The sequence below is a fragment of the Equus przewalskii genome, chromosome 28 (assembly GCF_037783145.1).
Source record: "Equus przewalskii isolate Varuska chromosome 28, EquPr2, whole genome shotgun sequence".
In the NCBI taxonomy this organism is placed as follows: Eukaryota; Metazoa; Chordata; class Mammalia; order Perissodactyla; family Equidae; genus Equus; species Equus przewalskii.
In genome coordinates, this window is record NC_091858.1 from 32,175,926 (window position 1) to 32,248,014 (window position 72,089).

At 41.6% G+C, this 72,089-nt stretch overlaps 2 protein-coding genes and 1 long non-coding RNA gene across 3 annotated transcripts; all 3 read left to right on the forward strand.

The window, feature by feature from the left end:
* The first annotated feature begins 21,811 nt into the window (after positions 1 to 21,811).
* On the forward strand, positions 21,812 to 56,378 carry LOC139080010 (uncharacterized). The gene is made up of 2 exons (XR_011534110.1): positions 21,812 to 22,185; positions 53,139 to 56,378. It is a non-coding gene; the product is annotated as an uncharacterized lncRNA (long non-coding RNA).
* On the forward strand, positions 42,560 to 49,917 carry LOC103557234 (beta-defensin 15-like). Its single transcript, XM_008529646.2, has 2 exons — positions 42,560 to 42,715; positions 45,211 to 49,917. Exons 1-2 carry the CDS (start codon positions 42,667 to 42,669, stop codon positions 45,354 to 45,356), a joined length of 195 nt encoding a protein of 64 aa, XP_008527868.1. The 5' UTR covers positions 42,560 to 42,666; the 3' UTR covers positions 45,357 to 49,917.
* A 4,800-nt stretch (positions 56,379 to 61,178) lies between the features above and the next one.
* On the forward strand, positions 61,179 to 66,390 carry LOC103557233 (sperm-associated antigen 11B-like). Its single transcript, XM_008529645.2, has 3 exons — positions 61,179 to 61,244; positions 62,186 to 62,335; positions 65,733 to 66,390. Exons 1-3 carry the CDS (start codon positions 61,190 to 61,192, stop codon positions 65,864 to 65,866), a joined length of 339 nt encoding a protein of 112 aa, XP_008527867.1. The 5' UTR covers positions 61,179 to 61,189; the 3' UTR covers positions 65,867 to 66,390.
* Positions 66,391 to 72,089: the final 5,699 nt, after the last annotated feature.

Consider the following 72,089-nt stretch of genomic DNA (forward strand, 5'->3'; position numbering starts at 1 on the left):
GGGTCTGCGGAGGGCTCTGTGCGAGTTCGGCTCCCCCCACAGGGAGAATCCCTCCACGGTGTGCGAAGTGGTTCTCACACTGGCCGGAGGTTTCGCAACCGGGAACGACCAGCCGGTGTCTATTTTTATTGTTTCGTTCTTCAAGTCATTTTGTCTATTAAGCATCTCAGCTGCATGGGAGAATAAAATGCAGCTTAAAGGGTTGGACTTTAATGAGAACTTAACATCTAAGTAACTTACAATGGAAAATAATGGTTAAAACAACCTTTTGTAACAGTGCTTCTAATACCTGAGAATTATCGCCGATGTGGCCTGGGTCTCACACGTCCTTCACCCGCTCTTGCTGGCTTCCTTCCATCATTTCTGCCTTTTCATCTTCCTTGTATTCCTGTCTTCCTAACTTGTTTCCCCCCCTCCTTCCCTCCCACCCTGCTGCTGGTCTAAGTCTTAAAATATAGCTATAAACATAATTTGTAAAAAAAAAACAGAAGGGGGGGTTTCAATATAATTTCTAATTAAGTCATCTCAGGTCCCAGACACACATTTTCTGCCTCCTTCCACGTCTCCATCCTTCTGTCCGTCTCTCCCTTTTACTCTCCTTCCTTCCTTCCCTTTGTTCTATTTCTGTAAAGTCAGGCATAAAATAAAATTTAGCCATCTAACTTTAAAAACTGTTTGAATGTACAGTCTCCCAGCTGTGAACTGAGAATGACACTGAGGGGTGTGTCATTTAGGACCTTGGAGCTAAAGACAGGCACAGAGGGCTCCCCAAGAGCAGACCCCAAGGAGAGGCTGCGCTTCGTTATCCCCTGGGATTCTCCGTTACCCAGAGACTCCACCCTTTGACTAGAAAGATTTATATTGTGACATGCTGCACTTCTGTCCTTGGATACAATTTAATTTCTTATTTTTATGAAAAAAGAAAAGTCACCTAACGGAGGTTTCCTCTGTTAGGCAGCAGTTTTAGCCAGAAGAGTAAAGAGGAGACGAGGTTCCCAAGCTGTCTGGTCCTTCAGATTGGCTAAGGAAAGGTTGTGAACTGTTCAGTAAGGTTCCTAAAGTCCTTCCACACTGAAGAACAAGGTGCCTGGTTCTCATAAGCAATCCGTGCCATCTCTTTGGTCTAAGAATGTGTGTAAAAGAGAGGAGAGGATAAAGGACAAGAGAGAGAGAAAAGATGAGAGAGAGGGAGAGAGAGTGATGGAGAGGGAGAAAGAAGGAAAGAAAGAGGGAGAAAGAAGGAAAGAAAGAGGGAGACAGAGAAGCAGTGAGAGAAGGAGAGAGAGAGAGAGAGAAGAGAATTGGAGAGAGAGGAGAAGATAGACTCCGTCGTGTTCTCTCCATTTGTTCAGCCCTCTGTTCCCCTGGCCCAACTTACCTGGAATAGGCAACAGGAAGACAAAGAGGAGCACAAGGAGGAGATGAAGAATCGTCATGTTGATGGCTGGTGAGCTGAACAGCAATCTGAGGTTGGAGAGCAGGCTGAGCTTTGCGCCTTATAAAGGTTCCAGGACATTGGCTGAATTTCGTATTGATTGCAAGTTTGGTAGTTACAGAGATTAAACTGAACATCCTATCTGCTGTGTCATGAGAATGACCTTTAGAGCACAAAACACACCCAGTCACTCTTATGCGAATTAGGATGGGAAAAATCCCAGGAAGACTTCTTCTGCCTTTGGGACCAGTAACTTCTTCCTGTCTTGCTCAGTTCTGGTTGGGCATTGATGGGGTGAGCGGTCAGGTCTGGCTCCATGTGGGAACAGACTTTCTGGTGCTCATTTGCCTGTCCCGTGGAACTTTCAGTCTGCTAGCTTTGTTTTTCCTGAGTCTGGGGAGAGTGTCAGGCCAAAGTAGGATCCAGTTCATCTAGTTCCATCACTCCTGAACATATTCAGTTCCCAGGGATGAGGCAGGCCTTGCTCACACCCAGCGTGCCTAGAGGCAGTCATGGTTTCTCACAGCACAAGGACGGCTTTGGGCACTAAGGGAAGATGGGCATGGTGGGCCTGACCCTCCCTAGGTTATCACGAGATGGTAACTTTCATGTGAAAAGTCCCCTAAAATTTACTGTCATCCCATGTGGCAGATGATGAGGCAGATAGGTGCCCTGTTTCTCTTCATCAGAGAAAGAATGGGAGGGTGGACTTGTGACTAGACACATGTCCTCAGAATCTACGAATCACAAAGCAAAGGACAACGCTTGTACCCTGAGTTGCCTCAGTAGCTCAGGCAACACTCAGCTACAGAACGTCCATGCTTTGAGAGCCGGGGGTTATTTACTTTTCAGAGCTGTCAAAGCCAATGATCTACGTTCCATTTGGATCTTGTGGTGAAGCACTGAGTGGACTCCAAGTCCCCCACACTCTTTCCCTGTTTTCGGTGGGTCCCAGTTCTAAAGGAGCCCACAGAGCTGCAGGCATGTGCGAAGTCCTCCGGTGTCGCTCAGACCCTCACCATTCCTCTGAGACCCAGCAACACAGACAATGGTCACCAGGAACAGACAGAGCCCTGTAACCAGTGCTCAGGGTAGAGGGTTTTTCTCATGGAAAATAAATTTGATTAATCTTACTTCCTTCCTCTATAGTTCCAAGTGCCATTCATTAGAGACAAACATCTATTTCTATCCATATATATTATAAGTATCTATAGATAATATATTTATTTATGGGCTTTGTATGAAAAATTCTATAATCCAGGGTCAGGTTGATGAGTGCTATAAAATGACACTGGAGAAAGAGGTAGAAATAGTCATGATCCTCTTTATCTCTTCACTTAAAATGTCGTGTTTTCAGGATCCATGATTTGCAGTGGGGCAGAGATGTTCTTGAAAGGCAGCTGTGGATGCTTTTGTGTAGCAAAACCAGCGATGACTTTCCACAGGAGGAAGTTTTTGATCCAGTGCCCAGACGAGGGCTGAGCCAGGGGGCTGCGGGAGTTCTTGGCGTTCCCATCCAAGGTTCCCGGTGCCGTCACCAGTGGGTGAGGTCCCTTTCTGTGACTTTGTTTCCCTGTGTGGTAAGCAGGTTGCAGTGAGGAGCATGTTCATCAATCTTGACCCTAAAACTGTTTCTTCCAGGGAAAGCAAGCATAGAGAAAAACTGAATGCGAAAGAAAACCTAAACAGTCGTCCCTCAGTATCCACGGGGATTGGTTCCCGAACCTTCTGTGCTTACCAAAATCCAAGGATGCTTGAGTCTCTTACTTGGCCCTCTGTATCCAGGGTTCCACATCACAGGATACCCAGGCCTGACTGTATACGCTTTGCCTAAATTTAACTCTTTTAAATATATATAAATATATAAATTTGATCTATTTCTTTCACGTTTTAAATGCAGAGGAAAGCATCCTGACTCTTCCCCACAATGATCTCAGCATGTTTCTCTTAAGAATAAAGAAAAATCCCCACATAAATCACAAGACCATTTACACAGATTAAAAATGAAAATTCCTGAATATCATTAGGGATCTTGTCAATATTCACATTTCCCAAATTGTTCCATGAGCGTGCTTTATAGCTGTTGATTTTATTCCTAGTTTGCTTTTGATCTAGACTCATACACTGAGTTAGGTTTTTATGTTTCTTTATTTTTTTGAGTAAGTATTCTTAAAGAAATACGACACTTTGGCCAAGCGCTTTGAAGAAGCTGAAGTAAGCTAGTGGTTTCCAGTCTTTTCTATGTTTGATATCAATCCTGACGCTTATTGGTTAAAATTATTGTTACAAAAGTAATACATTGTCATTTAAAAGTTCACCCGTAGAAGATGGAGAATTTTCCTGCAAGCGTTTTCCTACTCCAGAGAACCAAAAATAGCATTTTTTATTAATATAATTGACATATAAATTTCTATTAGTTTCTGGTGTACAGCATAGTGATCTGATATTTGTATATATTGTGAAATGATCAACACAATGTATAGTTAACATCCAATGCAACACAGTTGTAAGTTTTTTTTTCTTCTGTGAATTTTTACTTTAACGTCCATTGCCAATTTCTTCTTTTTGTATTTCACCTGCAGCCACAGCATGGCCACTGAGAGGCAAGTGGTGTAGGTTTGCACCTGAAAACAGAACCTGGACCACCAAAGTGGAGTGCACTGAAGTTGACCACTAGACCACTGGGACTGGCCCTGTGATGAGAACTTTTAAGACTTACTGTCTTAGGAACTCTCAAATATACAATTCAGGGACAGCTCCAGTGGCCTGGTCATTAAGTTCAGCATGCTCTGCTTCAGCAGCCCTGGTTCAGTTTGAGGCCGTGGACGTACACTGATCTGTTAGCTGCCATGTTGTGCTGGTGGCCCACATACTGAAAAATAGAGGAAGATTGGCATGTATGTTAATTCAGGGCAAATCTTCCTCAACAAAACAAACAAACGAAGAAACCCCAAATATACAATTCAGTATTATTAACTACAGTCACCATGCTATGCTATATGTACAATACCTACCTGTGGCTTACTTATTTTATAACTGGAAGTTTTTACCTTTTGACTCCCTTTAACCATTTCTCGAATCCCCCCTGCTCTGGCAACCATCAATCTGTTCTCTGTATCTATGAGTTCAGTTTCTGATTTTAGTTTTTCTTTCAGATTCCACATATAAATGAGATAATATGATATTTGTTGTTCTCTGTATGACTTCTTTCACTTAGAATAATGGTCTCAAGGTCCATCTATGTTGTCACAAATGTCAAGATTTCCTTCTGTTTGATGATTGAGAAGTATTCCATTGTGTAAATATCCCATGTTGTCTTTATCCATTCATCCATGGATGAACACATCAGTATTTTCCATATGTTTTTTGTCTTTAAAGATTGGCACCTGAGCTAAAAACTGTGGCCAATCTTTTTTTTTTTTCTCTTTCTGCTTTATCTCCCCAAATCCCCCCAGGTACATAGTTGCAGGTCCTTCTAGTTGTGGCATATGGGACGCTGCCTCAATGTGGCCTGACGAGCAGCGCCATGTCCGCGCCCAGGATCCGAACCCTGGGCCGCCGCAGCGGAGCATGTGAACTTAACCACTCAGCCATGGGGCGGCCCCAAGTTTCCCTATCTTGGCCACTGAGAATGATATTGCAATGAACATGGGGTGCACTATCTTTTTGAGTTAGTGTTTTCATTTCCTTTAGATCATAACAGTTTTGTCTGTATACTTTTTGCTGTGCCCAGATTCCAGTGCATTTGTGAAGGCCTTGTCAGATGAGAATGCAAAATTGGCCAGAAATATGAAAATCACTATGAAATGTTTGACCCATGGGTCACTGGGGACAACTACTGCCTGAAGGATGGGCGGCTTCAGCATGGTTGTCTAAGCACATTTGGATGAGTGCTCCCTTCAGGAACTCCTATGATTGCAGCTGCTTTTTTTCCATTGGCTTCATCTAAGGGTGACTCCTTGGTGGCTGTCTTTATCCTGGAGATTAAGCCTAGAGACACCTTTATCCATCAAAGGTCGGGTTATTGTCTTGCTTCCACAAGGAGACCACAGACAGTGAAACCATGGGGTTTCTCACTGGAAACCGGAGATGTAGGTATTATGGGTTTCAGGGAAAGGTTGATATTGTGTTAAATCTAAATGAATTAGTAGTTTTCACAGGCTCAAAGCAAAACAAGGCTGTGTATAGAATGGTTACCATCAAGCCTGGGCTGAGCAGTAGACTCAAGGTCCTGTTCTTTAAAGGACAGTAAATACTGTGTCCCCAAACCCCTTTTACCAGTAACTGAGTAGGAAATTAAGGCAAAGTCACTTTGTCAAAGTGGCTCAGTTCCACAGAAAAGAGTGGGGTGTCCCATTCCTATAAAAAGACTTTTGAACAGTGAATTTCACATGCACAACTTTACAAAACAAGGTTTCTCAGCTTGGCCTCCTCGATGGCGATGAACAAAAGCAGTTTTGACTGGCTCCCATCTCTGTGGCCAGGGCTGGCTTCACGGGTTGTGACAGTCGCACAGGGACCTGCTCCTAGAAGGGCCCTCTGCTTGGTTTAATGCTCTGCTGCCACCACTGACATTCTTAATAGTTTTTTCTTTGAACTCATGTTTTGTGAGTGAAGTCCAGTGGGACAATGGAGCCTGCACCTGGGCAGGGCAGATATGCTCAGGGTGTGTGGGCTCAGCCCACAAAATCCAAGGGCAGTATGTCTGGGGATATTCCAGCCTGCTGCCCAGAGCAGCTTGCACATCTCCAGGCTGAGGGGGTTGGATGGGATCCGGATTGACAGTGACAATGTTAGCTGCAGCAGCAGTGGCAAGATCACCAAGAGAAAGGATGGTCTCTGCCTGCAGGTAACACAGACACCTCTGTGCCCATCCATCCTCAGAGCCATTCCTGGCACATCTGCACAGACAGTAACTCCCGGTCTGGCGCACCGGGACAGGATTCGTGGGCACTCAGGTGGCCAACTGTCCTCGGTAAATTATTGCAAAATAAGAACGTGCACATGGACATTGCAAGAAAGCATACTAGGCTATATTTAGACATCTTCCAAGAGTTTAGAATTCTACAAGGAGTTATCAGGCTTAGAAATAGAAATGAAAACTATGAAGGTAGTCACATTCAACAGAGAAGATAACTATTTTCATGTGAGGCTTCAGATGAATCAATGAACTATGAGGCAGACAAGTTTTGAATTAATTCCCCCTTGTTATTGAAGACACAACAGTAGAATGCATAAACAGGAGTTCCTAATTAAATACAAATCATGAGGACATTTTCAGTTTCTTGTGGGCCTCCTCAAGTTACAGGAAATTTCAGAAGAAGCATTAAAATCCCATTGTATAAAATTACATTTAAAAGATTCAAAGTTACCTGAAATGGATTGCCGTACATAACCAAATCTTTTGATAAAAATTATCTCAAAAGAATCACCAGTTTTATAGACTTCAATAAAAAGTTTAAAAATGAAAAAGAATCATCAATTCTGGATGTAACAAAATTTATATATCAAAATAATTTATCCCAATGTTGTCATAGCTGCACAACACTCCACTCCGGTAAGAGTTGGATCAGCAGATTCTTCTGAACATACAAAAAAAAAAATGATGTTTAAAGTATAAATTGTGATGATCTAAAATGAATTTGTAGAAAATTTGGCCAGAAAAAGTTTGTGATCAATTAACAAATCCCATTTCTAAAGTATTATTATTTATTCTGTTAAAATTATGACATTGAAATATGGTTTTACAATTTGTATACAGGAATATGTTATTCCTGTGTAACTATTATTCCTATTACATTTTACATGTAATAAATTACTTTTAAAGAATAAGGGTTTATAACTCAGTGCCTTTTAACAACAGTTTCTTTTCCTGTACTTTGAACAGTGTAGTCCACGTTGTTATTTTACAGTGAGCGGTGTTCAGTAGCTGGCCCTGCTTATGGCCACTTTTGTACAAGTTATCTCACTTAATTATCATAAACAAACTGGCCAGGCAGGCGTTATCCAATTTTATGGAAGACGATCCTGGGGCCTAGACGGGTTAAAAGTCATGTCCAAAGCCACAAGCCACCGAGAGGCAGAGATGTAACTTGGAACAAAATCAGCCTCTTTTCAAACTCCAGGCTCCTAACAACCCCACACAGTCGCAGCGTATTCAGAGAACGTCGCCAGGCCTTCTCCTACAGCCCCAAAGCTAGACTACTGCTCTGTCAAGGGCAACCTCCTGTGGGGCTGCTGTCATCCTCTGAGCCTCGGGAGATAATTGTAACATTAAAGGAGCTTGACCTTTTCAGTTTGTTCAGTGTGTCCTTTGCTGTGCAGAAATGTTTCTGTTTGAGCGAGTCCCACTCGTTTATCTTTAATTTTGTTGATTGCCCTTTTGGCATCAAATCCGGAAAACATCATTGCCAAGACTAGCTTTTCTCCTGTGTTTTCTTCTATGAGTTTCTTGCTTTGGGGTCTTACGTTTAAGTCTTCAATCCTTTTGAAGTTCATTTTTGTGTATGGAGTAAGAGGCAGGTCTGATTTCATTCTTCAGCCTGTGGAAATCTGGTTTTCCCAACACTATTTGTTGAAGAGGCCATCTTTTCCCATACTGTATTCCTGGGACCCTTATCGAAGATCAGTTCACCGTATATGTGTGGGGTTTTCCCTGGGCTCTTGATCATGTTCCTTCAGTTTATCTGTCTGTTTTTATGTCAGTACCCTACTGTTTTGATTACAGCTTGATAATATAATTTGAAATCAGGAAGTATGAGGTCTCTAGTTTTCTTCTTCTTGCTCAAGAGTTCTTTAGCTATTCAGGATCTTTCAAGGGTCCATACACATTTTAGGATTGTTTTTCTATATCTGTGAAAAATGCGATTGGATTATTTTAGACTATCAATTTAAATTTAATTCATATTTTTCAGAGGAAAGGGAAAAATAACTTGGAACCAACTAGATTCCTCACTAATGTTCACTTAATAATGTTGGAAATCAAACTGAATGTAAGTTGCATCCTAAAAGCACCCCTTAATGATTCAGAATTAATTTTTCAATAACCTTGGAAATCTGCATTTATTAATGCCATTTCATAGTTCTCAAATCTATTTATTATATTCTATTTTTAATAAGTATTATATATTTAAGGCATACAAAAGTATGATTTGATATACCTATACCTAGTGAAATGATTGCTATGTCAAGCTAATTCACAGATCTTGCCCTTACAGAGGTACCATCTTTTGTCTGTATGGTGAGAACACCGGAAATCTACTCTCTTAGCAAATTTCCAGTGTTTAACACAGTATTATTGACTATACTCATCATGCCACACAGTACATCTCTAGGCTCATTCATCCTTCATAACTACAACTTTGCACCCTTTGTCTTCTGCTGTTATCGCATGAAATGTCCCATAAATTTCAATTAGGTCTTTTTGGATGATACTGTTGTTCAAATCTTCAATATCTTTACTGATATTTCATCTGCTTTTTCTTTTCATTACAGAGAAGTGTTCAAACAACCAATTGAAATTATTCATTTGTCTCTTCCTCTTCTCATTTCTATCAGTGTTTCTTTAAGAATTTTAAATGCTGTTAATAGGTGCATTCTGAGTTTGTATTAATAAGTGTTCTTCGGGAACTGACCACTTCATCATTAGGAAAATTGTCCCTCTTTATCTGTGGTAAAACTCCTTGTCTTAAAATCGACTTGATTTATAGTCGATTAGCCAACATAGCCAATTCTGTTTTCTTCAGATTTATGTGTCCATAGCATATCTGTTTATATCCTTTTACTTTTAATCTTTTTTGTTCTTTATGTTTCATATCTGAAGTAGGTTTTTTACAGACAGCATGCATTTGGGTTTTACTTTTTAATGAACTGACAATCTCTCCCTTTAAGAAAGAGTGTTCAGGGGCCGGCCCCGTGGCCGAGTGATTAAGTTTGCACACTCCGCTGTGGCGGCCCAGGGTTTTGCCAGTACAGATCCTGTGCACGGACATGGCACCGCTCCTCAGGCCACATTGAGGTGGCTTCCCACATGCCACAACTAGAAGGACCTGCAACTGGGATATACAGCTATGTGCTGGGGGGATTTGGGGAGATAAAGCAGAAAAAAATAAAAAAAGATTGGCAACAGTCGTTAGCTCAGGTGCCAATCTTTAAAAAGAAACAAAAACAAAAAAAATGGAAAGAGTGTTCAGAATCTTAGTAGCACATTCATTCCATCATGTAGAGTCAAATTTTCATTGGTATCATTTTCCTTCCACCTGAAGAAATTCCTAATTTATTTACATTTATAGTGCAGGTATTCTGGAGAGGAATTTCTTAGCTTTTTCTTGTTGTTTAAAATGTTTTTACCTTTTTTTCTTAACAAAATAAAGTATTTTTATAGCACTTTCAGGTCACAACAAAAGTGAATGAAAGATATGGAGATTTCCATAAACCCCCTGACCCCACACTTGCACAACTCCCCCATTATCAACATCTCTACCAGACAGGACATTTGTTACAATTGATGAACCTTCATTGACATGTCACTATCACCCAGGGTCCACTTTACCTTCATTATTGAAGCATAATTTTTTTGGCATGGAATTCTAGGTTAACATTTTTTCTTCTTATATTTATAGGTATTGCTCCATTTTATCCTGACTCGTATAGATTCTGGTGAAAAGTTTACTGTAATTCTTTTCATTCTTCTGTATTTAATGTGTCTTTTCTCTCAGGTTGCTTTTAAGATTTTCTCTCTATCACTGGTTAAAACAATTTGATGATGATGCGCTTAGTGTGGTTTTCTTTATGTTTATTCTGCTTAGGTTGCTTTGAGTACTAAAGCTGTGGGATTATAGTCTCACCTAATTTGGAAAATAACAGGCTGTTGTTTCCTCACCTGTACAGCAAAGGGATTATTTCAGGAAGAACAAGCAGTCCAAGTTCACTGGATGTAAAATTTATAAGAAAGAAATAAAATCTGATAACCCTTGGAAAATCAGTTTAGGTCCCTTGCGGATTCCTCTTAAGATTATACATTTTTATTTGAATTAAAGGTGAGTCTTTAAAACTTTCTAAATTGCCTATTTTGGAACAGCTGGGGGGGAAAGATATTCCTCCTTTTGGAAGCCGTCCTAGGACATGTAGCTTAGAGGTGACTTGCCCCCACTGTGGTAATTCTAAGCTTTCTGACTTCTTTCTAAAGTCCTAGGAGAGCCTGAGGCCCAGGTGAGAAGCATATTAGTGCAGCCTTGGACATATTCAGAGTCTAGGTGTCAACTCAGGCTGGGTCACACCCTGAGACGGCACACATTTCACTGAACTTGAGATAAGACAGGATTGTCTTTTAGGTGGTAAGAATAGGAAGGAAGAATGGTCTACATTGCAGGGCCTCTGCCCACATGCCCCTTGGCCATGATGGGTGCTATAACTTGGGTGAAACACAGCTTACACTCCATCATTGTCTGAAAACTGACAAATTCATGAGTTGAGAGGTTGTCTCATTTTCCTACATCAGAAAAAGAGAATGCTGAGATGATCCAGTTGATTGACAGGCATATCTTCCTTGTGGATGAAACTTCTTGTAGAAATGGGGGTCTTTAGAAGATAATCTTAAGACCTCTGCTTACTCATGGCTCATGAGCATTCAAGGAAGTCCAGGGTTCAAGTGATATCCACTGGATATAGATTTCATGTGTACAGGGCCAACTATTTGCTTTTTCTCTTTAATTATTAGACTTAATGGTTAAACAATCCAATCAGAGAATTATAGTGGTCAATAGACTGTTAAATTGTGAGCTGAAGTCACCATGTTGCCTGACTGTTGCATTGTGTGTATGCAATTATAAGGGGTCTACCGAGCTTCTGTGGTGTGTTAGATCTAGGAGCGTGTGTTCCTGATCCTGATGTACTTATTGGACTCTGTAAGCAATCACTGAATGTGTACTACAGAGAGAGACAAGTATCATGTTCTCGGCTGGAGGTAGGGGGGTGGAAGGTTTTGAGATAAAATGAGGGGCCAATGCTTGTTCTGTCTCTCAAGGAGCTCCCATGGAGGTAAGGCAAATGGACACACAAATAAACCATAGGGAGTGAATTTTGGTAAGTGTCATGATAAGGGTTCAAGCACAGGGCTGTGGAAATGCAGAAGATGGTAATTCCTGCTGAAGGCAAGTTAAGATAGCGCATTTAAAAAGAATTTATAGTCATAGACACTTTATGTTTCTAAAATCTCCCTTTCCTCTAGAGTTCAGGATTTGAGACAAAGCAGGTATTTTTAAATGGGAAAGAAGTGAGTGTGGGGTGGGATGGGTATTGACTGAGCAGAGAGTCTTACTCTGTCTTAGGATAAAAGAGAGAGGGCGGGGCGGACGTTGTAGAGAATTATAACCGGCTCTCAGCCCAGGCGCAGGGCTGGACTCCTCAGACCCTCAGGTCGCTGGGGAGGATCTGCGTCTCCACGTGGGAACAGCCCTCCACAGTTTAGACCCCCCTCCTTCAAAGACTGGGAGGCATTTGTAGGTCAATGGCACTATTTCGTAAAAGGTTCTTTGGGAATAAATGCCACCTTTTCTTATCAGCTAATTTAGAAACTGGTGATTGAAGATTAGCCTATGGCAATGGCACCCTCTGCACTCACAAAATGAGTTTTGAGGAAGATTTCTGTATTCTAAAAATTTTATAAAAGTTATGCATGTTTCTGGGAAAAATTCAAAGAATAGAGGAGTGGTACAGTGCCCTTCGCTTCTCTTCTCCTCAGGTAACCACTGGTAAATGTGGCTTTCCCTCTTTTTGGCTTATAGTACCTGTTTTTAACATCAAAAATACTTGTAGCTTCTCAAGTAATAGCAGTTACACATTTGCTGTCTAATGATAAATATGTGCCGATGGAGTGTGAGAACACTAATGAGAGCTGGTGTCACCCCCTGGCCCCAAGGCTTTGAGGCACCAGGGCTTGAGATGCAGACCCTGCAAACTATTGTACTAAACACGCTCTGTTTCATCTAAGCTGTAAGAGTGATTGTTTTTTCCAATTTTGCTTATGTCTAGAAAAGAGAGACTAAAGTCATTTAACGCTTTTGTTCATGTCAAGCGTTCCTCTATTTCTGCTATTTGTTTTTTTGGAATTCTGTTTTTAAAGTATTGAGCAGAGGGCTGATCCCATGGCCTAGTGGTTAAGTTCAGCTCATTCCAATTCCATGGCTTGGGTTCGTGGGTTTGGTTCCCAGGCTCTACACCACTGCTCAGGTATGTTGTGGTGGCAAGCCACATACAAAATAGAGGAAGATTGGCACAGATGTTAGCTCAGTCTTCCCGAGTGAAAAAAGAAAAATATGGAGCAGAGATTTGGTTCATCCCAGTTTTTGTTTGAGGGGCAGCTCTATGTGGAGGGCAGAACACTAGATTTGGAGGGAGACATGACCAGTTAAACTCTCAGTCCTAACATTTGTTGTTTGGGTTTCCTCGATAAATTCCTTAAGCTCTTTCAGGCTCTGTACCTCAGCAATAAAGCACAGAGGGTAACACATGTCCTGTTCAACCCACAGTGAACGATGAAGTGAAATTGATTCTAAATGGCAAATGAACATCTGACCGAAGTGTCACCCATGTGGCCCTCCAGAATAATTACCAGATAGGGGTAGTGAGCAATATCAAGGCAGAGGAAAGATTGTGGCGTGGGTGCCCAGCAAGGGAATCCAAGATTTCTACTCTTGTCTTTATCTTCACAAAGTCAAAGGGTGGCTCAGCCATTATCCTTTGCTGCTAATTCACTCTCATCATGACCACCATTATATAAGTTCTATAGGCAAAGATGGGCACTGTCTTGGTTTCAAAGCTGAGGAAAGTGAAGCTAAGAGAGGCTGAGTGATTTGCCCTAGGCCACCCAGCTAGTTAGTAATGGCAGTGCTCTGAACTGCGGGTGACTATCTACGTTTCCCAGGCACCCCTGCCCTCCAGGTACCATACAGATAGGCCAAAGGGAAGCATTGACTGAAGATGGGAGGGCAGGAATTGGTGAGAATACAGGATCTTTCTCTTCCTGTACTGTAGGAGGAATCTCCTCTGTGCCTCCAGTTCCTACCAGAAGACCACTTCATCCATGGTCCCAGCTTCCACAAGGCAGGTCTGCCAAGACCCCAGCTTCTGTAGGAGTCTATATCCTAGCCTTTGGGAACATTATCTCCTTCCTCCCTTTGTCTCCCTAACCTAGGGATAGTAGTGTCTTTCTCCTGTTGGAAATTCTGAGGTGACTTGCATACATTTGGGCTTGTCAGCTCTCCCATCATCTGTAGAGCCAATCGCCTATACTGAATTCCCCCATTTAAGATGTTTAAATATGTTTCAATTTCCCTTGTCTTCAAAGTCTGTGCTCTGAACCTTCATGATATTAAAGTTATTTTTAATTCTTCATCTTGTTGTGACATACCATACGGTCACTATCTAGAGTAATACTTTGCTACGCACTGCCATCCTGTGTGCTTTGCTAACTTCAGAAGATTCAGCCCAGGGAAGACTCTTTGAGATGATAATATGGGGTTGCTGTAGCTACCATCTCATTGTGGCCCCTCATTTGCACTTTCTCACAATAGTGTACGCTTCCTTTGCAGGTGTGCATGTGAGGCAGTCTCCAGCATTCCAATTTTTCACTGTTATTTTAGCTTTCTTGTTTCTCTCCAAAAGAATGTAAACAAGGAAACTGGAGCAACAATATTCCCCCAACTATAACCACAGAGGACCTTTCCTTCTGGAAGGATGGCAAACTGTAGGCCTTTAGTCTGGGACCCTCAATGGAAGTATTTTCTTTCGTCATTGAATTAGGCCTCCCTGAAGGTTTAAAAATCAGCTTAGCCCTTCGTCTCATTTGCCTGCTTTGTGCATTTATATGCTTGTGTGTCTCCTGAAGGCCTCCGAGCTTGATTCCTATTTTAGAAGACAGTGTCTTCCCTGCAAGCCCAAGTCCAAGAGGCTTCTCCACGTGGGGAAGTGGACTAGAGGAAACACTGGGTACGGGGGTTGTCTCCTCTTCCATCTAGCTGGGTGTGGACAAACACTTTATATCTTCTTCAGGCAGCAAGTTTTCTTGGAATTTTTCCATCTTCTAGGCATGAACAATGATTTTTGACCCTTTAGCTTCCTGCAAATACGCTTGACTTATAAACACTTTATTTGATATTGTGTTCAATCCATTACACAAAAACAAAATAAGAAAAGAAGAGAAGAAATATGCAAAAGGGATAAGAGTTGGGTGTGATGGACACCTGGCTCAGCGCGAGTCATAGGACTCATGAGCTGACTGATCTGGTGGAGGTGACGCAGTCAGAGACACAACATTTCTCACTGGGAGCCAAACCACAAAGGTTGGGAGCACAGAGCAAATCCAGGAACAGTGCATTGTCTCGTCTGGCCAAAGTCTACGGGAAAGGCACGGGGATGAGTTTGCATTTGATTTGGTAGACAAATGAGGCCCATGCCATGAATTCTGGAAAACTAGATGTAAATTTAAATGATCTATCATGCTGACCATACTGACAACTTCTTCAATAAAGACTGAGGAGAAGGGATGAGAAAGCTGTACCTACAATTGGGCCAATGAGCCTAGTGGTCACTCTTTCAGAAATCTTTGTGTTTCAAAGACCATTTACATAATCTACCAACTCATGATGTCAAGCGATAACTCTGGGAAGCTGACCACTGTGAGACAGGTTGTTGATGCCCAGGGACATTCACTTGGTCTCAACCACTCTGTCCTACTCATATATATCTCAGCAGCAATGTCGTTCTCAGAGCACCTAGACAGTCCAGAGGGAAGAAGCTCTCACTAGAGGCATTTTCTGTGCCCAGGGACAGGGCCAAAATTACAGTTCAAAGACTCTATTGGAGGGTGATGGGTACATCTTTCAGGGGTCTCACATTTGAGAGTCACAGAGCTCTGTATCATGCAAATATGAAAATCATCCTACATCACCATTTCTAGTCCTCATTTATTTACATGCATAATAAATTAATTTGAAGAGATGATGCTTGGGATCTTCTTTGGCTAAGTCAGTAAGGCTGCTTTTCACGGTTCTCCACACCGACCGTGTCCTAGCTTCATACACTCATTCTCCGGTCTTCTAAAAGTGGATCACATTAATCCAGCCAGACTCACTTACTCTCCACCATTGCCAGTGATGATGGACTATGCCTCAGATTTCCACGCATGAGTCTAGCAGATACAGAGATATTGCTTTGCGCCAGGAAAGGGAGAATAAATTGACAAAGTGATGTCCCTTTTTGTGACTTTGTTTCCTGTTGTGGTAAGCAGGTTGCATTAAGGAGCATGTTCATCAATCCTGACCCTTAAACTGTTTCTTCCAGGGAAAGTAAGCATAGAGAGAAACTGAATGTGAAAGAAAACCTAAGCACGTCTTTATTTATTCTCTATCCTTTATCTCAATTCTTTATTTAAAAATGACCTGTCCTTGAGGCCGGAGCAGTGGCACACTGATTAAGTTCGCACATTCCACTTTGGTGGCCTTGGGCTTACTGGTTTGGATCCCCGGTGCAGAGCTATGCATGGCTCATCAAGGCACGCTGTGACAGGCATCCCACATATAAAGTAGAGGAAGATGGGCGCAGATGTTAGCCGATGTTCCTCATCAAAAAGGGGAGGCTTGGTGGCAGATGTTAGCTCTGGTCTAATCTTCCTCAAAACAAAACAAAACAAAAAAACCTGTCCTTGACCCTTCTTTTCCCCTCAAACCATTCCTCATTCACTTCTTTCATTTGTCATCAAATTTATTCTATTCCCTCAACCCACAGCTCCTCAATATATTGCTTCCTAGTATCTGTCTCAAGAAATTCATCTCTTTCCAATTTCAGCAATGACTTTTAAATCTCCAATCCAATAGCCTCCCTGTCAGTAATCTTCCAACTTGACTCTTTTCAACATGTGACTTGTGGGGTCATTTTCAAACTTACAACCAGCTGCTGTGCTTCAGTTCAACACCCTGAAAACTGTGGACCTCTGCTCCATATAGGACTTTAGGATCTGATGCTGTAAAGGCTAAAAGATAAACACTATTTAATGTCTGGGCTCTGTGCCCTTCACTATTCCCAGTCTAATGGAAAAGACACAAACTCTGACATGGTAACACATAATGGCAAAGATACACGCTTTCCATTTTTTCCTTCTATCCTTCTTGTTCGCTTTGATTTGTCCTGGAATTTTATATCCTTCTCCTTTCTCCTAAGCTCCTGAAAGGGGACATCTTCAAGACTTTAGCATTATCATAACAATGATAATAATGATGATGATCATCATCACAACAGCTGACATTTGTTGAGCACATACCACGTGCCAGACACTGAAAGCAATTTAAAACTGTATATATACAAGTTGCGTAGGCACATTATATGCATTCACTTCATTTTCATCATGCATAATTCAATAAGGTTGATACAATTACCTGCACTTCACAGAAGAAGAAACCAAGACTTAAAGAGAGGATAGAAAACATACCTCATGGTCTTTATTATATACTAAATTCTTACTCCTGGTCCTCTTATTGTCACACACACAATGACATAATCCGTTCTAGCTTGGATAGAACCCACATTTGTCTTATATTCTCTCTGTTCCTGATAACTAAGAGCCCTGTGAAAGCACCCCTTCTCCTGCCTCCTGTATGTCATCACTGCCCCTCTCCCCTGATGCCATTACCCTCTAACACAATCCCTAGGAATCCTTTGTGCTTTCTCATTCTTTCTCCTTCCGCTTCCTTCCTCTTCACCCCCCTTTACATTCATGTGGGACACCTATTATTCTATGTATTTATGTTATTGGCTTTTGTATTTTAATTCTTTTGAGTGCTGAGAATTATCAGCTCATGAAAAAATGCAATCCATATAACATATACATATATATGTATAATATATATATGTGTGTGTGTATATGTGTACTTATGTTACCATGACTTAAACTTTATGTTGTGTGGTCAAAATATTGTCTTTAAGGAGAAACATTTCAATGATTTATAGGGTTGTCAGGTAACATACAGAATCTCTAGGTAAATTTGAATTTGAGATAAACCATCAATAACCTGTTAGAATATATATGTCACAAATATTGTATGGGATATATCTGCCAAAACATTAGTGATTGTTTATCAGAAATTCACATTTAACTGGGTTTCCTGTATTTTTACTTGCTAAATCTTCCACCCTAGTGATGTAGCACTAATAAAAAGTGATATATGCTTTCTCTAAGTTGTCGATCTGTGAGAGCAAAAATAAGAAAACCGCATGTAAGGTTATATCACAGGTCCCTTTTTAAAAGAAGTGCTAAGGTTCCTTGGTGTGCCACCACCCCCGAATTGTCCTGTAGTTAGATCTTTTTGTATTTCTTCAGTAGTTTGTCACTATCCTTCTTTGATCAAGTGCTTCACTTGAAATTATTGTCTTTAAAGCAACTACTCCTCCATCTGAGATTCATTAACGGGAAAGTGTTACAATGAAAAATCCTGTAATCCCAAGAGTGCTGGGAGATCTGCAAAATAGCTGACAACATCCATTTTTGTATAGGTCTTCTTGAGTGATTAAAACATATCAAATGGTAATTTCGGAACTTAAAATACAATATCTGAAGTAAAAATTACAGTGGATAGGGTGGGCACCATGGCCGGGTGGTTAAGTCCGTGTGCTCTGCTTCAGCAGCCCAGGGTTTTGCCAGTTCGGATCCTGGGTGCGGAGCTAACGCTGCTCATCAAACCAGGCTGAGGCAGTGTCCCACATGACACAACTAGAAGGACCCACAACTAAAATATACAACTATATACTGGGGAGCTTTGGGGAAAAGAAGGAAAAATAAAAAATAAATAAAATCTTTATAAACGACTTCCCATGGATAGGGTTAACAGCAGTTTGGCTATAGAAGGAGGAGCTTTGAGGATTAGAATACAAATCAATGGCAAATTTCTAGATCAAAGCACAGATAAATAAAACAATAGAAAATAGCATAAAATACACATGAGACCATGGTGAAGAGGTGTCATATGTATGCAATTATTTTCCCAGGAGGAGAAGAGACAGAGGACAGACGGCAGTAGCTCTTGAAGGGATAATAGTTGATGTTCTAAAACCAAAGACAGATATTGATCCATTTACTCAAATAGCGCTGCAAAACACAAACAGGATATAGACAAAGAAAACTATACCTAGACTTATCACAGAAGGACCCTGTTCCATGGGGAGTCTCCTCATTTGGTTGAGAAAGAGTTGGAAAAAATATCACATGCTAATTTTGCTAGAGTTATCCAGGTGAACTCAATAAAAAATAATGAAGTAGCTGCAGTACTTCATAGACTCACTGTTTTTGTTTTTTTTTTTTCCACCTAATACTTCAGCACAATGGGGTAGGAGTGATTTTCTGCTTTGAAGTGATAAGTCAGCAGATTTAAAGAGTCAGAGTAAGATGCTTGTTGACTTGGTTGGGAGGCCGTCTGCCAATGCCCCACATTCTGGGTTATCCTGTTTTTGTTTTTAATATCCAAATTAAACAACTCCACCTCCCATCCCTTATAAATTCTTTCAAATATTCAAATGTTTCTCAGGAAGCCCAGTTGGTGCTTCTGCTCCCAACATTTTGTCCAAACGCTTACTTCCAGCTTTTCCATAACCTTCTCTGGCCAATTCCACCTCACTTCCCGTGGCAACCGCTCTCTTGCTTCAGAGCGCTGCACTAAGCATGACTGGGGCTCGTCCCCATTTCCCAAGATTTCACAATCACAAAGGCAGTGAGTGAAACAAGATTCTGTGAAAATTTGAAAGTCATGATATGGCTACTAGAAAGAAATGTTAAAAAATAAATTGGAAATCAGAATGTACTTGTGAAACAGAATAAAGAAAGTCTCATTTAAAATAAGATTGGAGGATAACAACTAGACTTCCGGTGGTGAACACGATACAGTCTACACAGAAGTCGAAATATAATGATGGACAACTGAAATGTATGTAATGTTGCCAACCAATGTGACCTCAAGAAAAAAAAAAAACGAGGCTAGAGGACCAAAAGGAGGAGCTTGCACACATTATTGCTCAACCTCAATTACAGGAAAGACTGTCAGATACAGACCCCAACAAGAGGAGAAGTGCATTGCACTCCAGCAAGAAATGGTCCACGCCAGCAACTCAGCCATTGAGAACCATCACTAGCCTGAACTCCCGCTTTCCACCAGCGGACTTTTGTTCAAACAACCCCTCTGAACTTCCTTCTTTTTTTCTACAAAGTAACATGTATCTCCTGTGTTTGCTCTTCTTGCTGATGGCTTTTGCTATAGCTTGCTTATCCCACACTGCATTCTTCTGCTGTTCCCAAATAAATCCATTTTGCTGGTGAAATAACTGGCTGTTTTATTTGTTTAGGCCAGCACACTCTTGCGAAAGCTTTCCCACCATCATTAGTTGTTCATCTCTGCAGGCCACGTCTTGTCATATGATAGACGCACGTTCCTTTTGGAACCAAAAACTCCTTCCATTTTTAATCTCTGCAGCTTTAGGCAATCCCACCCCTGATTCCAGGTGGAAAACCAAAAAATCATTTTATGTTTAGAAACCTAGAGCTACTTAACCGCTTACTTGCTTTCATCTCTGTTTTAAGATGAACGCATGTATCTTGCCTTTCTAGACCAAAATAGCCATGAACATGGTTTTTTAAATAAAAGAGGACAAGTAAAATTTATTTCTTAGGTAAAGGAATTGTGCCATCTGCCTAAAACACAGGAATGAGTGACATTGTTACCGTCACTCAGTAACACATTTACTCTGTTTTTAAGCTTCAGTTCATCAAAGACGTGTACTTATAGTCACCAAGAGAGAGACACAACTATCATAAATAAAAATGTCACAAATTATTGAAAACAAATGATTAAATCAAGACAGGGCTGAGGTTAGAGTGAGGCCAGTGGATTGGAGTTGTAAAGTACAGGATCGTATCCTGTCCTTGTTTCAAAGGTTGATGTTTTCTCACCTTTGGGTTTTTCTGCATTAAATTTAATTTAAAAAATACTACATTATATTTTTTATCTTGATTGCAGAATGTTTTGGCAGCCTCGTAAGTTTTGCACGCACAGCAAGAGATGCAATCTCCTCACTCTAGTCCTGGCTTCGTTATCAGCTGTCTCTACCTGGAGAGAGTTGTTTTTATTTGAACAAGATCTGATTTCTCTTTTCAGTTTAATGTCTCTCAGAAAGCCGAGGGATTATTTTGGAGTTGAAGAGCACTTACCAAGAGGTAAATTATAGCTACATCAAGTGAAGAGTTAATGTAAAGAGACAGAGAGCTGCTTATATAAACAGGCTACATCAGCTGAACTAACTAACAAACCCTCCCAAAAAGAGACCACAGGGCAAGGGCAGCATCCCCATCGTTCCCTGGCCACCTACGGTGTCTTTCCTTCGGTGTTCAGTCCCCTCTCCCTGTGTTGCATGCTATACTATCTTCATTTAATCATGCTTTCAACAAGGACTTGTTTCCCCCCAGCCCCTACTTGAATTGTGTGATGTCCACATGGAGAGAAATACTTTATCCCACTCAGCTTGGTCATCCAACTGATGGTAATTTACGAAGTAATGTCTCTGCTCAGTGACCAGCACATGAATGAATAAGACAAAGTCCACTCTCATAGATCTCCTACAGCCCCACAGAGAGTGAGAATTTAACCCCCATGTGCACAAGGCAGGACTGAGGAAGAAGCCCAAACCACAGGAAGTGAGGAAGGGGGGAACATGGAGGAGGAGGGGCTGTTTCCTGTGCGGATCAGCCATGGTTTCCGGAAGGAAGGAGGTGGTGGTCTAGGGGGGACTGGATGAATGAGGGCACGTCTGAGGGATGATGGGGCGGGTGGGGGCGGGAAGAACAAGGCACAGCTGACAGGACAGCACAGGCAGTGACTGGGGGAGGCCAGGTGACCATCGCCCTGAACAGCTCAGGAGGGTCCCACGTGGTGGCCCTGGTGGTCAGTATGGGGAGCTTAAAGGGGATCCTCAAGGAGCTTGGAGATCAGCCTGTGTGATCAAACACCACACAACAACCACAGTGACCAGGAGGCAAGATATTTCATCTTTGTACAAAACCATTTAATCTGCTTTAAATTTCACACGTCTTTGCCAAGCGAGCAGTTTCTGACTCCACATCAGTCACAGCAGTTTCTCCCCTTTCGTATTAGTTTCTTTTACAGCATTTTGTCCTGCGCAAGCCACAGGTGCCGATGTCTCTCATCCCTGGAAGGCACCTAATGGGCAAGCATATGCCTTTACTCTTGATGCAACTAACAAGATATTTCATGTTTTCAGTAAAACCTAAAAGGAAAGCGAGAAAGACAAAAGAATGTGAGAAACCAAAGCACTGAGGCAGAAAGTCACACTGCGTCCCCTGAGCAGATGCTCAGGGCTTCCCTTCCCGAGGCTGCGGCTGTTCTGTCCCGCAGGCTGACATGCAGTTTCCAGACAGAGGCTGGCAGCGCGGAGGTTCCAGCGGGGCCTCGCGTTTCTAGAACCAGAACGCTGTGCTCCGCAGCCCAGAGCCTGGGGTCTGCGGAGGGCTCTGTGCGAGTTCGGCTCCCCCCATGGAGAGAATCCCTCCAGGGTGTGGGAAGTCGGTTCTCACACAGACCAGAGGTTTCAGAACCAAAGACAGCCAGCCACTGTCTGTTTGTATTCTTCTGTTTCCCAAGTCATTTAGTGGATTAAGTGTCTCAGCTGAGATGGGAGAATAAAATGCAGATTAAAAGGTAGGAATTGTTTAATGAGAACTTAATCTCTAAGTAACTTACGATGGAAATTAATGGTTAAAACAACCTTTTCTAACAGTGTTTTTAATATCTGAGAATTATCTCAGATGTGGTCTGGGTCTCACATGTCCTTCTCCCCGCTTCATTGCTTCCTTCCTTCATTTCTGCCTTCTCATCTTCCTTGTATTCCTGCCTTCCTAACTCATTTTCCCTCCTCCTTCCCTCTTTAACTGCTACTGCTCTAATTGTTGGAATATAGGTGTAAACAAAATTAATAAAAAAAGGTAGTTTTCAATATAATCTAATGAACAGTTACCTCAGGTCCCAACCTCACATTTTGTCTCTCTCTCCATCCCTTCATCCCTCTCTCCATCTCTCTTTTCCTCTATACTTCCTTCCTTCATTCCTTTTATACTATTTACATAATGCCGAGGGTAAAATAAAACTTAGGCTTCTAACTGTAAAAACTTCTTTGGCTGGACTGCCTCCCATCTGTGAACTGAGAGTGGGGTTCTGAGGGGCGTGCCCTCGAGGACCTCGGAGCTGCAGAGACAGAGGCACAGGGGGCTCCCCAAGGGCAGATCCCAAACAGCAGGCTGGGCTTCCTTATTCTCTGGGATTCTCCATTAGCCAGAGCCTCCATCCCTTAATTATAAAGATGTAGAACGCGACATTCTGTACTTCCGTCCTCAGACAAAATTAAATGTCTTGCTTTTATGAAAAAAGAAAATTCAACTGACAGAGGCGTCCTCTGTTATGCAGCAGGTCTGGTATGGCAAGCAGCGAGGAGAGGAGATTTACCAGCTGTCTGCCTCCTTCAGATTGGCTGAGAAAATGTTGTGAACTGTGCAGTGAGGTTCTTAAAGTCCTTCCACGATGAAGGACATGGTGCCTGGTTCCCACAAGTGATCCATACCATCTATTTGGTATAATAATATGTGTAAAAGAGAGAAGATGGAGAGGGAGAGAGAGAAGTGGAGGGAGAGAGAAGGAGAGAAAGAAGAAGAGAGAGGAAGAAGCAGAGAAAGAGAAGGAGAGAGAAAGAAGAGAGACTCTCTCCTATTCTTTCCATTTGTTCAGCCCTCTGTTCCCCTGGCCCACCTTACCTAGAACAGGCAACAGGAAGACAAAGAGGAACACAAGAAGAAGATGAAGGATCCTCATGCTGATGGCTGGTGAGCTTAACAGCAAGCTGACACTGGAGAGGAAGCTGAGCCTTGCACCTTGTAAAGGTTCCAGGTTACCGGTAAAATTTGGTATTGGCAGCGCCTTTGGTAATTACAGTAAGTAAGCTGGATGTCTTACCTGGTGTGTCGTGGGAATGGCCTTGAGAGCACAAAGTACACCCAGTCACCCTCATGCAAATTAGGACATGGAAAATCCTAGATAAGCCTCTCCTGCTTTGGGGACCAGAATTTCTTCCGGTCTTGCTCACTTCAGGTGGGGCACGGTGGGGTGATGGGCCAGGCCTTCGTCCATGTGAGAACAAACTTCCTGGAACTCATTTGCCTGTTCTGTGGAATTTGCAGTCTACTAACTTTGCTTTTCCTGAGTCTGAGGTCAGTCTCAGGCCAAACTAGGAACTAGTTTATATAATTCTATCACCCCTGGACATATTCAGCTCCCAAGGATGAAGCAGGGCTTGCTCACACCCAGCCTCCCTACAGGTAGACCCAGCAGTGCAAACAGTGGTCCCTGGGAATGGACAGAGTCCTCTGACCAGAACTCACTGGGGGAGGACTTTTGGAGCGATAATAAATTGCATTCATCTTGGTTCCTTCCTCTTTAGCTCTAAATGATGGTTGAGAGAGACAAGCACCTGTTTATATACATATTATAATTATCTATAGATAACATATTTGCTTATTGACCAACTTTATAGGAGAAAACCTATAATCCAGAGTCAGTTTGATGAGTGCTATAATACAACACTGGAGAAAGAAGGAGAATTAGTCATGGTCCACTTTACCTCTTCAGTTAAAATGTCGTGTTTTCATGAACCATGGTTTGCAACAGGGCAGAGATGTTCCTAAAAGGCTACTTTTGGTGCTCTTGTGTAGCAACACTGGCAATGACTCTCCACAGGAAGCAGTTTCTGATGGGGCGTGCAGACGAGGGTTGGGCCAGGGGCTGTGGAAGTTCTAACAGAGTTCCCATCCAAGGCTCCAGGTGTGGTCACCAGTAGGTTACGTCCCTTGCCGTGACTTTGTTTCCCTGTGTGGTAAGCAGGTTGCATTGAGGATTTTGTTCATCAATCCTGACCCTAAAACTGTTTCTTCCAGGGGGAGTAAGCATAGGGAAAAACTGAATGTGAAAGAAAACCTAAACTGTCATCCCTCAGTATCCTAGGGGATTGGTTCCAGAACCTTCCACGGTTACCCAAATCCATGGGTGCTTGAGTCCCTTAGTCGGCCCTCCATATCCAAGGTTCTGCATCCACAGATACATGGGGCCAACTGTATAGGTTCCTCCTAAATTAAACTCTTTTAAATATATATATATATACTTATATATATATATATTTGCTATATTTCATTCATCTTTTAAAGGAAGAGGAAAACATCATGGCACTTCACCCTAATGATCTTTGCAATGCATCTCTTAAGAATAAAGAAAAAGGCCCACATAAATCACAAGACCATTTCCATAGATTATAAAATGATCATGATTTCTTAGTATCATTTAGTATCTTGTCAATATTCACCTTCCCCCAATTGTTCCAAGAGCGTGCTTTATAGCTGTTGATTTTACTCCTAGTTCATTTTCAGTCAAGATTCACACACTGTTAGGTTGTTATGTCTCTTTTTGTTTTTGAGTAAGCATGCTTAAAGAAATGCCACACTTTGGCAAAGCGCTCTGACTAACTTAAAGTTAGTGGTTTCTGTTCTTTTTTATGTTTGGTATCAATCTCAACTCTTACTGGTTAAAATTATTGTTATAGAAGTAATACATTGTCGTTTAAAACTTCACCCATAGAATAAGAGTGAATTTTCCTGCAATCATTTTCCAACTCCAGAGAATCAACAATAGCATTCAATATTGCTATAATTGACGTGAAAAGTTCTGTTAGTTTCATGTGTACAACAGGGTGATTCGATATTTGTATATGTTGTGAAATGATCACCACAGTGTGTAGTTAACAGCCGTCACCACACAGTTGCAAGTTTTTTTGTGTGATGAGAATTTCTTTTTTCAACATGCATTGCAATCTTCTTCTTTTCGTATTTGAGCCGCCACCACACCATGGCCACTGAGAGACAAGTGACGTCGGTCTGCACCTAGGAGCTGCTCCCAGGCCGCCGAAGCAGAGCGTGCTGGAGTTAACCGCTAGGCAACTGGGGCTGGCTCTGTGATGAGAGCTTTTAAGACTTACTTTAGTTACTTTAAAATATATATATAAACTTACAATTAGTAACTTTCAAATAGGCAATTCAGGGCCAGCCCCAGTGGCCTTGTTGTTAAGTGTAGTGCCCTCCACTTCAGCGCCCTGGTTCAGTTCCCTGCCATGGAACTAAACTGCTCTGTTTAGCAATTGTCCTGGTGGTCCATATACTAAAAAATAGAGGAAGATTGAATCTTCCGCAGCAAAACAAAACAAAACAAATATACATTTCAGTATTATTAACTACACTCACCATGCTACATTATATGTACCTTGTGTACCCATGATTTATTTATTTTACAGCTAGAAGTTCGTAGCTTTTGACTCCCTTAAGCCATTTCTCCCATCCCCTACCTTCTAGCAACCACCAATCTGGTCTCTGTATCTATGAGTTCAGTTTCTGATTTTTGTTTTTGTTTCATATTCCACGTAGAAGTGAGAAAATACAATATTTGTTGTTGTCTGTATGACTTTCACTTAGAATAATGCCCTCAGGGTCCATCCATGTTGTCACAAATGGCAAGATTTCCTTCTTTTTTATGGCTGCATAGTATTCCATTGTGTATATGTATCAGGTCTTCTTTATCCATTCATCCATTGATAAACAATTAGATTGTTTCCATATCTTGGCTGCTTTGAATAATGCTGCAAGGAACATTATCTTTTTGAGGTAGAGTTTTCATTTTCTTTGGATAATAGCATTTTTTTCTCTATACTTTTTGCCCTGCCCAGTTCCAAGTGCATTTGTGAAGGTCCTGTTAGATGAGATGGCAAAATTTGCCAGAAATCTGAAAATCACTGTGAAATGTATTACCCTTGGGTCACTGGGGACAACTGCCAGAAGGAGTAGCTGGCATCAGCATGGTTGTCTAAGGACATTGGGCTGAGTGTTCCCATGAACAATTTGTGTGATTGCAGCTCCTTCTTTTCCATCAGCATGGTCTAAGCTTGAATCCTTTGTGGCTATGTTCATCCTGGATACAAATCCTAGCAGCAGCTTTATCAGTCGAAAATGGGGTTATTATCTTGCTTCATCAAGGAGACCACCAGTGAAAGCATGACATGCCTCCCCAAAAGCCAGAGATGGAGTTATTATGGGATTCAGGGAAGGGTGGAATTTATGTAAAATCTAAATGAATTAGTAGTTTTCACAGGCTCAAAGCAAAACAAAGCTGTGTATAAAATGGTTACCATCAAGCCTGGGCTCAGAGGTAGACTCCTGGTCCCGTCTTCAAAGGGAGATCAATGCTGTGTCCCTAAACCCCTTTTACCTGTAACTGAGTAGGAAACTGAGGCAGGGTCTCTGTGGCAAAGTGCCTCAGTTCTTAGAAAAGAGCATGGTGTCTCATTGCTAGAGATATGCTTTTTAACAGTGAAATCTTTACATCCATAACTTTACAAAATGAGGTTTCTCAGCATGGGATGCTCAATGGTGATGAACAAAAGCAGTTTTGACTGGTTCCCATCTCTTATGGCCAGCACCACTTGACCACTATGACCAGCTTCACGGGTTGTGACAGTCACACAGGGACCTGCTCCCAGAAGGGCCCTGTGCTTGGTTTAATGCTCTGCTGCCACCACTGACATTCTCACTAGTTTTTCGTTGAACTCATGTTTCTTGAGTGAAGGTCAGTGGGACAATGGAGCCTGCACCTGGGCAGGGCAGATATGCTCAGGCTATGTGGGCTCGGCCCACAGATGCCAAGGGCTGTGTGTGTGGGAACAGTTGGCACTGCTGCCCAGAGCAGCTCACGCATTGCCAGGCTGAGCGGGTGGAGTGGGACCCAGATTGGCAGTGACATTGTTAGCTGCAGCAGCAATGGCAATATCACAGAGGGAAAGGGTGGTTTCTGCCTGAAGGTAACACAGACACCTCTGTGCCCATCCATCCTCAGAGCCATTCCTGGCACATCTGCACAGACAGTAACTCCCGGTCTGGTGCACCTGGACAGAAGTCGTGGGCACTCAGGTGGCCAACAGTCTTCGGTAAATTATTGAAAAATAAGAATGTGCACGTGGACATTGCAAGAAAGCATACCAGGGAGTTTTAAACATCTTCCAAGAGTTTAGAATTCTATAAGGAATTATCAGGCTTAGAAATAGAAATGAAAACTATGAAGGTAGTCACATTCAACAGAGAAGAGCACTATTTTCATATGAAGCTTCAGATGAATCAATGAACTATGAGGAAGACAAGTTTTGAATTAATTCCCCCGTTATTGAAGACACAGCAGTAGAATGCATACACAGGAGTTCTTAATTAAATACAAATCAGGGCCTGCCCCATGGAGCAGAATTGCAGCTTTGCGGCCCAGCGTTTGCCAGTTAGAACCCCAGGTGCAGACCTACACACTGGTTGTCAAGCCATGCTGTGGTAGGCGTCCCACATATAAAGCAGAGGAAGATGGGCACAGATGTTAGCTCAGGGCCAGTTTTCCTCAGCAAAAAAGAAGATTGTCAGCAGACCTTAACTCAGGGCTAGTCTTCCTCAGAAAAAAATAAATACAAATCGTGAAACCATTTTCAATTTCTTGTGTGCCTACACAAGTTACTGGAAATGTCAGAAGAAATATCAAAATCCCATTCTATAAAATTACATTTAAAATTAAATTCAAACTTACCCAAAACTGATTCTTATAAAGAATTAATTCTTTTTATAAAAATTATCTCACAAGAATCATCAGGTCTATAGACTTCAATGAAAAGTTTAAAAATAAAAAGAGAATCACCAGCTCTGGAAGTAACAAAAGATATATTCCAAAATAATTTATCCCAATGTTGTCATAGTTTACAAAACACTCGACTGCTATAACAGTTACATGAGCAGAGTCTTCTCAAAATAAAAAATGAAGTTGTTTAAAGTATACATTTTGATAATCTAAAATGAATTTCCAGAAAATTTGGCTAGAAAAATTTTATGATCCCTCAAGATATCCCATTTGTGAAGTATTATTCTTTATCCTATTAAAATCATGACATTGAAAATATTTTGTGTGATTTGTAAGCATATGTTATCCCTGTATATCTAATATCCGTATTACATTTTATATATAATAAAATACTTTTAAAGAAAAAAGTTTTATATGTAAGTGCTTCAGTAGCTGGCACTACTTATGCCCACATTTGTCCAAGTTATCTAATTTAATTCTCATAAACAAACTGGCCAAGCAGGCGTTATCCAATTTTACAGAAGATGATCCTGGGGCCTAGACAGGCTACAGGTCATGTGCAAAACCACAAGCCACCAAGGGGCAGAGATGTAACTTGAGACAAAATCAGTCTTTTTTCAAAGCCCGTGTTCCCTCTACCCCACACATTCACCAGGTTGTTCAGAGAACGTCCCCAGACCTTCTCCTACAGCCCCAAGGCCAGACTACCGCTCTGTCAAAGGGCAGCCTCTGTGGATGCTACTGTCATCCTCTCAGTCTTGGGAGATAATTGGAGCATTAAAGGAGATTGACCTTTTCACTTTGTCCTTTGCTGTGCAGAAATGTCCCCATCCGAGGGAGTCCCACTTGCTTATCTTCGATTTTGTTGATTGTGCTGTTGGCATAAAATCCAAAAACATCATTGTCAAGACCAAAGTCAAAGAGCTTTTCTCCTGTGTTTTCTTCTGGGAGTTTTATGGTTTCTGTTCTTATGTATAAGTCTTCAGTCCTTCTTGAGTTGGTTTTTGTGTGTGGTCTGAGATAATTCCGATTTCATTCTTCAGAATGTGGAGATCCAGTTTTCTCAACACCATTTGTTGAAGAGGCCATTTTTTCCCATAGCGTATTCTTGGTACCCTTGGTGCACATCAGTTGATTGTACATTCTTGGGTTTACTTTTTGGCTCTCTCCCTTTAGGAAATAGTGTTCAGAATCTTAGCAGCGCGTCCATTCCATCGTGTAGATCCAAATTTTTGTTGGTATCATTTTCCTTCTGCCTGGAGAAATTCTTATTTATTTGTGTTTATAGTTAAGATTTTCTGGAGAAGAATTTTCTTAGCTTTTTAAAAAGTTTTTACCTCATTTTCTTAAAAGAATAGACTATTTTTTAGAGCAGTTTCAGTTTCACAACAAAATGGAATGAAAGTTACATAGATTTCCATATACCCCCAACCCTACCCATGCACAGTCCCCCTATTATCAACATCCTTACCAGATGGGACATTTGTTACAATTGATGAACCTGAATTGACATGTCACTATCACCCAGGACACACTTACATTCATTGCTGAAGTATGTTTTTGCTGGTATGGAATTCTAGGTTGACATTTTTTCTTTTATAATATTTGCAACTATTCCTCTATTTTATCCTGGCTTGTATAGATTCTGGTGAAAAGTTTGCTGTAATTATTTTCACTCCTCTGCAATTAATGTGTCTTTTCTCTTAGGTTGCTTTTAAGATTTTCTCTCTATCACTGGATGAAATAATTTGATGATAATGTGCTTAGTGTGGCTTTCTTTATGTTTATTCTGCTTAGATTGCTTTGGGTACTAAAGCTGTGGGTTTATGCTGTCATCAAATTTGGAAAATGACAGGCAATTATTTCCTCAACTGTACAGCAAAAGGATTATTTGAGGAAGAACAGGGAGCCCAGTGTCACTGGATGTAAATTTTACAACAGAGGAATAAAACCTGATCACCCTCAGAAAATCAGTTTAGGGCCCTTGTGGATTGCTCTAAAGATTATACTTTTTTATTTCAAATAAAAGTGAATCTTTAACACTTTCTAAGTGGTAACATCTAGTGCAATAACCAGGATTTAAAACAAGAACAAAAACCACTTAAGCCTCCATTTTTTTTTTTTTTTTTTAAAGATTGGCACCTGGGCTAACAACTGTTACCAATCTTTTTTTATTTTTTTTTCTGCTTTATCTCCCCAAACCCCCCCCCGTACACAGTTGTATATCTTAGTTGCAGCTCCTTCTAGTTGCGGGATGTGGGACGCCACCTCAACGTGGCCTGAGGAGTGGTACCATGTCTGCACCCAGGATCCGAACCCTGGGCCGCAGCAGTGGAGCACGTGGACTTAACCACTCGGCCATGGAGCCGGCCCCCCAATTTTTTTTGAAAAGAGAGGATTTAATTTGATTTTGCTACCATAAACTTCAAGGAGGCATTTTCACACTTTCAAAGATTCTCATGGTGTTTCTGGATTTTTTATTCCTTTTCTCAGCCACTCACAGAGCAGCAGCCTATCTGTTCCTCCTTTGGAAGGCAGCCAAGCACAGCACACTGGCCGTTTCTTATTTTCCAATAGGATTTTTGTAATGCATTTATGATTCCTCCATTTCCTGCAATAAAGAAACAGAACACACAAGGAAGTTTAGGAACAACTAAGCTAATAGTGTGGAAGTCTGTTGCTCTGTTCTCAGATTAAATCAATATTTCCTGTTGGCATTAAAGTTTTTACATCACTTCGTTCATGTCTCCTTAACAAGTATGAGAGTATTCCCACAAAGAGGTGGCTTCTGTGAGCCATTTAGACTCTTCGGAGTAGATCAGAAAAGATTGCAAAACCTCCTTTAAGGTTCCTGATGATCCTTGTCAGAAAAGAAACAAACAATGTTCTCTGTTTCCCATACAACAAGTCTATTTGGTCTAAAGTTCCATGAAGATTAGAGAGGGACTGACTCTGAATTGGAATTTCTCAATTCTTTCAATCCTCTCATTTCCCTGCCCATTTTACCTGAAACAGGCATCAAGAAAAAGAAGAGCAACATGAGGAAAAGGAAATGGATTCTCATGCTTGACAGGCTTCACAGCACGCTGAGACTAGATGGAGGGACATGTTCGTTCACTTTATAAAGATTCCAGCCATTAGCAGAAGGAAGCAATGGCTGCAATTCCTGTAATATTACAGTGATGGCAATATGACATGTTTCCTGATATCTCACTCCAGTGTCTCTTACCACACAGACAAAGCCCACTCACCCAGGAGTCAGTGACAAACCTAATCGCTGAAGTAGATTTTGATATGAGCATACAGTTATCCTGATGCCCTCTAGGCTCCAGGAGCTTGTCCAGGGCTGGCTCAGACCTGGTTGTAGATATAGGTAGGGAAGACCTGCCTCCTTTTGGAAGCAGTCCTAGGGCATGTAGCTTGGGGCTGACTTGTCCCCAGTGTGGTACTTCTAAGCTTTCTGCCTTCTTTCTAAAGTCCTGGGAGAGCCTGAGACCCACCAGAGAAGCTCATTAGTCCAGCCTTGGACATATTCAGAGTCTAGGTGTCAGCTCAGGCTGGGCCACCCCTTGAGACTGCACACATTTGAGTGAATGTGAGATAAAACAAGATTGTCTTTTAGGCAGTAAGAAAATGGAGGAAAAATGGGCTACATTGCAGAGCACCTGACCTGATGCCCCTTGGCCATAATGGGTGCTATAAATAGGGTGAAACTCAGCTTACACTTCATCATTGTCTGAAAATTGCCAAATTCATGAGTTAAGAGGATGTCTCAGTTTTCTTCATCAGAGAAAGAGAATGCTGAGATGATCTATTTGATTGACAGGCATATGTTCCTTGTGGCTGGCACTCCCTAAACAAATGAAGGTCTTAAGAAGATAAATTTAAGGTCTCTGGTTACTCTTGGCTCATGAACATTCAAGGAAGTCCAGGGATCAGATGATTTCCAATGATATAGATTCAAAGTGTACAGGGTCAACTACTTGCTTTTTATTTTTAATTATTAGGCTTAAATGTTAAGGAATCCAATCAGAGGGTTTTATTGGTGGATAGAGTATTTAATTGGGAGCTGAAGTCACCATGTTGTTGCCTGACTGTTGCATTGTGTGTGCAGTTATGAGGGATATAGCGAGGTTCCAGAGTGTGTTAGTTCAAGGAGTGTATATTCAGGATCCTGGTGAACCTATTGGATTCTGTAAGCAAGCAGAACCTATTATAGATAGAAACAAGTACCATGTACTTAGGTGTAGGTAGGTGGGTGGAAGGGGGTGAGATACAAAGAGGGGCCAATGCTGGTCTGTCTGTCAAGGAGCTCCCATGTAGAGAAAGGCAGACGGACACACAGTGAAGTAAAATATAGGGAGTGGATTTTGGTGTCATGATAAAGGTTCAAGCACAGGGCTGTGGAAATGCAAAAGATGGTAAGTCATGCTGAACGTGAGTTTAGATAGCGCATTTAAAAGGAATTCGTAGTCGTAGACACTTCATCATTTTAAAATCTAACTTTCCTCTAGAGCTCAAGCTTTGAGACAAAGCAGGTATTCTTAATGGGAAGGAAGTGAGTGTGGGGTGGCATGGGTATTGACTGAGCAGAGAGTCTTACTCCGTCTTAGGATAAAAGAGAGAGGGCGAGGCGGACGTTGTAGAGAATTATAACCGGCTCTCAGCCCAGGCGCAGGGCTGGACTCCTCAGACCCTGAGGTCGCTGGTGAGGACCTGCGTCTCCACGTGGGAACAGCCCTCCACAGTTTAGACCCCCCTCCTTCAAAGACTGGGAGGCATTTCTAAATCAATAGCACTATTTCGTAAGAGATTCTTTGGGATCAAAAGCCACTTTTTCTTGTCTGCTAATTTAGAAACTGGGGATTGAAGATTGGGCTATGGCAGTGGCCCCATCCCCACTCACAAAACGAGTTTTGAGGAGGATTTCTGTACTTTAAAAATTTTATAAGAGTTATGCATGTTTGTGGTGAAAATTCAAACAATAGGGGGCCAGCCCGGTGGCGCAGTGGTTAAGTTCACACATTTTGCTTCAGCAGCCCAGGGTTCGCGTGTTTGTATCCCACGTATGGACCTATGGACCACTTTCCAAGTCATGCTGTAGCAGGCATACCACATATAAGGTAGAGGTTGGTGGGCATGGATGTTAGCTCGGGCCGGTCTTCTTCAGCAAAAAGAGGAGGATTGGCAGCAGTTAGCTCAGGGCTAATCTTCCTCAAAAAAAAAAAAAAAAAATTCAAGCACTAGAAGAGTGAGACAGTGCCTTTCACTTCTCTTCTCCTCAGGTAACCACTGGTAAGTATGATTTTCCTTCTTTTTGGCTTATTATACCTTTTCTTAACATGAAAAGTACCTTTAGCCTCTCAGGTAATAGCAGTTACACATTTGCTGTCTACTGATAAATATGTGCCGATGGAGTGTGAGGACACTAATGAGAGTGGGTGTCACTCCTTGGCCCCAAGGCTTTGAGGTACCAGGGCTTGACATGCAGACCCTGCAAACTATTGTACTAGACACACTAGGTTTCTTCTCAGCTGAGTCAGTGTTTTTTCCAATTTTTCTTATGTCTAGAAAGGAGAGACAAATGTCATTTAAAATTTTTGTTCCTACCAGTCTGTCCTTTAATTTCTGCTGTTTTTTAAAATTCTATTATTTAAATATAGAGCAGAGGACCAGTCCTGTGGCCTAGTCATTAAGCTCAGCATGCTCTGCTAAGGCGGCCCAGGTTCGTGGGTTCAGATCACAGGCGCAGACTTACATCACTCATCACCCATGTTTTGGTGGCAACACACATACAAAATAGAGGAAGATTGGAACTTATGTTAGCTTAGGATAAAACTTCCTCAAGCAAACAAAGGAAGATTGGCAACAAATGTTACCTCAGGGCTAATCTTCCTAGGAAAAAAATATGTAGAGAGAGAGAGAGCAGAGATTTGGTTGACCCAAGTTTTGGTTGAGGGGCAGCTCTATGTGGAGGGTGGAACACTAGGTTTGGAGGGAGACATGACCAGTTTAACTCTCAGCCCCATCATTTCTTATTAGGGTTTGTTTGATAAATTCCTTAAGCTCTTTCAACCTCTGCACCTCAGCAATAAAGCACAGAGAGCAAAACACGTCCTGTTCAGCCCACAGTGAAAGCCTATGAGTTAATGAAGTGAAATTGATTATAAACGGCAAATAACCATGTGACCCAAGTGTCACTCATGTGGCCCTCAGGAATAATAACCAGTGAGGGGTGTTGAGCAATATTAAGGCAGAGGAAAGATTGTGGCGTGCGTTCCCAGCAAGGGAATCCAGGATTTCAACTCTTTTCTTTACCATAACATAGTCTCGGACTGTGCATCCATTCTCCTTTGCTGCTATTTCAATCTAGGAATGACCATGGTTATGTAAGTTCTATAGGCAAAGACAGGCATTGTCTCAATTTTACAGATGAGGAAACTGAGGCTAAGAGAGGCTGAGTAACTTGCCCTGGGCCACCCAGCTAGTGGGTGGCAGTGCTCTGAACTGCAGGTGACTATCTACATTTCCCAGGCACCCCTGCCCTCCAGGTACCATAAAGATTGACCAAAGGAAAGCATTGGCTGAAGATAAGAGGGCAGGAATTGGTGAGACACTGGGATCTTTCTCTTCCTGTACTGTAGGAGGCATCTCCTCTGTGCCTCCAATTCCTACCAGAAGGCCGCTTCATCCATGATCCTTCCAACAGGCCCATCTGCCAAGACTCAGTAGGGGGTCCATATCCTAGGCTTTGGGAACATTACCTCCTTCCTCCCTTTGTCCTCCTAGACCTAAGGATAGTAGTTTCTTTCTGCTGTTGCAAATTCTGAGGTAACTCGCCATACATTTGGGCTTCTCAGCTCTCCTATCACCTGTATAGACAATTACTTATATTGAATTCCCCTTTTAAGATGCTTAAATTTATTTGTTTCCTTTGTCTTCAAAGTCTGTGCTCTAAAACTTCACAATATTAAAGTTCTGTTCATTCTTCCTTTGGTGGTGACATTACCCTATGGCCAACAGCTAGGGTAATACTTTGCTACGCACTGCCCTCCTGTGTACTTTACCAGCATCAGAAGATTCAGCATAGAGAGGAGTCTTTGAGATAAGGGTATGGAGTTGCCAGCAGCCACCATCTTGTTGCGGGTCCTCCTTTACACTTTCTCACAATAGTGTACGCTTCCTTTGCAAGTGTGCATGTGAGGCAGTCTCCAGCATTCCAATTTTTCACTGTTATTTTAGCTTACTTGTTTCTCTCCAAAAGAATGTAATCAAGGAAAGTGGAGCAAGAACATTTCCCCAACTATAACCACAGAGGACCTTTCCTTCTGGAAGGATGGCAAACTGTAGGCCTTTAGTCTGGGACCCTCAACGGAAGTGTCTTGTTTTGTCAGTGAATTAGGCCTCCATGGAGGCTGAAAAATCAGCTTAGCCCTTCGTCTCATTTGCCTGCTTTGTGCATTTATATGCTATGTGTCTCCTGAAAGCCTCCGAGCTTGATTCCTGCTTTAGAAGACAGTGTCTTCCCTGCAAGCCCAAGTCTGAGAGGCTTCTCCACATGGGGAAGTGGACTAGAGGAAACACTGGGTAAGGGAGTTGTCTGTCTCCTCTGAACTAGCTGGCTGTGGACAAATAATTAATATCACCTTTAGACAGCAAGTTTTCTTGGCATTATTGCATCTTTCAGGCATGAACAATCATTTTTGATCCTTTAGCTTCCTGCAAATACCCTTGACTTGTAAACACTTTGTGTGATATTGTGTTGCATGCACTGTACAATAAAAAAAAGAAAAGAAAAAACTGTGCAAAGGAGGAACAAGAGTTGGGCCTGAGGGATACCTGGCTCAGCATGTGTCACAAGATTCATGAGCTGCTTAATCTAGCGGAGGAGAGGCAGTCAGAGACACAAGCGTTCTCACCAGGAGCCAGACCGCAAAGGTGGGAGAGCAGAGAGCATATTTAAGAATAGCGTATAGTCTGGTCTGGCCAAAGTCTAGTGGACAAGAATGGGAACAAATTTGCATTTGATTTGGCAGAGAAATGAGGACCTTGCCATGAGTTCTGGAAAACTTGAAGTAAATTTAAATTGTCTATCATGCTGAGTATACTGACAACTCCTTCAATAAAGACTGAGGAGAAAGGATAAGAAAGTTGTACATAGGATTGGGCCAATGACCCTAGTTGTCACTCTTTCAGAAATCTTTTTGTTTTAAAGACCATTTACGTAATCTACCAGCTCATGATGTCAATTGATGACTCTGGGAGCCTGACCACTGTGAGATAGGATGTTGATGCCCAGGGACATTCACTGGGTCTCAGCCACTCTGTCCTGCTCCTCTGCGTCTCAGCAGCAATGTGGTTCTCAGAGCACCTAGGCCGTCCAGAGGGAAGATGCTCTCACTAGAGGCATTTTCTATGCTGAGGACCTGGGCCAAATTACAATTCAAAGACTGTAGTGGAAGGTGAAGGATCTACTTTCTCAAGGGTCCCACATTAAGAGTCACTGAGCTCTGTATCAAGCAAATATGAAAATCATCCTGCATCACCATTTCTAGTCCTCATTTATTTACATGCAAAATAAATTCATTTGAAGAGATGATGCTTAAGATCTTCTTTGGGTCAATCAGTGAGGCTGCTTTTCAAGGTTTTCCACACCCCTCGTGTCCTAGCTTCATGCACTCATCCTTCAGTCTTCTCAAAGTGGACCACATTAATCCAGCCACAATCATTGACTCCCCACCATTGCCACTGATGAGGGACTATCCTTCAGAGTTCCACGCATAAGTCTAGCAGATAGAGATACTTCTTAGCTTTGTGAAGGGGAGAATAAATTGACAAAGTGCTTCCATGTCCTTATCCTACACCAGTTCTACACAGAGAGCTCTTCCCAGTATCTACTCAGGTCACAAATTCAAATCCCAAACCACCTCTTTTAACCCTATTCTATTACTTATCTTCTTTCTCCCTCACTCTGTCTTTCTCCACTGGCTCCATATATGGTCTACAATCACACTCAATTCTTTATTTAAAAGCAACCTGTCCTTGACCCTTCTTTTCCCCTTAAACCATTCCTCTTCGTCTTTCATTCATTATCAAATTTCTGCTAATCCCTCAACCCATTCCTCCTCGATTTATTGCTTCCTGGAATGCATCTCAAGAAATTCTTCTCTCCCCAATTTCAACAATGACTTTTACATCTCCAATCCAATGACTTCTTTCTCCATAATCTTTGATGTGACCTGTTTGCAACATGTGACTTGTGGGGTCATCTTCAATCTTACAATCTGTCCCTCTAATTCAATTCAACATCCAGAAAACTGTGGACCTCTGCTCCATATAAAGACTTTAGGACCTGATGCTGTAAAGTGTACAAAGATAAGCACTGTTTAGTCTCTCGGCTCTGTGCCCTTCACTATTCCCAGTCTAATGGAAAAGACACAGACACCGACATGGTAACATGTAGTATCAAATATATACACTTTTGATTTTGTCCTCCTAGCCTCATATTTATTCCCTTTGATTCATCTTGGATTTTTTCATCCTTCTCCTTTCCCCTAAGCCCCTAAAAGGGAATATCTTCAAGAATTTTACATTGTCTTAACAATGATAATAATGATGATGATCATCATCATGACAGCTGACATTAGTTGAGTGCATACCATGTTCCAGACACTGAAAGCAATTTAAAATTGCGTAAATATAAATTGTATAAGCAGTTTATATGCATTTACTTCATTTGAATCATGCATAACTCAATAAGGATGATACAATTACTTGCACTTCACAAATGAGGAAATCAAGACTTAGAGAGGCTAGATACATACCCCATGGTCTTAATTATATACTAAATTCTTACTCCTGGTCCTCTTATTGCTGCATATAATCCTTGAGATGTGGGTTATCTATGCCTCTATGCAGATGATTTCCATCTTCATCACTAACCTGGGCTACTTTTCCAACTTTCCTGACTGATCTTTGCATCTATTTTAAAATTGCTATCATCTTGATAATATTTAGCACCTTACCCTCACCTCAGCTTGTAATCAAGCCTTCAGTTTTTTGTAAATATCACCTTCACTTTCTAATTGCTTGGTAATGTAAACTGGAATCTAGATTCTTTCTGATTCTTCTCTTTTTTTAATTGCTCAAATGCAGTTACTCCCTGCATCCAGCCGCTTCTTTCTACACAATGGTTTGCACAATCTGCAAAGCCCAGCCCAAGTATGAACTCCTCATGGTCCTGAACACTCTGGTTGAAAGTGATTGCTCCTGATTCTGCATTTGTGCAGAGTATATTTTGTATCACCCCTGAGGTTACTGCCAAACACCATAGTGAATGTCATATACTATCACAGTTTATGAACATTTCTTATGACATTTAATGGATAGTGTCAATACATTTGTGTCTTTGTGTTAGTGAGAAAATAGATGCTCAAGTCCTATATTGCTTTCATCCTTTGAACAATTGGAGATATTTTAAAACTGGGAAATTGAGGAACAAATATAATAATGGAGAAATAATCCCAGAAGGCTTAGGAAATAGAAAGGAAACACAGCAGGTAATGCAACGTCAACAAAGTATTTACAGTGGGAGAACAATCTGAACATATTTACATTTTAGCAGAAAATTCATAGTGAATATAATATGGAGGATGGATTACAGGATTATGAGGTTCAAGGCTTGGAGAGGAAGAGTTGTACTAAGAGATTAAGGCCTGTTACATTCTCAGCTACAAGGGGATAAAGACGCAGACAGACTTAAGAGCTAGAGCCACTTAGAAGGTAGTATCAAATGTTGATATCATTGAGCGTGAGAGAAGGAATTAAGAGTGTGAGAATGCAGGAGAGGAAGACTGTCAGTGTTCAGTCAGGGGACAGCGAAAATGTTGGTGCCATTAGTGAGGAGATAAAATTAAGGTGATAATACCCAGTAGGATCTGAAGGGAGACAAGCTCTGGAGAGAGAGCCAGGATGAAGATATGATGTCTTTAAACAGGCTCCTTTCTGGAACAATCTAACTGGTAACAGGAAGCCATCAAATGTTTCACACATGATGACTGACATGCACCAAGCTGTATTGTGGTACCCAGCACTGTATTTGGTGCTTTAATGCATTTTTGTGACAAAAAGTTATCAGATCAGTCTTATAATCTGGATTTTAAGGCTAAGGAAATTGAAGCTAAGAGAAATGAAATAACCTGGGAAAATTCAAGTTTGGAGTCTAGCTCCATCAGGCTCACAGATTATGTTAATGTCCACTTTGCTGCTTGAAGTCAATATAACTATGTGTTACACCATCTTTTTGTTAAAGGCTTTGAGAGTGAGTTTCCCAATGGCAAGGTTAATGACACTATGTGGTGGAAAGTGTATAGGAAATGACTAAAGGGAATTGAAGCCATACCTCACCCGCTCAAACCTGACCACAGAGCTGCTACAGTTTTGAGAATTCTCAGATAACTGCCTTTTGGAAGTGCCCACCATGACATTTATGATGCCAGAGCACCAAAAGAAATTCAATGAAATGATGAACTTGGCATCTCTATCTCAATCTCCTCTCTCATAGTTTTACAAATAATTTATGGTTGCGTACATCAGAAACCAGAAAACCTTCTCTGTAAAGGGCTAGATAATAGACATTCTTAGGCTTCACTGGTCATAACAGTTTCTGTTGCAACTACTCAGCTCTGCAGGTGTAGCACCAAAGCAGTCATAAACGATATGTCAACAATGGGCATGGCTTTGTTCCAAAAGAACTTTATTTACAAAAACAGGGAGCAGCTGGATTTAACCAGTGGGCCATGGCTACTGACCCCTGGCAGACATTCGTAAGATGGTGAGTGTGTAGGTGCCTCTAAGATGGTCTCTGATGACCCCTGCCTACTAGTATTCACACTCTTATGTAATCCCCTCCTTCTGCTTGTGGAAATGGACTCATTGACTTATTTCTAACAAACAGGATGTGGCAGAAGTGATGGATGCCAATTTTGAGATTAACATATAAAAATAACGTATGTTTAATTTTGGGTGCCCTCTTACACACTCACTTGCTGACTCTGAGGGAAGCCAGTTGCCATGCTTTGAGCTGCCCTATAGAGAGGCCCAGGTTGCAGAGAACTGAGGGAGACTTTTAGCCAACAGCCAGCGAGGAACTGAGAACCTTAATCTAATGGCCTGCAAGGAACCGACTCTTGCCAACAACCTCATGAGTGAGCTTAGAGAAGTAGATTCTTCCCTGTTAAACTTTCAGATGAAACTGCAGCCCTGGTTGACAGGGCGACTGCAATTACATGAATGCCTTTATCCTGAAGCTCCAGTCAAGCCAAACATAGCTTCTACCCGCCACAGACTCTGGGAGATAATCAATGTTTGTTGGTTTTGCCCACTAAGTTTTGGGGTCATTTGTTTTGCACCAGTGAGTAACTACTATAGTGAGGTGTAATACAAACAATACTCTACAAGAGATTTGGAGACCTGTGTTCTGGTCCCAGCGTTTTGATAGATTTACTCTGAGAATTTAGGTTGGTTACTGACCCATTCTTGGCCCTCCATTTTCTCTCTGCTTGCAAAAGGGACAAGAATCATGAGTTTCCAAGTTATTACAGGTCTAAATCTTCATAGTTTTTGAATTGAGTCAAACCGACTCTTCATCTAAACCAGAATCATGAATTGGAAACCTATGGGTGAAATACAGCCGACCAACTTATTTTTATATTATGATGTAAAGTTTCTCTAGTGTGGAGGGTATATTTGTGTTTTGTTTGGAGCATTCACAGGACAGGCAGGTTTTAAGAAACACTAATCTGGTATCAGATCTCGGCTTTAGCATCCTGGATACGTGCCAGACTCATAACCGGCAACACTTGCTCAGAGCTGCACACCCAGCTACGGGATTAGTGAACCTGATGACAAGCTATAAACACTGGGGGAAAGGGGCCAGCCCAGTGGCACAGCGGTTAAGTTCACACATTCCAGTTTTGGGGCCTGGGGTTTGCTAGGTCGGCTTCTGGGTGCGGACCTATGCACTGCTTAGCAAGCCATGCAGTGACAGGCATACCACATATAAAATAGAGGAAGGCGGGCATGTATGTTAGCTCAGGGCCAATCTTCCTCAGCAAAAAGAGGAGGGTTGGCAGCAGATGTTAGCTCAGGGCTAATTGTCCTCAAAAGTAAAAAATAAAAAAATAGGGAAAATCAACAAAATTTCTAAATGTTTTTAAACACAGTATATATTTTAGAAAAATAATTTTAATAAAGGCCTGGAATTTAATTCTCCTGGAATTAACTATTTTGGGACTACCTGCCTGTCATGTTCATGTTGTTATGAACATCATGGCTCACTGAACAGGACAGACCCTGAGATGCATAGAGTGGGCACACTGCTTTCCAAAGGGCTGAGATTTGCCTCTGTCCGTTTGATTCTTGCAGGCTCTCCAGACTTTGATGTTCTCCTTGACCATGGCGCTCCGTGTCACGGGCTGCTTTACTCAGTTCACAGAAGTTTCCATTACAGGTATTACTTCATGGGCTCTTTTGACATGTGCCTCTCCGCTAGGAGACATGGCAGCTCCAGACATCCGCCTGCAGATTCATTGCAAATCATATCCATTTGGTCAGCAAAGAAAAACCTTAATGTGTACCCGAGTATTTTTCATTTCAGTCTCTCTTGAGTGGTCTGTCTCTTTCTATTGCCACCCCCTCACATCTGTATTTTTTCCAATCTCACTCATCCAACTTTGCCTTTCTCTCTGTCTTACTCGTGCTTTCTCTCTGCCTCTATTTCTGTTTTTGAGGATGATTAGCCGGGAGCTAACATCAACCACCAGTCTTCCTCTTTTTGTGAGGAAAAGTGGCCCTGAGCTAACATCTGTGCTCATCTTTCTTTACTTTATGTGTGAGGCACCTGCCACAGCGTGGCTTGATGAGTGGTGTGTAGGTCTGTGCCCGGGATCTGATCCCGTGAAACATAGACTGCTGAAGCAGAGCTCGCAAACTTACCCACTACGCCAAAAGTCTGGGCCCTCTCTCCCTCTGTTGACGGTTCTGTGTTCTTGTGTGTGCTGTTAGAGTAGCCTGAGTAAACTGAGTTAAGGAGCATGGTCAGGATTATGAATCCAAATCACCAGATTCCAAACCTTTCCTGCTTGTGGCTCATGTGTCTACTCTTGGTCATCAATGTACACCCTAGGCTATCCTCCCTTCATCTCCATTTCCCTTCTTGGGAACTTCCCAGTATCAGAAAAATGATGAGCTGTAAAGTGAGTGACACCCACTGAGGTGTGTGGGCTCTACTCAGCAGAGCACGGAGACATCTTCATTTCTGACATGCCTCACTGATCAAGATGCTATTCGGTCTGGAGAAATGTATAAATTTGGGTGTTTGCTGTTGTTTTCTCATGGATTCTGTGCTGATCTCTCAAGACCCTGCAAGTCATGAGGACGTTCCTCTTTCTCTTTGCTGTTCTCTTCTTTCTGGGTCCAGGTAAAATGAACTCCTTTGCAGGGAAGGTTAGTGGAGGTGGTGGCCCAGAGAGAGGGTCTGCCTCAGTGAGCACCTGGATGTGATCAACTCTAGAAAGGAAAGGTTCCCTTGGCCAGTATCCCTGCAGGGAAACATTTGCTGCAGCAGGCAACTTTCCTCTAATGCCTGTTCTGTAAAGCCTTTGCATTTTTCATTATTATCTAGGATGGGGTGTCACAGATTTAAAGAATTAAGATATGCCAGAAAAGATGCCTTTTGGTCCCCAGTCTCATGCTCATGAAAGAAAAAAAGAAATGGAGAAAGAATTAAAAGCAAGAGTACCTGAAAACTAATTATAGTTTTCGGATGGTGAACATGATGTAATCTACACAGAATTTGAAATATATTATGAAGTACATGCGTAAATAAATTTAAAAAATAGTAAAAAAAAGAGTTTCAAAAACTAAAAAAAAAAAAGCAAGGGTAGTTTATCTTTTAACAAATAGATGTGATAGAAATTAAGACAGGTAAGGAAGAGAGAAAGAGAAAGGAAGAAAGGGACCACAAAAGGAATGAAGCTTACAGACATTGTGTATTCATGCCGGTCATGGAATTACATAAAATAGGAGAACTTAAGCTGCCATTCCTTAATCCCATATTATAATGCTGTATGATGCTACAAATACTCCATATAATGAAATGCCTTTAGTTTTCCAATGCCAATGCCTAGAAAGCACTGAGTCCTATCTCTAATTTAGTGATATTCAAAGCAACTCTTTTGGTTTGGGCGTCCCTTTATATATATTTTAAAGATGCAGAAATTCGCCCCTTCAGTTGGGCTAAGTAGCTTCTCAAGGTCATACAGAGAAGCAGGAGTGAGGCATGAATGGAGTCCAAATCTGTCTTGTCACAGTGAGGGGAGGTGTTCTTCCCATATCAGAACTCTTGTCACTCTCTCCTGCTCCTGGGAACCTCTGATGGCTTCAGTTGGATCTTCTCCAAAATTAAAGTCTGAGACTAGACTCATCCCAGATCCCAGGAAGCTGAAGAAAGGACTTTCTATAATCCACAAGGAGCCCAAATTTGTGCCAGATGCTAGTTATACCCCCTGTGTGATGGTCAGAATTTTCATGCTAGCTCTGCATGTCTCTGGTCTGTTTTGCAATAAGACTGTGTGAGTAGATACTGTGCCAAGTATATGGGAATCTAGGGCTTGTGAGGAGTCATTCATTCCACTGGCTTTGATGTGCAGATTGGAAGCTGACCAAGTTATCCTTCTCAGATCACTCACTCATACTTGTTATATAATTAGAACAAACTGCAAAGTTATATAATATAAATCTATCTAACACAACCAAATGAAATGTGCTTATTAATATAAACCTATTAATGTGCCATATGTACACACACACACAGACACACGAGTTACATTAAGCTCTGGATGGGTCTCTGTAATGATCCATTAGAAGCCTTGTAGGCATAATGGTCTTTATCTTTTCAGAGGTTTCTCTTTTTGGGCCATCCCTGTGAAATGGATCCAACAGAAGGACTCTTCAGAGTGAGATCCAGTACCTCCAGCCTGAGATAGTCTTACAATATTAGGAGGGCCGAGAGAGTATAGACCCCTGCAGTGGGAGCCACAGTTCATTGAGCTCTGAAATATTGGGGTATTTACACTAATGAACTTACACACTGATGCTAGATATAATTAGTGCACGTACTGGCACTAATCCATCTGGTTTTGGTTTTACATATATACGAATTAGGCACCTTTATATGCTGACATTAATTGCAGTTTGTGTCCATCTGACACTTTCATTACATATACCCAAAGCAGTCAACTCTAAAATATTGATTCTGATATGCTGTCTGTCCTTGACCTGAAGCCAGCTGCTCTTATGATTGCTACTGATAAAGTGCTAAGACCAGAACCTGGTATTTTATGTGGAATGACACTTGGAGAGTGACTCACAATACACTCCCCCTTCCTGCTCTTGAATACATTTAGTGGAACATGGAGGAGAAATCAGATTGAGCCTTTCTAAACAATCTCTTTACTACCCACTGCAGTACGCCTTTTTCTTTCTACGCATCTATTCTTGGTTACTCCAGTCTTGGGCCATCTCCCTAATCTCAGTTCTTATTATTTTCTCACCAAGTAGCACATTGAGTGTGCAGTGTGGAAGTTACTGACTCTGGAGATGTTTACAGGAAGAAGTTGGTAATTACCTCAACAGATTTTGATAGAAGAACAATAGCTTCTGTTTCCCAAATCCCCCATAAAGCCTAATACAAAATGCTGGAAGTCAAATCTGTTCTACCTAGTCTTTCATCCTCTATGATAAAAAGACAGAAAAATAGAGAGAAAATATTTCCCCTGCTGTCGCATCTACTGGCAGGATAAGGCACTGTGACAGTTCATGAAGAAATCTCCACTAACTAGTTACATGACTGTACCTGGTAATTAGATATATCTGAGAAGACAATTAATCTGGGTGGCTCCTTCCCTTGTATAGCCAGGAGTGAATTTTTTGATGAGAAATGCTACCATGTTGGAGGGAGATGCTTGAAATCTTGTCGGAAAAATGAAGAACTTGTTGCTCTCTGCCAGAAGTCCTTGAAATGCTGTCTGCCGCTCCAACCGTGTTGGAAGAATAAATAAAAATGATTGAGACTGAAGACTTAGATTTCCCAGAGCAGCAGGAACGATCCAGCTTCATCTTCCTTTTACTCTGGCCTCTTCAGGAAGAAGACACTTCAATAAAAATAAGTGACTGTCTTTTATCCATTTGTCAAGTTCTTCACTTAGAAGGGAACATGAGTAGTAAACTTTGATGGACCCTGCCTCCTGCTTTATTTTTTTGTAAAGCTTTAGTGAGGGAATTGCCCCAAATCCATCTGATATTTCCTTGAAAAAGGAACTGGAAGAGACTATAATCAACAAACCTGTAGCTTGCCCTCAGGCTGTCAGCCCTAACCAACCTGTTGAGAGAAAGAGAGAGGTAGAAAGATAGATGATAGGATAGATAGATAGATAGATAGATAGATAGATAGATAGATAGATAATGGATAGTAAAAAAATGAACATATATCTACAAGGATAGTTATATAATGATAAATGGATAGGTAAGTAATCTATTTATCAAGGAATTTGACGTGTCATGCACCTGTCTAAATTAATCATCTTGACTCCATGCCTTTGATTGGAGACAGCAAAGTACTTCCTATGGATTTGTTCATTATCCAAACCTCTGGAATTAAATTTGCTGATCATAAGAGGAATTGTAAATAATATCTCCATAATTGTCAATAGTTCCAGTGACCTGGATCCTGGTCCAGATTGACTTTCTACTATTTTCCTAGGAAATAGCTAGTTGCCAAATTACCTTCTGACTCTAAGCTGTCAAGTTACCTAGATCAAGTAAGGATTCCTTGTCATATTCTCTAAGCTTAAAACCCAGCCTTGGTTCCCTGCTGTGTCATAAATCTTGCCTTACCTCCCTCTTAATTCCTCAAGAACAATGCACTTAATCCTATTGGAATCAATGACCCATTTGATGACATTTTTCTGTTTTGAGACAATTGTAGAGTCACATACCATTGTAAAAAAAATAATACAGAGGTATCTCCTACACCTTTTACCCAATTTCCCCCAATAGCAGCATCTTGGAAAACTATAATGCAATACTGACACGGATACAGGATATCTCTATCACAACAAAGACCTCATATATTGCTCTCTTAGAGACGCATTCTCCTCCTTCTAGCCCCAACCTCCTCCTTAACTTCAGGTACTACTAATTTATTCTCTGTTTTTACAGTTTTGTCATTTTAGGAATGTTGTATAAATGGAATAATTCAGTTTGTAACTTTCGGGGATTGGGTTTTTACTCAATTCCCTGGAGATTATTCTTCAAAGTTGTTGCATGTATCAATAGTTCTTTTCTTTTTATTGCTGAGTAGTATTCCATGATATAGATATACCACAGTTTGTTTAACCATTCACCTACGGAAGGATATCTGGGTTGTTTCCAGTTTGGTGCTATTACAAATAAAGCTATTACATTTACATTTATAGATTCTTGAGCAAGTAGAAGTTTTCATTACACTGAGAGACATGTCCAGGAGTGAAATTTCTGGGTCATACGGTAGTTGCAAATTTAGTTTTCTTAAGAGAATGCCAAACTGTTTTCCAGAGTGGCTGTACCATTTCACATTCCCACCAACAATGGAAGAGTGATCCAGCTCATCCACATTTTAGCCAGAATTGGCTAAAAGTAATTATCACTATCTTTTTATTTTTGCCATTTTGGTAAGTGTGTATTGAAAGCTCATTGGGAATTTAATTTGCACTTCTCTGAAAGCTAACAATGTTGAAAAACTTTCCATGTGCTCATTGGCAATTTTTACATCTCCTTCAGTGAAATATCTGCCTCATGATCCTTTTATAATTGGATTGTTTTTTTGTTATAACTCTTTAAGTTTTGAGAATCTTTAACATAGTGCTCATGTTAGTCATTTCTTGGATATGTGGTTTCCAAATTTTTTTTTCCCAGTCCACAGCTTGTCTTCTTGAAGTCTTAACAGGATCTTTTGCAGGGAAATTGTTTTTACTTATATGAATCCAATTTATTTTCTTTTTATGGATCATGAGTTTTGAGTTAGATTCAAGAACTTTTGCTTAGCCCTAGCTGCTGAAGATTTTCTCCTATATTCTTTTCTAAAAGTTTTATAGTTTCAGATTTATATTTAAATCCATGAACTATCTTGAGTTAATTTTTCTAAAACCTGTGAGATGGTCAAGGTTTTCTGGTTTTGTTTTGTCTATGTCCAATTGCTTCAGCAGCATTTGTTCAGAATGCTGTCTTTTCTTTAGTAAATAATTTTTGCACCCTTCTCAAACATCAGTTCATAGATTTTATTTAACTGATTTGAAAACTTATGTCCACACAAACTCTTAACCTAAATGTTTATAGCAGATTTATTCACAATCACCAAAAACTGGAATCAACCAAGATGTCCATCAATAAGTGACTGATAAGAAATTGTGGTTCATCCGTACAATGAAATATTATTTAGGGATAAAAAGAAATGAGCTATTATGCCACAAAAAGACGTGTATGAATCTTAAATTCATATCGATTCATGAAAGAAGCCAGTCTGAAAAGTTACGTAGTGTGTGATTCCAGTTCCGTGGCATTCTGGAAAGGGAAAAACTATCAAGACAGTAAAAAGATCAGTGGTTGCCAGGGTTTGGTGAGTGGAAGAACAGGGAATGTGTTAGGGCTGTGAAACTATCCTGTATGATACTATGGATTTTGTTAAAACTCTTAGAAATTTACAGCACAAAGAGTGAACTATGTCTCACTGTGAAAATTAAGGGAAATAAGTTAGGAAGTCAGGGCTACCCCAGGATGGAATGAGAATGTGACAAAACAATCTAACTGTATTATAAATGTACAAGCAACTTCACTGAAGGTGATGGGGGAAAAGGGCTGACTCAACTAACTTTGGGAATGAGAGCCATCTCTAAGTCTAAAGACAAAAGAACTGTACACAATATTACACTCTATTGATAATGTTCTGTCCTGTGTAAGAGACGTTTAACAATTCAGACACTGCTATACATGTATGTTCGAATTGAACTACTGAGTAAATGGATGGTAGGTGGTGGAAGCCAGGTTCCTGACTATTGGAGTGGGAGTTTACAGAAAAGAGAGGAAATGTAGAATGATTCATGTGGGGATGGATGAGAGTTAGAGACATCAATATGAAGTCATGTTTAGCTTAGTATAGATATAGATGGTTACATATACAAATATTTATAGATCTGGATGTGTATATAGGTTATGAAACAAATATATACTTCCTTGCACTATTGTCTGAAATGGCCTGGAAGCAATGACCCTCCAACTATGAGCACACCTGGCACCCAGATATTGGCATTTAATATGATTCTCAAATAAAAGGAGCCAAAGATCCTTGGAGAAATGGCTAATTCTGGTACTGGAGCATGAAATATACAAGATAAACTCAGAGCATCTTGTAGTGTCAGAATATAAGAAAGTACTCAAAACAAACAGACAAAAAGTGGCAGGAGTACAGGTCAAAGGGATACAAGAGTGAACTGAAGGAGTGCCTAATGACCAAAGCCGGATTAATTTAAGCAAAAAAAAAAAAATTAAGTAGTTTTGGATTATCATCCAGACTTTAAAATAAATATCATTAAATATGACTCCATACTGACATAAATAAGTGATTTAATAAGTAAATAAATGGGGAAGAAGAGACAGCAAAATAATTCTAAATAATTTATGTAGATTCTATGCCCTCAAAGAAGTGGGGCATAATTTCCTACTCCATAAGTCTGAAAAGATTACCTAGTGCATGGTGCCTTCCTTCCAAAGACGACAGTATAGAAAGGGAGAAAGAGAGGAACTTTACTGGGGAGAAGCCTGACATACATGACCTCAACCAGGTGACCAAGGTCAACATCAACATGGGGAGGTATGTTGATAGGATGGGCTCTTAATATATGACAAGAATGGAATTTCACTTCGACGGTCTTCCTTCCCCAATCACATAATCCCAATACAGTCATGAGAAAAGCATTGGACAAATCCCAATTGAGGGACGTTCTTCCCTGACCAGTAGTCCTCAAAATTGTCAAGATCATGAAAGAAAAGGAAAGTCTTGGGAAACTGTCACAGTCCAGAGGAGCCTAAGGAGACATAACAACTAAATGTAATATGGTATCTTGGATGGGATTCTGGGACAGAAAGAGGACATTAGATAAAAACTAAGGAAGTTAAATAGAGACTTTAATTAGCTTAGGACTTATTTCGCGATAATATATTTAATTATCAATAATGTATCATCAATTGTTACAAACTTACTATATGTTAAGAACAGGGGAAACTGGGTACCAGGTATATGAGAACTCGCACATCAAAACATCTTCATGAGGGCTGGCCCAGTGGCATAGCAGTTAAGTTCCCTCACTCCACTTCAGCGGCCTGGGGTTTGCCGGTTCCAATACTGGGTGTAGACCTACACACCGCTTATCAAACCATGCTGTGGCAGGCATCCCACATATATAGTCAAGGAAGATGGGCATGGATGTTAGCTCAGGGACAGTCTTCCTCAGCAAAAAGAGGAGGATTGGCAGTGGGTGTCAGCTCAGGTCTAATCTTCCTCAAAAAAAAAAAAAAAGGAACAAGAAAAAGAAAGATCTTACTTTACCTTCATGTATTTCTTCTGGACACTCTTCCTTTCTTTAGGTAGATTTGTATTTCTGACCTACATAATTTTCCTTCTTTCTAACATTTCTTGAAGGTCCTGTCTACTGGTGAAAAGGTCCCTCAGATTTTGCTTGTCTCAGAAGATTTCCTCTTCACTTTTGAAGGATAATTTTGCTGGGTATAGAATTCTAAGTTAGTGATTTCTTCTTTCATCACATTGAATATCCCACTCTACTCACTTTTTGCTCACATGGCTTCCGATTCCACTTTGATTCTCCACCTTGCTCTTCTGTGAGTAAGATGATTTATTTTCCTTTGGCTTCTTTCAAGATTTCCTCTTTGTCAACGGTTTTCTCCAATTTAAATATGATACAGCTAGGTGCAGATTTTTTCTTATTTACCCTGCTTGCCATTCTAAGAACTTCCTAGATTTGTGATTTGGTATTTTCATTAATTTTGGAAAATTTTCAGCAATTATTGATTTAATTTTTCTTTTATTCCTTTGTCTCTTTTTTCTCTTTCTGGCTTTCCCATTCAGCATGTGTACACCTTTTATAATTGTCCCACAGATCTTGGATATTTAATATTCTATTTCTTTCTTTCTTTCTTTTTTAGTATTTTGATCTTTGCATTTTTGTTTTGGAAGTTTACATTGACATATCTTCAAGATCATTGATTCTTTCCTCAGCGGTGTCCAGGTGGCTCATTTACCCATCAAAGGCATTTTTCATTTCTGTTATAATGCTTTTAATTTCTAGAATTTTCTTCTTTTTCTGCAATTTTTTTTATTGTTATAAAGTACACATAACATAAAATTTAGTATATTAATCATTTTAAGCATACAGTTCAGTGGTATTAATTACATTCATATTGTGCTACCATTGCCGCCATTCATCTCCAGAACTCTTCATCTTGCAACACTGAAAATATGCACCCATTAAACAATAACTCACCATGACCCCCTCCCCCAGCCTTTTGATTCTTTCTTAGAGTCCCTCTCTCTGCTTACATCGCCAATCATTTGTTGCATCTGGCCAACCTGTCCCATTTGAACCTTTAGCATCCAAATCATAGTTCTCTTAGACTCACAGTTATGATTCAAACATTTCTGCCATATCTGAGTCTATTTTTTCAGAATTTGCTTTTTCTTGCCTTTAGCACAGTTTGTAATTTTTTGTTGAAAGTCAGACATGATGTGTACTGAGGTAAATAAGAACTGGGGTAAATATGCCTCTAGTGTGAGGTTTGATGCTAATCTGGCTAGGAGTTGGGCTGTGTGTACTGTTTGCTGTATCTGTAGGTGTCAGAAGCTTCAGTTTCCTCTGATGTTCTTGTTTTTGTGCAACTTGTCTTTGAGTTCTCTGAAAAAAGCTCATTTTAAATAGATTCTGTGTTTGCAGCTCTTTCTAGTTATAAGCCACTATTATTATACTGGAGCCCTGTTGGCATGGTGGTAAAGTGTGGTGGAGAGGAAACATCCTGTAATCTTAGGATTAAACCTCAGTCTTTTCCTGGCCTGTGTCCCTGCACTGAGACCTTCACAAGTATTTATCAGACTCTCCCCCCAATCAGTTGAGACAAGAAGGCAAGGTGGGGCTGGAGTAGGGGCAACTCCCTTCCCCCAGGAGGGACATGGCTCTGGTAAAGTCATTTTCCCAGGAGAGTAAGCTCGTGATATAGAGAATTCTATGGACATATTTCACACTCTGTTTCTTCTTACCATGCCACTAGGGGGTCCTTTTGGCTCTTCACCATGAGAACCAGGTGGGTTTTCTGGAGTTAAACCCAGAAAAGTGTGGGGTACCCTTCGTCCCTGGGACTCAGTAGTTTCTCACCCTCATGCTAGTCCGCACTCAGGCTCTGGCAATTTGGCAAAATTACCACAAGTGTTCCTATCAGTTTACGACTCCAGAGGCTTCTGCTCCAGTTAACCACATCTTAGCTGCAACTGTCTCTCCAAATTTGAGGTGGCAGTTTGCCCTGTCACCTCAGCTCTCTCAAGGGGCTAAGAAACACCATTGACTTTTAGTTTGTTCAGCATTTTTCTTATTTTAAGGGTGGGAGGGGTGACTTCCAGGTATTTTTCAGGGGCAGCTAAAACCAGAAGTCTCAAAAACTTCTTAGGGACCCAGCAAAGTAATATATTTTTTGTTCTTTCCCCCCAAGAAGACAACGTTGGATATTTTTTTGAAGCTCAGTTTTTCAGCACCTATATTTGAAATGCTTTTGTATATATTTCTGTGAAGAGCCACTTTCTATTTATTATCATCAGAAGTTTCCAGTTTTCTTCAGAATCCTGATCAAGTAGACGATCTTGAATATAGGCTGTTTTTGTCCTGAGGTTCTTCAACAAGGATGACTAAAGGCAACCTGTGACAGGCTGGGAGAGCACTTGGATCATACACTGTGGGGCTCTGGTTCGTCTACTGTGAGGACACAGCACCCCACCAAGGTCATTCTTTACCCAGCTTCCTCCAGTCAGTGAATAAGCGCAGAGCTGATTCAGATTTGTGCCATATCTGCCGATGTAGGACTCCTCCAAGGGCATCCTTTGCTCTGGGGTCCCCTTCAGTAATGCTGAGATGTTTTGCACTGCAGTCTGAGGCTCTTTCCACCCACCTCAAGCCCACCTTTTCACAGGTGTCAGCCCCACAACGTGGTGGAAGACTTTCCTTGCCCAATCTTACTCCTTCCCCCTTCACCCTCCACAGGAATTTCCCACAATAAATGTCTTTCTCTTCTAATTCCTTTTGATATCTGCTCCTTGGAGATACCTATTGTCCTCATCACACAGGTTTTCTGATCCAGAAATGTGCTGAGATCCCTCGGCATTCATGACCTCCACGTCCCACGCCAGTCTTCTCTTTGAAATGATATGTTTATTTCCTTCTGTGTCTTCATTTCAGAGGGGTCCCATGAATAATGGCTTTACCTCAATTGCCTACACCACTACTTTAATGAGAAGCTCAGATTGAAATTTACCTGGAGCAATTTTGTACCAATTGAACTGAAACAGACTGAAAGTCCCTTCACCCGAATCAGAGAATATCTTAAAGATCATCTAATCCAATTCTTGTTTCAGAATTAATGAAGTGACTTGTGCTAAGTTAACTAACAACTCCTACTAAAGGGTCCTTTCCATAAAATAATCCACCCCCCTACCCTGAGCACCATCTAACTGACACTTCTGTTGTCTCTAACAGGTGTTATGCTGTGTCTGGTGAGTGCTCACCAACGTGTGCTGGCTTTCGATGAGCTTCAGTGATCAGGAGCAGCTCTCCACCCATAAACAGAGCTACTCCTCTCTGGCGTGGTCACAATTCCTGCAGACCTGCTTCTGCTTCTCTTCAACAGCCCTTGCACCATGAAGATCCTTGCCCTGCTCTTGACCATTTTTCTTCTCCTCTACCGAGGTCCTACAGCTAAAAAGTCACTCTACTAGAAATATGTACAGCTGCAGAAGATGAGAGGTGAAGAAAAAACTTGACTAAGAATAAACATCCTGCATAGTTCAGCAACCTTCTTAATCTCTTTGCCCTGATTAAGACCATGAGTAAAATTCAGTAAAAGTCTGTCCTAATATATACCTCCTAGCAGCAAGGCTTCCTAGCTCAAAAACTGTAGGGATCTTAGATGTCATTGGGGTTTCACCAACCTTACTTATTGCATTGAAGGAGTATGCAGTTATTCATTTTGATTTTGTGGAAATAGATGCCTTCTGCCCTTGATGGCCCCCATTGGCTTCTCTTTGAACAGCTTTGATCTGCACAGAGGGGGGTCCTATTCACCCTCCTCAATTGCACAACGCCTTTTCATATCAACTCAGGGGATTAGAATTAAGAGGAATGCAGTGATTTCAGTAGGTAAAAAATAAATTTATCAATAGCAAAAATATCAGGTATCTTTGGAGTCTGCTGAGGAAATTTCAAAGTTAGATGGAGATGTAGCAAGAGACTCAGTGTAATGTGGTCTACTCTGGAATGTATTTATTACTCAGTGAGTAGATTGAATTCAGAAACCGTGTTCTCTCTTTTGCATTCTGTTTCCTCAGACTGCAACATGCAAAAACTGGGGTTAGGTCCCAGTGTTGACACTAAGTTGTTGTGTGACCTCAGATGAGTCACTTTCCTTCTCTGGGCCTCAATTCCCATCTCTCAATAGATGGCCTAGGAGGGCTTGCTTGAAACTGACAGTCCAGCATTTTAAGTTCTGTACTCTCTTTCTGGTTCATTTTGATTCTACCCTAGGTTTCACTGTCCATGAGCCCACAAAGGTTCTTCCTCTAACTCCAGGCTGTAAAACAGGTGGCTCCAAACATGTCAGAAATCCTTTATCTGATCCCCAGTCTCCACATACTCACTCAGCATAATGAATATTTCAGCTCACCTCGTTCCTTCCTTCATTGCCTTCGACTCCAATCACAGAGCGTGGTTTTGAATAGAGGTCGCAGTACTGAGGACATCCCACCAATCAGTGTCTTCAGTATTCTTCGAAGTACATTATTTTGTGCATAGACTTTTTATCCTCATCTACATATTGATCAGGGAACCCTCACACGTAGGCACTGGAAATGGAGGCTTTCTTTACCAGGACAAAGAAAACGATGAAATCCCAGCCCAAGGATAAGCAACCTGTTTGAGTTGTGCTGCCCCTTCTGGTCTGTGGAAAATGGACAGAAGGGGAGGTAGAGGGCTTGGGGCACAGGTGTGATAAGGACCTTGAGCCCGCACCTCCTTAAAGGGGACCACATGCAGCCTTGACTTTGCACATCAGACCCTCCTTTCCCAGAGCTCTCCTGACACCATCCCCAAATCCTGTTCCTGCCCAGTGCAGGAGGCACCTGTCTACAGAACCACCCCAGGCAAAGTTCTCCAGGGAGGCTATTTCAAGCCACCGTCCACTTTTCCCTCCAGCATCAACCATGCTTCCGGGCTCTCCTGGATGTAAGATGCAACCAGTTTGACCCGTCAGGCAGCTGCAGGTTTAAATAGCTACTTTCAGCCTCATTGAGCGCTCCCAGAGACCTCTAGTAACTAACCCTACATCTCCTGCTTACTGCTCTGGGCCAAGGGTCAAAGGCTCAGGATTCTATCTCCTCTCCTCTCCTCACATCCACTCTGCCATAGTCTATCCTTGTCTATCCAATCATGGACTCAACAGGTAATTACTGAGCACATGTGTGTGCCTGGTAGTGAATGAGCACATGATGGTGAGCATGGGACATAAACATTGTCCTCCCACTCAGGGAACTTAGAATTCAACTGAAAAGACCAAAATACTAAAAACTTATGTAGCTACAACTTGGGATAGTGTTATGAAAGACTTAAAAAAGAATTAAAATTAAATTAAATTAAATTAAAGAAAGAATTTTAAAAAATTGCCTAGGGAGGACAAGAGCTCTGGGGCACTGAACCACATAATGAGGACAGGGGCTAATTTCCCCAACATTGTGACCTTCAGGTTGAAGTTGTGGTGGGGAGAGTGAGGGCCCCGTGGAACAGCATGAGTCTGAAGAGGTGGTCCAGGGTCAGAGCGCAATAGCTTTGTAGACCACGGTCAGGGGCTTGGTTGGATTTATTCAGAAAGCAATAGCAAAGTATTGGAGAGATTTTAGGTGTGATGTGAACCTTTTAATATACATATTTGTAAATTGTGCTGGAGGAGAGTCAGATGGTTGGGTCAATCAGCTAGGAAAGTGGATGAGGGTGGGTGTGTCGGGGAACCGTTACCACGTGTCTGTTGTGCCAGGATTCCCCAGCCTTCTCTCTAGTCAATTTCACTTCTTTCCCCCCAAAATCCTGCTGTCAAAGTCTTGACTCTTGGTCCTCAGGAACGATTAACCACACTGACTTACTCCATTATGTACTGAGAAGTGTCCTTGACGCAGGCAGGATATGTGGTTATGGGACTGCTCGCTGCCAGAGGAAGTGTAAAAATGAGGAATTCAAAACTGGAATTTGCTCCAACATCTCTCCATGCTGTTTGAATAAATGGAATGCCAACTCACTGAATCCTGTGAGATACTGAAACCCTGATCCCCAGAGTCGCCGACAGCTGGACCTCTGAGCCTTCCCTTCTTGAGGCCTCACACCTAGAACATCCCCAGTGGCAGCCATCAATCCAATTATTAAGTGAGGATTTGCCGAGCTTTCACTCCACGCAGAGCCAATGTAGGAGGCTGCAGCAGAATACGGGCCTCAGGCTTCTGAGCTTCCGACGAGCTTCTCTGATTGTGAGAAGAGAGGATAGCAATGCGAGTTAACTGAGAGCTTAACACTTTAAAAGATGAACCAAAAAATATATCTAATCAGCTACAAACCCAAGTGAACAACATACCAACTCATCTCAATAACATTAGTTTTCTTTTCCCATCAGAAGTTCTGCTCAGCAATTATATGCGTCTTTTGTCAATGAAAATGGAAAATAAACCAATATTAAGTGCAGTTTTTTTGGCATACACTATCATTCAAAACACGGACCTCCGCGGGGGAAAAACAAAAGTGTTACTAGGTAATGAGAAGGTGTGGGTTGACCCAAGCAGATGTCTGTGTGGGATCTTATCCAGCAGATGGCAGCAGAGAGCAGCCCTGTCCCTGGGCGGTGTGGGTGGATGCAACCAGATGCCTTTGTCCTGTAGTAAAAAATTTGATCTGCCTTTCCTGTCCAAACTGTTTCAGGGTAACCAAATGGTTTGTGAGGAAAGCTTCTCTCTAAAAGAGGAGTCCAGCTAATAAACGAAAGAGAAGTGACAGAATGAGAATATAACTATTTTGCAAACACCTAGGGAAAGAATGATTTAGGAAATGAATGTCAATAGCTGCTAAAATAAACAAGAAGGACACGAATGTTACATGGCTCTTACTAGATGTACACAGCGCCACCTAGGAGCTGTTAAGCTACATTATGTCCTTTTGGCAAAAAATAGTAAATGAACCTTCATGTAGCCATCACTCAGCTTCAACATGTGGTTAATCTTGTTTCATCACTTGATAAGCGCCTCCCCACGATTGTCTCCAAGAATACTCAAAATGCCATAAAACTTCATCAGAAAATATTTTGGAACATATAAATCAGGTAAAAGACTGCTTTTAAAAAAATGTAACCACAGTGCTATTACCACACCTGGAAAAAATCAACACTAACTCCTTACTATAATTTAAGAGTCAACCAGTGTTCAGGTGACCTTGGTTGTTTCATAAGCGCTTTTGTCAGAGGCAGTTTCTTAGAACCAGGATCCGAAAAGTTCTACACACTAGGTTTGGTGGTTTGTGTCCAAGGCCTCTTGTAAGGATGGTGTTGCATACTTGCTGTTCCACCTATAAAGTACTGCGCCAAAAATCAGATGTGAACTGGATGAGCCTCTAGATCTCATCACAGTGATTACAGGGGAGAGAGGAACCTGTTAAACAGCCCCCAAGGATGCAACACTCCAACTACGGGTTATGGAATATACTATACAACACCGCAACGTTGAATTTAAATTGTTTCCCATCCTGTTTAATGTCCCTCTTCATTGTTCTCATACTTTGTATTTTACAAAGAACTTCCACGTACATAATGTCTTCCATCCTCACAGTAAGCTTTTGAATTAATCAGGATAACAGGCATTGTCCCGACCACTTAGGTGTGGAAACTAAGGCTCAGAGCGGCTTTGCTAAAGTCAATCAGAGTCTTGGGCAGGGCGAGGCATAGACCCCACATGCCAGCACACATCAGAGCAGAACAGCGTGGTGAGCTCGAATCCCAGCTCTCCCACCTGGAGGATAACCATGGGAAGGTTTCTACCTTGACTTCCCATCTGCGATATGGCGCTTCAAACAACACTTCGAAGCTCAGAGCCAACTTCAGACCCTGTTCTGCAATGATACTTTTTGGTCTCCTTTCTTGTTTTCCATTTGCCATGCAAGGGGCCATGCTGTACTTTCCAATATGACAATGGAGAAAAGCAACAAACTGTTGCAAACGTTAGTTACCACCACCGATGGTAGTGGTCAGGGTGGGAAAAACAAGCAGAGAGAAAAAGCATCTCGTCATCAGACAAAATCGGATAAAATCAGAGTGGCCTTACATCCTGTTTGCCCTGAGGAACCCCAGGGGTTTTCTTTTGCTTGCTGTCATGATATACCATCCTTTCACTTTGTGAAGGGGCTAGACTTTGAAATAGCGCCCCCTCTGTGTAATTCATGGTCAGGTTAGTGAACTGCTGCTCTCAGCACTGAAGGGAATTACAAAATCACGCTATTTTAATTTCGTGGCTTCAGAGTGAAAGAACAAAAGTAGATTGTTCTAAATGATTGTTTCCAGAATTATCAAGAGATATTTAATGCACTACTTATACATTCAGAAACTCCCAATGACGTTGCTAATTTTCTTCTTTCTCTGAAGGATGTATACCCACCTGTAGGCTGCTGTTCAAAATGGAAAATCAATAACCATTTGAAATTAGCTCAGTGAAAATCAGCAGATAGAAGAATTGAGTTTGGACATTTTTCACTTTATTAAATTTATACATTTGTATTATTGGAAGTTGAGAAGGAGGGAAAGATGGATGGAGCAAACACCTGGGTGAGAGATCTGTCAACCAGGTCTTTCATGGAGAAAGGAAACATGCACGGGGTGGAAATTTCAGCCTTGACATGTCCTCTTTTTTTGCCTCCCAAGTGACATCATATTAAATCCTGGACGATATGACTACACGATATGCAGAGATATGTGGTACAGAATATCTTTGCTAATGCTGCCTCTATCACTTTACCCCATCCACGCAGTTCAAATGAATCAAGATCTCACCTACTAAGCAGCTTAAAAACATACTATTTATTAGTTTCATGGACAAAATAAAAGGTTTAGAGCCAGCCATAAGGGCCTAGAGGTTAAATGGCGGCAGACTCCATTCTGGCAACCCGGTTTGGTCCCTGAGTGTGAAATCACACTACTCATCTGTCAGTGGCCAGGCTTTGGTGTCAGTTCATATAGTAGAACCAGAAGAATTTACAGCTGCACACAACTATGTACTGGGGCTTTGGGGGAGAAAAAGGAAGGAAAAAAGAAAAGAGGAGGAAGATTGGCAGCAGATGTTAGCTTAGGGCAAATCTTCCCCTCCAAAAATAAGTAAATAAATAAGTAAGTAAAGAAAAATAAGAAGTTTAAAAAAGAGTTAGAACCATTGATTAGAATATTCTCTAATGAGTTCTGTTATCCTCCCCTCAGGGTTGATGTAGCTTTCAGAAGGTAAATTGGTTTATGGTTTTTCTAGAACACAGAATTCTGGGAAGAGGACTGGATCTCAGAACATTGTTCTGTTAGGACAGGTGTGGCACCAACTGCATTTATAATGACTTCACCTACCTTTTTCTGTCAAAAATGAGACCTGACATTTCACTGGCCCCTCCTTTTTAAGATTATTCTTTCAGAAGTATTGGGAAAGCTTATTTTATCGTAAGATCTAGACAGAGGAAGTGAGATCTGACTGTTTTTTGTTCAAAGTCTTCATCGAATTAGATCAAATGACTTTAATGAATTAGAACAACTCTTTAGCTGAGTGGCGGTGATCAAAATGCTGTTATATGTTGATTCATGATTCATCACTATTAATGTCTGAATACTAGAATAGGCTTTTTTTGTTTCTCTTTTTTTGGAGAAGACACATAACTGTAGAAATAAGTTGCTCATATACTCTAGAATTTTCATCACTTTTATAAATGATCCCAATTGTACACTTAAATAAATATAAATGCAAATATTTAAAAAAATAGCTTCTGGACTAGAATATAAAAGAAAAAAGAACTTGTAGGTGAGGGGACAAGCGGAATCTTCGAGGGGAGTTGAGGTAGCAGTAGCTTTCCACCTCCTTTCTTGACCATCTACTTTTTGTCAGAATCTGGCGGCCATCGTGATTCACAGCCTTTATCAAAGGGCTGTTGCCTCCCATCTCTGCCAGTATCCTCACTGTCCCCTTCAAACTGGAAGATTTCCTAGTGCTTAAAAATAAAAGGATGTGAATGCTCTTAGGCTGTCTCCAACTAGCACCTCCATACTCCCTGTTGTTGAATCCGTCCCAAGACCTAAAATAGTGATTACTGCATGATGACGATGCTGGGACACCTTCTGTGCACATCTGTTCTTAGCTCCAAACCTTCTCTTCCTCATTGTTGCTTCCGTGGATGCTCAGTTTCTGGTGTGGCTGCTGCCTCTTTCTCCATCCACTCTCATCTTTCTCCAAGCAGAGTATAAGTAATTTCATTTACACAAATGATCTAAGACGTTTTCTCTGGACCAAAGAGCATGTGCAATTGAGAGACATGGGATAAGCATCACCCTTTCCAGCATCACTGACGTCATATTGGATGTAGATGCTTATAATGCTCTTGAACCAGAGCCTATGCTTCTCTGATTGAGTCCAGACAGGGCTGCCTGGGTTGTGCATGCCTGAGATAATGCAGCAAAACAAACCTCTGGCCTGCCAAGGGGAAGGGGAAGGGGAGCAGCCTTTTGCTTAGTTGTTATTAGAAAAGAAAATCCAGACTCAATTACAAAACCTTTTTAAGCAGAATTGAATTGGACCCAATGGCATTGATAGCCAGGGATCTGGAGAACAGAGGACAGAAAGGAGGAAGAGAAACGGAGACGAGTCAAATAAATGAAAATCAAAAAGGGTGGTGAGTAAAAGGAGCTGATGGAGTAGTGGAGGAGGCCAAGGACCAAGAAGAGACTCAAGGAACAGGGGAGAAAGGAGAGGAAAGAGAACATGGAACAGCTTAGGAGCCACCTATATAACTTCAGCAAACGACAGTTTGGAAAATCAGGTCATACCGAAATGTTTTGTTTTTCTGCATGATTTTTTGCACTAAAATAAATATGTTCAGAAGATAGAATAGAAGCAATAGGACAGTTTTATTTATGTTACCATGGAACAAATTTTAATGAAATGCACTTGAGGAAACTGACTTTATGTTAATGACATACTTATTTTACCTCTCTCTTTGATTTTCTGCTACTTCTCTCTTTCCCTGTTCTTTGTTGTTCACCAAACCCACCTAAAGCATTCAGGCATGCTATTTACTTCCTGAGAAAAATGGTTCCATGGTTGTTCCCCCGGCAGTGGGAAAACAATGCACCTACATGTGTCCTCCGGGACTGAGACATTACTCTGGACGGCAGCTCTTCTGGGCACCAGGCCCACTCCCTGCTCAGCTCTATAAAGGAAGCCCTGCTGCCTGCCCTGGACCATCCCAGCCTGCAGCCCCTCAAGGACATGAAGCAATCCCTCCCTCAGTTCGCCCTTCTCCTCATGGCCCTGCTGTTTCCAGGTAAATCAGAAATGCCACCGGGGCCCGGAGCCAGGCTCTCCCCAATGATCACTTCCAGGATGGGAGTCCAGGCAGGGCAGTCAGACACTAGGCCCTGGGAGCCCATTTCCTGATGGGTTTTAGGCAGGAGTCTCTGGCTGATTTGTAAATAAGTCTTTGAATATGCTGACGGCATAGCTTCCCAGGACAGAGGGTCACGCCATTGACTCCACTTTCTTATCTTTTAACTTTGTCCTTCCCATTACAGGGAAGGACAGTCTGTAGCAGGAAGGACCTTAAATTTTAGGGGATCTCAACAACGGTGTTGGTGATGCCCTAGGGGGATGCTCAGCTTGGCTTCAAGGAGGTACTCAGGCTCCATTATCCTTTCACACATCATTCACCTCTTTGTCTCTCTCTGTATATCTCTCTTTCACACACACACAAGCACACAAATCCACATAACATTGGGTCCCTTCCAACCTACTCCATCCCATCCTCCACTTCCTCTTCTTTTACAGCTTTATTGAGGTATAATTATTATGCAAAGACCTGCATGTAGGTAATGTGTACAATTTGATGAATTGGTCACATGCAAACCCTTGTGGTACCATCACCACAGCCAAGGGAACAGATGTATCCAACACTTCCCAGAGTGTCCTTGTGGCCCTTTGTGTTGTTTTTTTTTCTCTGTGGTGAGAACACTTAACATGAGATCTCCCCTCTCAACAAATCTTGAAGTGCACAATACCGTATTGTAAACTAGAGGCACTGTGCCGCACAGCCGGTCTCTGGAACGTATCCCCTTACGTGGCTGAAACTTCACCCCCACTGAGCAAAACCCCCCACACCGCCTCCCTCCTTCACATTGACTCCCCCTTAGAGTATAGGTGCTGCATCTTCCTGGATCTGCTGAATAGAGAGCTCTGAAGCTTCTCTGCTGTGTATTTACACTTAACCAGGATCAGCAAGAGCCAGCTATGTTAACCAGCAAGGTACCAAGGGTCCCAGAGAACCCAGGGAAGAGTCCCCTCAACGAGGAACAAGCAGGGCTCACATGTTCCGCCTGCTAGTAGAAGACTACCTCTTACCACGCACTCCCCCTTACGAGGGTAAGTACAAAAGCTGATGACAAGTTCATCCACCAGGGAACTGTTTAGTGAATGAATAGATGGGAAGGTGACTGTGTGGGGCTGAGCAGTGGTTGAGAGTCAGGACAGGCTGTGTTTCATGAAGACACCATGTGGATGGCTCAAGCCGCCCTACCTGTCAGGAAGGTCATGGGGGTCTTACAGCATCCTCTGGGACTGGATCACTCAAGGTCTCATGAAACATGGGAAACTTGGGAACCTGAGAGGAAAAAATCATCTGAGGCCAATTCTCTTATTTCACCCAAACCCAATAGTCATAGGAGATGATACTGAGTAAGTCATCCCTTGCCTGCCAGTTTGAGCCCTTCTCCCTTGGCCTTGGAGTCCATTCTTGCTACAGGAATTTACTAAATACTTGCAGAGTGCCAGGGGACCAGTGAGTGCTCAGGGAATGGCTCCCGGGATGAGATGGCAAAGGAGAGTCAGAGATGTCAGGCTACTGGGACGAAGCGGAGTATAGGGAATGACAAAGGACAAAAAGCCACTTTTCTGGTCAATCCTTAACCCCTAAACCCTTGTCCAGTGCCAGCTTCCAATCCATATGGACCTTGAGGAAACCATAGATTCCAAGATGTCCTTAATCCAAAACTCATTATTGACCCAGAAACAGGGAAAACGATGCTGGAAGATCAATAGGTGAGAGCAGGGAGGACACATGGGTGTTGGCAGAGGAAACCCAGACGCTAAAGTGCTGTCGACTGCAATCCCTGCATTATCCTAGCATCTCTTCAGTCCCTTTGCAAGTGGCCCTCAGTTCCAAGGGACTCAGGAGTTTGGTTCTCTTCCCAAGGGAGGGGAAAAAAATATGATTGGGCCACAAATATAAACAATACGAGGCAGTGTCATTTAGTGTAACAACAAATCTATGAGACAGGATTATTATTCCCATCTGGTGACTGAGGGACCTGAGGAGATTTGAAATATTGTGTCCAGGATTACACAGCTAGTAAATGACAGAGTCAAGACTTCAACCCAGGTCTTTCCAAATGGCAGGTGCAAAGGAGAGGCTGCTGCTGCTTTGGAATGGGCCTGCACTCCTAGCGATTTGGGTGGGGGGGTGGGGGAAATGTGTACTTTCTGTGGTCCCGATGTGGGTCTCACACAGGAGTCCCTTTGCTCCTGTTGAAGAGGGACACAGTTGAGGCCATGAGGCATCAGTAACAACCAGCTTTAGATGTCACCAGATACTTAGGGGCCCAGGAAGGAGTAAGCCCTGAGCTGGAGTGGAGATGCGTCCTCCTGTCAGCTGACTCTGAGCACAAAGTCAGCATGTAATAGAACAAAGCAATAAGAAACTCTGCTCTCTGTTCTCCTTGTCATCCTCTCCTCTGTTACAAGCCTCAGAGGAGACAGACACCTCAGTAATCCAGCTAAGAGAAGGAGAGTAGGTGTTTTAAGAACAGAGCACGTTGCCAACCGCATCCCATGCCCTGCCTGCAGCAGCCCTGAGCAACGAGCTTCAGGGAAGTTGTGTGGGCTTCCTGGGCCTCTATTGTTGTGTCTTTACAACACAAGTATCAACCAGCAGAAGAACGTAACTTCTCTCTAAGGAAGAGTGATTGAGTTGTTTTCGTGCATGTATGTTTGTACGTACGAATGTATGGGTGTTTTTAGGAGAAAATTAGTCAGCCACTTTCTAGCTGGCAAGCAGGATTATTTTGAGTAGATCCAAAAGACTAAGCAAAATCAGAGAGTGAACTTTATAGAGAAGGAGTTTTGAATCCCAAAAAGAAAAGGATTCCTAACAATGGTTCTTTTACAGCTTTGGCACAGTACGACTTAGAAAAATGTGAAAGTTCTCAGCAGTGTTTAGATGATTCCAGGTTCATCTACCGGAGATGGCATAAAGGAAATAGTTCCTGCATTGTGTCAGGGATTGAACTAGACAGATAAAGGTCTGAACAGATAACCTCTCTCTTGGAAGAAGCAGAGCTATGTATCTGGATGTTGAATTTATAGTTCCGAACTTGAAACTATGAATTATATGAGGTTTCTAAAATAATCAAAGGCATACAAGTAGACAATAGAATGGAATTTCTAGAAGATGAGGGATGGGAGAAATGAATGGAGAGTTGTTGTTCCACAGGTATAAAGTTTCAGTTGTGCTACATGAATAAATTCTAGAGATCTGCTGGACGACACCATGCCTATAGTTAACAATGCGGTATTGTGCATTTAAAAATTTGTGAAGTGAGGAGACCTTCTGTTAAGCATTCCTACCACAAGAAAAACAAAAGCAAACAAAACAGAAAAAAAAACAAAAACAGACACAAGGAATCTTTTGGAGGTGATAAAATGTTTGTTACCTTGATTGTTGTGATGGTATCACAAGGGTATGCATATGTCCAAACTCATCAAATTGTGTACATTAAATATGCTAAGGCTTTTGTTTATCAAAAAAAAGAAGACTATTGGTCAGACAATGAAGTGATAAAATAATTTTAATTGACTAACCCATTGATTCATTAATCTAGACAAATAATTGCAACGTATATTGGTGAAAAAAATTAGGACAGGAAGACCACAATATGTCTTCACATTTAATTTGTCTTAAGATCAGATCTCAAGTCACTGACAGAACCTATGATAATCAGAGCATCCTGGCATGATGTCCATCGGAAGTTTTCCCCGGATAGATACTTACCACTAATACTCTGATAGCATCCCTCTGCTTGCATTGTGTTCATCTATTTTGTTCTTTTAACATTTGCCCCTTTCTCTTTTCTACCAATTGTCATCATAATGTACCATATAAGAGAAAAATTAATGTTTAATAATTTCTGTACTTGAACCTTAGAGTGAGACATCATTTTCACATTACTCAAGAAACTTGGCACACATTTTAGGTCCCAAATAGTCTTCCAAGCACTCTCTTATGATGAGGGGGAAAAAAGAAATCTCTTTAACTCTTTAAAGCTCTACCCTATGCTACCCTGTTCACCTGGCCTGGCCTAGCGATCCAACTCCCCTCCAGGGATGGCTCTATCTACTACCACAGAGGACCACTGCGCTTCAATACGTGTTTGATAGGGCCATATCACGTCCCAGTTTGCCTCAGAGAGTCCTTATTTGTCTTCTTACACAGAATTCTAAATTATTTAAAGTGAAACATTTTTATCATAACACATCCATCACTCTTTCTCTTCCCAGTCGCCTGTAAATTAACAGTTCATTTTTAAGCCAAAATCAAGGATCTGATTTTTATATATCAGATGGTTCCATGGAAACATGAGAGATCACATACAAAGGAAACCTGTTTCTTATCCTTGCCATCTTCCACCATATCCCTTCAGGTAAAATGACCATTTGCTTCTTGAAATGATTTTAAGAGCCTAATGTTGGGTATTTCTTTATACAGATCCTGAACCAGATTTCAAAATTGTCAACTGCAAGAGAAGCGAAGGCTACTGTCAAGAATATTGTAATTATATGGAAGTACAAGTAGGCTACTGCTCTAAGAAAAAGGATGCCTGCTGTTTACATCCGAACTGAGGTTGCTGACATAGGAACCACAGCTCTGTCCACCTGCCTATTCTCCTGGGCCACGTCATCAATCCAGATGCAGGTTTTTGAGAGAAAGGGTCAAGCAGAGAGGAGCTCAGGCATTATAATCTATGCCAGAGAGTCTAAACATTTTATTGTAGCTAAGGAAAAGACTGGCTACACATGATCTTATAGACTTGATCTTAGAGAAATTAACTTAGTTTGAGATGTACAAAATCTTCAAAATCAGGTGATTTTTGCTGACACAGGTGGATGCAATAAACCCTCATAGGAAAACATTCAAGTAATTTGCTCTTTTACTTTAAAAATATTTTCTGACTACCTGCTTTTATCCTAGGCACTAAGAAATGTAATGAATTGGAAACATGAATATGTGGGGAGACAGATATCTAAAGACATAAATACGATAAAATGCTACATATTCCATAATGTGGATATATCCAAGGCAATATATGAGGAAGATAGATATAGGAGAATTAAGAAAGGGTTCCTGGGGAAATTTGAGCAGGATTTTGGAGGATGACTACGAGTTTGTGAAGCGAAGGTGAGAGACAGAGATTTCCAGGCAAAGGGTACAGTTTATAGAAAGGCATGGAGACATTAAAGAATGGTTTGCTAAGTACACGGGGAGAAATTAAACATTAACTGCAAAAGAGACGTTACGAGTATTAAATGATGCTGGTGTTAGAAAATGCTGGGAAATTGTGGAAGGAAACAAATATTGTGATAAAGACTTTAGAGTGCTACACAAAAGAAGCTTATCAGGTGCTCCAGGGGAGTGACATAATCATATTTTCAATTTTAGAATATTAATTCTAACAACAGAATTGAGGATGGACTGGAAATGTGTGAGATGGAGGTAGGAACACTGGTAATGGATGATCACAATGGGGGAGTCCAAGGACATCCATTCAGTGACTAACGTGGAGGTAATGGCTACAAAGAGGGAACAATTAAGGGGGTTCTAAAGAAACTGAGTTTACAGGTTTGGTGACAGAGAAGAAGGAAGGCTATGGAGTGGATGAGTCATGTTAACCAAGGTAACACACACAGGATGAGGGGGAGCAGGAGGAGCACGCAGAGGAGTAGATTGGTTTTGAACACGTTGGATTTGAAGGGTTGGGGCATTCAAGATGACCAGTATGGACTTCAATGGACTTATATGGATTCCAGGAGTGAGGAGGGGACAAGAAACAAAAGAGTCGAAGGCATTCCCTTGTAGATGGTAACTGAAATCTTGAAAAACTCTTATAATCTATCATCCAGGGACAACTTTCTAGGGGAGCAGAGGGACAACACTGAAGAAGGCTAATGTTCGAGTGAAGCTTAGAAAAGAGGAGTCACTGAGGGAGATGATGAGGGATCTAGAAGATGAGAAAGGAGGAATTCTGGTGCCATGGAAGGTAGTCCAGGAAAGAAAGTGGGGTCTGAGACAACAGGAAGAGATACTGGGAAAAAGTGAAGGGTGACATCTGTCTCCATGTTTTTGCAGCTACATCTAGCTGAGGGATTGGGCCTCAGGGCACCTGGGTCCTACATCGAATTCAGTTAGCAACATAGCCTGGGAGACTTAGCCTTCGGATGTCAGTGTCTCCTTCTAAGTGATGAGAACAAAAATTTACTCAGGGAAGCTTTTTGTTTGTTTTTGGTGTAAGAGTTAAAATAGTGATTATTGTGAGAGTGAATGGGTGGAGCATATGTGTATGTGAGAAGTTTTTAATGGTAGCATAAAGTTGAGATGACTGAGAAAGGACAGCAAAAACTAGAGGACCTCCCTGCAAAAAAGCACATCTAAATATGTCACCATCCTCCTTAAAACTCTCTAATGGCTTCCCTACTGTCTTCACTCACTCCATCCATCCATTCATTCATTCATTCATTCTACAAATATCTCATAAGGATTTACAATGCCCTGATTTTCGTTCTAGATACAGGACATCCAGCAATGAACAAAATCCCCTATCCTCATGCAGCTCACATTCTAACTGGGGAGACAGTCAATAAGCAGGACGTGCCAATAGAATAGGTCATATAGTAGAAAGTGATAAATGATACAGGATAAGAAAAAGCGGGAAAGGAATACAAATTGCCAGGCAGCAGGGTCCACTTTGGGTGCAGGAGTTGGAGAAGTCTTTGCTGAGTAAAGCTTTAACAGAGGTGAGGGAGTGGGCCCTCCATGCGCTGTATTTGGTAGGGGATGGGCCCACATCCAGGAGAGGAAATGACAAATGTCCGGAGGAAGACATGTGCTTGGCACATTTGAAGACCATCAAGAAAAGGACAGTGTGGCTGCAACCAAGAGAACTAGGGGCAGGGTCGGCAATGAGGCCAGAGGGCAGTAGAGTCAGGTGGTGAACTCGGAGTCAGAGGAAGACCTGGACTTTCACTTTGAGGAATTTAGGAAGCCATTTAGAGTTTCCTTGTTTCTTTGTTTTCCTATATTTATAAGGAGTATTTTATTGACAATATTGGGAATGAGGTGTCAACATTAGAATGGGGCTTTCCTGGGGAAATGACCTTGCAACTCTCTTCAGGTTTGCGAGATGAAAACACTGCACATCATATTTTCTGTCCCTTTAAGCCAAATAAAAGTCACAGTGGGGAAAGACCTATTGTGTCATGCGACTCTGAGTGCCAATGTGAGCCTGTGACCACTGCTGGTGACTGGGAAGTACATTTATTAATACAACTCTAAATTTTCATTTTTCATGTGAACACTGTTAACATCAGCAACTTCCACACCCATTCTTTATCCTTAGTCCCTCGCTGGAATCCCATCTGAGTATTTCTAATCATCTCCTCAATCATTTCTTATAGGAGCCCACGCAGACAACTGCACTTCAGAATCCTCAGCCTCATCCTCAGTCCTGTTTGCCCACCAGGTTCCTAATTGTAGTTAACGCCTCCATCCACCTAATGACACAGGTGCTCCACTTAGTTCAGACCTTTATCCCTCTTGAGGCCACTGAAGAACCACCCCCCGCAGTATTCATCTCTTCTTCCCATGGCATCCCTTTCACTGCCTCCAAGGTCAGGTCCCACTGTGGGGTTGTGAGGGTAGCTTGCTGCTGTGTGGAGGGTAGAGGAGGGAAAAAGGCAGAAGCAGGCCATTCATCAGGAGGTTATTGCAATAAGCCGGGTGAGAGATGAGAGTGGCTGTGCCATGGAGGTGATAAGGGGTTAAGTTCTGAATCAGGTAAGATGGGAAGCTAAGAGATTTCCTGACACATTGGACATGGGGTGTGAGAGCAAGCAGTGAGTCAAGGATGACACCGCTCCCAGCACAAAGCCCTGGATCCATAGCGTGGCTTCTACCGCCTACCGTACTCTGACTCCTGCTCTCCTCCTGACTCCCTGAATCCCAAGCACAATGGTCTTTCATTCCTCAAGTGCCTCAGGGCCCTTCTCCCTGGCATACCTTGGCACAAGCTGACCTTTTGCTTTGAATTCCTTCTATGCTGCCACGCCCCTTTACTTGACCTACTCACCTTCAGAGGGAGGTTAAATGTCCCCGTGAAGCCACAGTTAAGTAATGCAGGGTTGGCAAATGTCTAACCCCCACTCCAAGGTGAATTTATGAGTGCTGGGAGCACGTCTGTGCCCTTCGCTGCCAAACTGCAGTGCCACATGTCTTATACATCATATACACGTGTACACAAGTGCTCATGAGTGTTTGTGAGTGAATGAAGGGACAGTGACAGAAGAGTCCTTGGGACAGAGGGAACTTGAGGAGGGGTCTCCAGGCCCTTCCCTGTCCTGGGTCACTCTACCCACAGGCTGGGCTGATCCCTGTCTCTGGTCCCCATGGCTGCTCCTAACTCAGCTAATCCCATGAGGGGAATTTCTTTTAATTGAGAGAAGTTAGACTTTGTATTAACGTATCCTGCAAGTTCCAAATCTCAGTACCACGTTTTGGCTGTGTGTTTCTAATGCAGTACTGGGCAGGACTGGAGGGGGAGCTCTTTCTGTGACTCTAATGGGAAGATCTAGAGGGCTGTAGTAACCACGCCAAGGATGTTAGGAGTAAAACGCACAGATGGAGTCACACTTTATAATAAGAGGCTATTGGATAGGCCTTACTTCCCTCATTTGTCCTATAGCTAATAATCCTATATTCTACCCCCAATTTCACTCAGATCTTGAAGGACAGGGAGGATTCCCCAGCAGCATCTGCTTTTCAAAAGTAACCCACCAACAAAAATAACCCTGGATAGGCAGACCCCAGATCCTCCTGTTGTTGTATAGAATAATGTAAGCAATGAGGTAGTGGGAGGACGGCCTCCATATACAAATGGAGATGTTTATTCCAAATGACAAAATAGAATACTCTATTCCTCACCAGTGAGACAGTGATCCTGAAGGAGGTCAGAGTTAGACGACAGGTCAACCTTGGCTCTGCCAATAGAGGTGACCCTAAACTCTGTGGAACAGGGAATTATCTCTCTTGCGGCTCTGAGAAGAAGATATGATGGTGCTCCTGTTGGAATGAAGTTTCTTTGATGGAAAGAACAGGAAATAGAGTCCAGGACTGTGAGGGGCCCGCTGAGTTGACCCATTTCTCAAATAAGTAATCAATTGCCCATCCATTTTTTCCTAACCGGCACCCCAAACCTCCCGAGCCACGAGAAATAGGGCATGGAAGGGAGTAGGATTGTCTAGATACCAATCATTAGCTTCATTGTGAGTCTTTGTTTCAGAATTTAGTCTTTCATTACCCAAACCTGATCACACTTTATTTCTGCTACTTATAAACCAAGGAGCAAAGAGCAAATTTAGGGAAATTCTGCACAGCAGTCGTCAGGAAAATGGCATTTTCATGGTAACTTTCATTTTCCCTTAAAACGACATCTATGAGTTCTCTATAAGCAAGTGTACATCGTCTCACTCTTTTTGTTTTAATGGCTGTATGATATTTAATTGTATGGACGTACCATGCTTATTTTATCATTCTCCTGTTGACAAGCAAGTGGCTGCTATTTATTTGACATTACAAACAATAATGTAACAAGCATTTTAGTCCAATCATCTTTAAGAAAATGTATAAGATACTGAGAATTGGCACTGTTAAGTTAGAGAGTATGTGTATTTAAAGCCTTAATCTAGAGGCCAGCCTGCTGGCGTAGTGGTTGGATTTGCATGCTCCTCTTCAGCAGCCTGGGGTTCGCAGTTTTGGGTCCCTGGCATGGACACACACATGCGGCTCATCAAGCCAAGCTGTAGTGACATCCTACATACAAAACAGAGGAATATTGGCACACATGTTGGCTCAAGGCCCAGCTTCCTTACCCCACAAGAAAAAATCTTGACCTATACAAATTGCCCTTTAAAAAGATTTATATTTATACTCCCATCATCAATGTATTAAAATACATGTTTCTCCACACCCTTTCCAACCTCTAATATTATTAAAAGTTAAGTAAGTCTTTTCACTGTGTTGAGTGAAAAATTGTAGCTAATTTATAGAATAGGTATATCCTTGATCACTGTAGTTGAGTAGTTTTTCATTAATCATTTTTTCTCTTCTGTAAGCTTTCACAATTTTGTTGGGTTACAACTCCATTCTTATCTGTGTTTGCGTGCTCTTTTTCCATATGGGACACAGCACCTCACGTGTTCTTTCATCACTGATTCCCTCCTCTCTTCCTGGAATGCCTACTGTTGAAACCCCAGTTTTCCTGGGAATAGTCTTCCTATCTGTCATCTTTCACCTGTAATTTCCATGTCTTTCCCCTTTTGCTCTCCACTTTTTGTAATTTTTTTAGATCACGAATTTCTCCTTTATTAGTTCCTCTCTATTTTTCACTTTTTTTGGCGAGGAGGAGTGATTTTCATTTCAGATATTAGACTTTTAGTTACTTTTAAATATTCTTGATTTTTCAAAATAGTCTTTTTCCTCCTCAAAGGATCCCTTTCTCATGGCATCCAGTTCTTATTTTGTTGATCAAACTGTATCTTCTCAAATCTTATTGAGAATAAATACGCATTAACTTAAAAAAAAATTCTCTGTGGGAGGAATTCCAAGATGGCGCCGTGAGTAGTCCTCTTTGTCTCTCGCCCTTCGAGTCTACAATTATTTGGACACTTATCGCTTGACAAAGGATATCCAGACAGCATCTCAGGACGTCTGAGACACCCACGCGACTATACATCGGAAGGCGGACGGACTTTCCTCCGGGAGGATGTGGAAATAGGTGAAAACTCTCCGACCCCG

Coding starts and splice junctions, on each gene's coding strand:
- LOC103557234 (XM_008529646.2), top strand. CDS start 42,667: ATGAGGACGTTCCTCTTTCTCTTTGCTGTTCTCTTCTTTCTGGGTCCA. Junction 42,716..45,210: donor TCTCTTCTTTCTGGGTCCAG/GTAAAATGAACT, acceptor TCCCTTGTATAG/CCAGGAGTGAATTTTTTGAT.
- LOC103557233 (XM_008529645.2), top strand. CDS start 61,190: ATGAAGCAATCCCTCCCTCAGTTCGCCCTTCTCCTCATGGCCCTGCTG. Junction 61,245..62,185: donor CATGGCCCTGCTGTTTCCAG/GTAAATCAGAAA, acceptor ACACTTAACCAG/GATCAGCAAGAGCCAGCTAT. Junction 62,336..65,732: donor ACGCACTCCCCCTTACGAGG/GTAAGTACAAAA, acceptor TTCTTTATACAG/ATCCTGAACCAGATTTCAAA.